At 46.4% G+C, this 71,861-nt stretch overlaps 2 long non-coding RNA genes across 2 annotated transcripts; one reads left to right on the top strand and one right to left on the bottom strand.

The window, feature by feature from the left end:
* Positions 1-45,362: 45,362 nt before the first annotated feature.
* On the bottom strand, positions 45,363-48,860 carry LOC140618662 (uncharacterized). Its single transcript, XR_012018727.1, has 3 exons — positions 48,729-48,860; positions 46,988-47,062; positions 45,363-46,028 (listed from the first exon to the last, which is right to left on the bottom strand). It is a non-coding gene; the product is annotated as an uncharacterized lncRNA (long non-coding RNA).
* LOC140618661 (uncharacterized) lies at positions 45,649-55,978 on the top strand. Its single transcript, XR_012018726.1, has 3 exons — positions 45,649-45,849; positions 53,325-53,409; positions 55,789-55,978. It is a non-coding gene; the product is annotated as an uncharacterized lncRNA (long non-coding RNA).
* The last annotated feature ends 15,883 nt before the right edge of the window (positions 55,979-71,861 follow it).

Here is a 71,861-nt window from a genome sequence, read left to right as displayed (position 1 = left end):
TAGGCTAGTTACACTCTCGGTCGCCCAGGAGCTCTGACAATGCAGCCAAATCGTTAAAAACCAGAATCTTGAAATGACCTAAGCCACAGACTCCCAGCCAGCATGAACAGACAGACATACTTTGCTCTGCCCAGCCTCCTTTTTATAGAGTGAAATGCGAATAGAAACCCTGACTCTTACAGCAGCTTGCTTTACTCAGAGGCCAGGCAGGGAAGTGGAAAGAGTTGATTTGGGCATGGAGCCAGGCTTTACCTTAGAGCCTCAGATTCCTTATCCATAAAATGAGACCAATCATCCCTGCCTCTCAGGTTTGAGATAATAATGTGAAGCCCTGAACATGATGCTTAGCATGTTGTTGATACTACTAATTAATGGCTAAAAGTGCGGATGCCAGGCTCAGATCATATGGGTTCGAATTCCGGCAACTGGACATTTCCCTGCTGTGTGTCCTTGGGCAAGTGACTTGACCTTGCTGAGCCTCAGTTATTTTCTCTGTCGAGTGAAGATAACAACAGTATGGGCTTTGGGGGTAGCTGTAGGAGTGAGATGTGACAGTCCTTATGTGAGGCTTATGGAGGCCCAGTGCATACCGAGTGCCAGGCGTGGAAGCTCTTCGAGACCAGCGACCTTCCCTGCCTTGGCCACTCCTGAGTCCCAGTGTCAATGAATGAAGGAAGGAAGGAAGGAAGGAGTGAAAATATTAAACGTGAAAAAAAACACAGTGGTCTCTGAAGAAAACCCAAATCCATAGTTTTCAGCTTTGAGTCTCTGTTTCAAAATTCTAAAAGAGGATCAAGACCGATGGTTCACACCTGAGACCGTTTTGTCCACAGGGGACCTTTGTCAATGTTTGAAGACCTTTTTAGTTGTCACAACTGGGAGTGCTATTGATCGAACAGGAAGGGTCTAGGGATGCTGCTCACCACCCCCAGTGCACAAGCACGGCCCCCGCAACAGAAGATTATTCACCTGCAAATGTCAGGGGTGCCAAGGCTGAGAAACCCTGGTAGAGGCACAGAATTAGGTCTGGTGCCTTAGAGTTGATCAGACAGACAGATCATCTGGTGTTGGGTGAGGTCATCTGACCCAGAAATTCCTGTGATAATAAGCAATTTCCCAAACTATAAAGCAAGGAGTTGGTCCCTATAGTTCCCCCAATGATGTTGTGGTTTTCTTTTCGATTTGCTGATTTTCCAGATGTCCCAGTGGTAATTTACTGGCTCCGCTTCTCCTTGGATCAAATACTCCTTTGGCTTGGGATTCGCTATAATTAAAACTCAAGGAGATTGAAACTTTCCCCTTTGAGTAAAAGCTCATGAGTTGAATGATTCACACTCTCCAGTGAACCGTCGACTCCCTGGGATTTTTCTTTTTGCTTTTGCTGGCTTCGCTACTGCCTCTTTTTCATCCTATCCCCGCTCCTTTATTCTCCATCTCCACTGACTGCTAAATTGTTGAGGAGCAGCGGACAAGGCTCCTCCAAGCCTAGAGAATGCTTCTGGCTGCAGGGACTTCAAGAGGATGTGGTGGTTGAAGTAGCCTGTGAATGACACCATCACTAACTACTCCTTACACCTGGGACTAGAGAGGGAACAGAGTGTGAGAAGTCACCTTTACATTTTAAATGATACTCAGAATACAGGGAATAAAGTCATGAGCATGTTTTAATTCATCAAATGCACCCTCAACAGTAGTCTGAGATCAAACCGACCCGCTAAGGCAGAGACTGCTAGCCTGCCTTCCCCAGTGTGTTCTCTCCCCTGTTCCACATCAATAGGAAGAACTACTCCTGGCCGCCCAGAGCAAATACTGCTTCTCAGCCTTCCTCCCAGCTACATGTGTTGATGTGGCTAAATTCTGACCAATAGGATGGGAATGGGAGTTTTGCGGAGTGGCTTCCAGCAGCATTCCCGAAAGAAGAGCCTATAGATGCCTTCACCTCTGCCCTTTGTTCTTTCTTCCTTCCTGCTACTTGAAGATAACTGTGGTGGCTGGAGCTCCAGCCAACGTCTTGGACCCTGAGGACTAGGGCTACAGTCCAGGGGGTAATAATCTGGGAAGAATTTGGGTCACTGAGCACTTACTTGCCGTCATGGAGCCACCTTCCCAACCATGCACTGGCTGCATCTGGACTTTTCCCTGAGAGCGAGAACATTTCCATTTTTTTTTTTAAAGCCACCACACATCACCCTCCATAAAATGTCATCCTCACGGACACCAAGACCAGGAGAATGCAGCTGCAGCTCTCATCTTGATGTCTGTACTTGAAAATGTGTTTTCTTCCATGAACACTCTTCTGACTGTATGAAGTGGGTTTCAGAGGCTTGGGAATGTTGTCCAAGGAAAGTGCCTTTGAAGTGACAGAGGACGAGGTGGCTTTAAGCTCTACACAGAGCAGGTGGTCAAAAACTGGGTGAAATCCATGAGTGATGTAGCATGTTTCATCTGCTGTGAACCTGGAGCACCGTTAGGCTCTGGTGGGCATGTCAGCGAAGGACCAGACATTCAAAGCTTTAAGAACACACAGGTAAGTGGGGGAGAACTTGCCAACACAGAGCCTCCACTGATACATAATTGACATGTAACATTGTAGAAGCTTAAAGTGTGCAAAGTAATGGTTTGATATATGCGGATCTGGTGAAACAATCACTACAATAGGTTTAGGGAACACTCATCACTTCACATTGTTACCCATTTTTTTTTCCTTGTGAGGAGAGCCTTAAAGATCTCCTCTCAGCTTTCAAATATACAACACAGTATTGTCAGCTTTTGTCGCCAAGCTTGTCCATCACATCCCCAGAACTTATTTACCTTATAACTGGACGTTTGTGCCCTTGGACCACCTCGGCCCATTTCCCCCATCTCCCACTCTGTCTCCAACAACCATCAATCTGTTCTGTTTCTTTGTTGTTGTTTAAGATTCCACATATAAATGAGGTCACCCAGTATTTGTCTTTCTCCATCTCACTTACTTGACTTAGTATAATGCACCAAAGGTCTGTTCCTATTGTTGCAAAAAGTAAGATTTCCTTCCATTTTAAGGCTGAGTAATACTCCCTTGTACATGTATACCACATACTCTCTATCCATTTATCCATCGATGGCCCGTGGGTGGTTTAGGGTATTTAAAATCTTTTCTTAAAGGTTTATTTATTTTAGTAATCTCTATACTCAACATGGGGCTCAAACTCACAACCCGGAGATCAAGAGCCAGGTGCTCTTCCGACTGAGCCAGCCAGGCACCTGGAATGTTTGAAGTCAGAATTGGCTCCTCCATCTCTTACCTCTATCATGCTCTACCTGACACAGTGTCCCTCCTTTGGGGCTGTCCAGTACCATTTCTCTGCTTACAGGGCAGGAAGCTTGGTAGTTGGACCCACAGCCTCTAGCTAAAGATGTTTTCTGGCCTCTTTGGCAACTACCAGAGTCACAGGACTAGGTTCTACCCAACAACATGAAAGTGGAGGTGCCATCCAACTTCCACCTTGACCCCTTGAGAAGAATGCCTCTCCCCTTCTCTTTTTCCTCCTTCTAAGGAACAGGAATGAGGAAGGGATGGTGGGAGCTCCCGAAACCTTCTCGGACCACAAGCTGGAAGCTATGTGTTGAGGTTGGCAGGATAGGAAAGTAGAATCTGTGGGTTGCTCTGATGGTTGTGGAGTTACCATACCAGCCCAGAGGGCTACTTATTTATGTTTTACTTAGGTATTACACTGTGCTCCTTTCCCAAAAAAGATTGGAAGTTGAGCCAATGTGTGCTTGCGTTGGCACTTGGGTAGCAAAGTGCCACAGGCTGGGAGGGTCTTAAACAACAAAAGGTTATTTCCTCACAGTTCTGGAGGCTGGAAGTCTGAGATCAAGGTGTGGGCAGGTTTGGTTTCTTTGAGGCCTCTGCCCTTGGCTTGCAGATGGCCACCTTCTCGCCATGTCCACGCATTGTCATCCCTCTGGGTGTGTGCCCATCCCGCTGTCTGTGTGTCCAAATCTCCTCCTGCAAGGACACTGGTCACACTGTGTTAGATTCCACCCTAATGGCCTCAATTTGTTGATCACTCCTTTCAAGGCCTAGCCTCCAAATACAGCCACATTCTGGGGGTTAAGGCTTCAACATGTGAATTTGGTGGTGGTGGGCACAGTTCAGCCCCACCACATAACAACATAACATAACACATTAGCAACAGTGTTAAATGCAATTTTCTGTTGTGTTGAGTTCCACCAGAGGCTCCATGGACTGGGCCAGATGCTCAGATCGCCTCAGAAATGGCACAATTCCCACCTCCCTCCGCTCCCTGAGCCAGGAGCACGAGGCTCCCTGGGGAGGATGTGTTTGGAGAGAGTTGCTGTGCTTCTGTCTTACCTTGGGTCAAGGGAAGCATTTTGGGAGACTGACACAAATCTTCAGGAGTCTGAAGGTCGCAAGGAGCCCGAGGCTATGGGTGGTGGGTGGAGGACAGGCCAGAACCTGTGCTGAGAGGTGGGAAGAGTTGTGTTTCCTGCCCATCACTGGCTTGCCTCACAGTTTCTCAATCTCAGCTCTGTGGACTTTGTGTCTGTGTGAGAAGGGGGCTTGTCCTATACATTGTAGGATGTTTATGGGCATCTTGGCTTGCTCCTTCTTAATGCCAGCTTCCCTCCTCCCCTCTGTGACAACCAAAAATGTCTCCAGGCATTGCCAAAATCCCACGGGGGCAGAATGGCTCTGGTGGAGAACCTCTGGTGTATCCCATGGAGGCGAGCTATCCTGGGTGAACTTGAGATGCACTTTGGCCAAGAGGATCACTTGGGGGTCGGATGGGGAGGTGGCCCTACATGGGGAAGGACCATAGAGTCCCTTAAACCCCTTAAACCCTGTGGAGGGTAATGCAGGGGAGAGCCCTCCATCAGCAGGTGGAACGGGATAGGGCAGTCTCTGAAGAACCCAGCCTGTGAGTGACAGCCTCAGCACCTGGAGTCTGTCTCCTGCAGTGGCGCCCAGGCCAGAATACATGGTAATCATCCTGTGAGAGATCTCTGGTGGGAGGCAAGTGTGGGGCAAGCTAGCTGAGCAAATAATGAGGAGCTGAGTCAAGTAATTTCATTTCCCCTCACCACAGGCTTCCAAACAGCAGGCAGGCCCCACTGAGAGAAGAAACATTTCCAGCAGCTTAAAGTGCTATTTAGAATTTGGACAGGACTGGGTGGTTTTTTTTGTTTTTGTTTTTTTTTTTTTTATTACCTGAGAGGGAGAGGAAGAGCTTTGGTGTCTGCTTGGAGCTTCACCTAGGGGCCGAGAGAGAGCTTCGTCAACAGAAGGAACATAAGACATACAAGAGAATACATTTGGTTTCTTGCCTGTATCCTGTGGAGGTCAGCTGATTCAGTAAAGCAGGAAAGGAAAACGTGGGAAGGATGGAAAGATTCTAGAATCCATTTAAAAAAAAAAAAGGATTGGAAGTTTTGTCTGTTGTGTTTTCCTGATCATCTGCGCCTTTCATTGTGTTTTGTAACTCCACACGTTGTAGAGTTGAGATAAATGCCAATGAGTTTTGTCCAGTGGAAAGCAATTAATTGCTGCTGCCAGGAAATCGACTCTTTCTATACCTCACTGTAAACCCACTTCAATATTCCTGGCTGCCTCTACACACGAGTGTTCTGTTTTCCCTTGAACCAGTGCTGACATCCTTCTGGTTCCTCCATTCATTCATGAGTTTTTGACACACGGTCACTTTATATTTGTGTGAATGTCAGGGTTTTACTTTATAAACAAATGATTCTTTAACACCCAATAATGCTTGGAGGTGAACATGGTCTCTGGGATTTCTGTCTCCACCCGTTCACTGCCGTGAGCAGGAATCTGAGACCCTTCAGTGCCTGCGAGTATAAACCTCTGAAATGCATAGTGCGACCTCCAAGCATCTGAGTTCCTTCCAAATTTCCTCTGGTAATTGGGTTAAGTTTCAAAGCATTGTGGTCTTAAACTATGCAGGGAATGATCCCAGTCTTCTGGTGCTGGTTGAGACCTGATTGGTGACCTCGTATGTGATCCCTTCTGGAGAATGTTCCATGTGCCCTCGAGGGGAACGTGTATCTTGTTGCTTTAGGATAGAATGTTCTGAATGTATCTGTGAAGTCCATCTGGTCCAGTGGGTCATTCAAAGCCCTTATTTCCTTATTGATCTTTTGCTTAGATAATCTGTCTATTGCTGTGAGTGGGGTGTTAAAGTCCCCTACCGTTATTGTATTATCGATATTAATATTATTGTATTTCTTTAATTTTGTTATCAATTGGTTTATATAATTGGCTGCTCCCCAAGTTAGGGGCATAAATATTTACGACTGTTGGATCTTCTTGTTGGATAGACCCTTTAATTATGATATGGTGCACCTCTTCATCTTTTATTACAGTCTTTGGTTTAAAATCGAATTTGTCTGGTATCAGGGTTGCTACCCCAGATTTCTTTTGAGATCCACTAAAGAGCATCCTACTAAAGAATAAATGGATCAACCAGGAAACCAAAGAAGAATTAAAAAAAAATTTAAATTCAAAGAATTAAAAAAAATTTTTAAATTTAAAGAATTTAAAAAAATTCATGGAACCAAGTGAAAATGAAAACACAACTCTTCAAAACCTTTGGTTTGCAGCCAAGGTGGTCCTAAGAGGGAAGTCTAGAGCAATACAAGCCTTTCTCAAGAGACAGGAAAATGCACAACCTAACCTTACACCCAACGGAGCTGGAGAGAGAACAGCAAATAAAGCCTAAACCCAGTAGGAGGAGAGAAATAATAAAGATGAGAGCAGGGAGCAATGCAGTAGAAACCAAAAGAACAGTAGAACAGATCAACAAAACTAAGAGCCGGTTCTTTGAAAGAATTAATGAGATCGAAGTGCGTACTTCATTAATGCCACTGTTCTTGAGAAGAAGGTGGCTTAGTGAGGGTCTTTGGACAGCTGCACTCGATTCACTCGCTGGTTTCTTGCATGAGAAGGATGAGTTGGCTGACGGGAACCATGACTTGCTCTTGTCCCTGCCAACTTCTCCTTGAAATAAACCACGGGTACGAGTTTGCTTTCCTGCTTATCCTTTTAACTGGATCTCCTCCTTCAACTCCCTCCAGGGCAGTTCTGACAGGTGGATGAATGGTGGGTCTCAGAAAATGGAGACGGAGCCTCCTGGACACTCTGCCAGTGGAACAGGCAGCAGGAGATCCATCTAACATCCTGTTTGTACCTTAGATCGACCTCAGTGAGACACGAGCCCTAAACGTGTTCTGTTAAAGCCCAAGAACTCAGCAGCATGGGCTTGCAATTGGTAGTGGAGGTTTTTGTTCTCAGTAGCCAGTTAGCTCAGTAATTCATGCTAACAGCCCATTGAAACAACCACCTAATTTTGTTTGGAATCGCCTGTAATTTGTGTATTATTTTTAAAAGGAGAGACATGAGTAAACTGGCAGATTTCTCCCTCTTTTCAATTACTATGTAACCTCTCACTCTCTCTTTTTTTTTTTCTTTAAAAGCCCAGACCCCCTAACAGGAAATAGGATTAAGTGAATAAATTCCAGTCCCCCGAGAAGACAAGAAACCACCCTTTAGAGCAGTCTGGCCAGCCTCTCGGTAAACGCAAGCGACCTGTGCCCTCTCTCTAAAAAGTCGTCACTCAGCTCTGCTCTGAGTGGTGCAGTTTTTCATCTCGTGTCTAGGTTCATTTTGCATCTATGTTTCGCCCACAGGAGTATACTCTATTAACAAGCATTTAATTTTTTTTTTCCAATTGTAAATTGGATCATATTCATTGTGGGAAAACAACACAGAAAAGTGTAAAGCAGAGATTGAACCTAAGGCACAGGGCTACTACCCAGTTAATGGTGATGTTTTCTTTTTTTTTAGTCTTGGTTTTCTGAAAACAAGATATATTTGTGACTAATTTTGTGCTCCCTCCATGAGATTTCTCCTGCTTTTCCTATACTAAAGCAGGTACAGGCCCCTGATCTTCCCTGACAGGGAGGAGCTCGAGGAAGGGGCAGGACAGCCGGCTGACACTGCCGACGCCCCTCCCTCTGCACATCAGTGCTTACTGATGGAAACAAAGAAAAGCTTCCCTGGGCCAGTGAGGGACTGTCCAGCCCCAGGGATCTGGAATGGCCCCAACCTGGGCTCCTCCTGGCAGAACGGGCAGGTATGGTCAGACCTCCTCAGGTGGTGCTTCCAGAACTGCAATGAGCATGAGAACCGCCTAGGGATCTAGTGGAGATGCAGCTTCTGCTCTAGTGTTTCCCGAGCCACGTGCACGCTGCCGGTCCAGGCTGGAGTGGTGGGCGCTAGGGGGTGGTCCAAGGCTGTTCTTGGGGATCTTGGCACGAGGTCCTTCCACATGCCTAACCTTTCCCAATCCTCACAGAAAGCCCAGAGCAGCAGATTTGATAGAATGACAGGGCCTTGGTGATGAGCACTTGGGGATAATCTCCGTGCACACATGAGCAAAGACACTTGGGTCCTGGGTGAGACCCAGAGCCTTGACAAAATCCTGGGGCGCTGGAGGGGGAAGATCTGAGCCTGGCCTAAGGCCACATTTCTTCCTTCATTCCTTCCTTCCTTCCTTCCTTCCTTCCTTGCTTCCTTCCTTCCTTCCTTTCTTTTTCTTTCTCTTTAAAGATTTTATTTATTTATTCATGAGACACACACACACACACACACACACACACACACACACACACACACAGAGGCAGAGCCACAGGCAGAGGGAGAAGCAGGCTCCATGCAGGGAGCCCAATGCGGGAATCGATCGTGGGACCCCAGGATCACACCCTGGGCCAAAGGCAGGTGCTAAACCGCTGAGCCACCCGGGCTGCCCTAAGGCCAAGTTTCTTAACAGCTTGGCAGGATTGGGGCTTAGAGGTAAAATGAAGTTGATTTATGAAAAATAAAGAAGGGTGCACTTTCTTACCTCCCTGAATTTGTGGGCTGAAATTTTTTCATGGTATATTTATGATGTACATTTAAATAAATTCACAGTGTGAATCCTGTTTTCCTCTGACTTATGATATCATGAACTCTTTCCCGGCTCATGAAATATTCTCTGAAAACAACACCTTTAATAATTCTGCTCTGGGACAGGAAGGACACGGTCCATTATGTTCAGCCCTGTGTCTTCAATACTCAGCACGGTGTCCGGCACAGGGTAGGTGCTCAAGGATTATTTGTTGGTCTGTGCAAGATGCAAGCATGGACATGCCTCGATGGGTGAGTTCTTTGCCATTGGCCACTTAGATTGCTTTCAGTTTCATAAATAATACCATGGTGGACATTCTTTTTTAAATTTATTTTTAAAGATTTTATTTATTCGTGAGAGACACAGAGAGAGAGGCAGAGACACAGAGGGAGAGGCTGCCTGATGTGGGACTCGATCCCAGAACCCCGGGATCACCCCCTGAGCCAAAGGCAGATGCTCAACCACTGAGCCACCCAGGGGTCCCCATGGTGGACATTCTTGATGATAACCTTTGTGAACTGCCTTGATTATTTCTTTAGATATCGGTACACAGGGATTTACTGGTCAGTGGGTGTGCGTAATTTAAATATCTAGGATATTTACTGAAAATTTGCCTTTGGATATATACCAATTTACATTGCCATCAGCAGTAATGCTCTTGCCAGTGCTGGGATCGTCATTTAAGAAAAGCAAAAATGTTGCTAGGCCTACAGGATAGCTTATTTTTGTTTGAATGAACATTTCTTTGATTCCTAGTGAAGCTGAGCAATTGTTTTGAGTGTCTTATTGATCTTTGTATCTCTTCTTTAGTCAGTGAGGCCACTTGGGTGTTTGTCCATTGTTCCGTGGGCTGTACCAGCATATCTCATTGGAGGGGTGAATATGGTTCATCTTTCATTTTCTCACCCGACACCTTTGCTCATAGCTCTGGTCAGAAACACAGAATATAGACATAAATTTAACTTAATACGAAGCAGGTGCTTCTTGAAACCGCCCAAAGGGTTAAAGCACTGAAATACAGCTCTTGGGTTTCCCAAGGCTAGCTGAGCTGAGCGGCCTGTGTGAAATCACAATTTACAGATTGGGGGAGAGGAAGGATTTTTTTCACTGTCACATGGCGCCATCTAGTAGTGCTTGAAGACAGTGCAGGATCAAAAACTCCGTTTGGGGTTAAAACAGCTCTTTCAACCTTCGGGTCCTTTTTTTTTTTTTTAAAGATTTTATTTATTTATTCATGAGAGGGAGAGAGAGAGAGAAAGAAAGAGAGAGAGAGAGAGAGAAAGAGCGAGAGGCAGAGACACAGGCAGAGGGAGAAGCACGCTCCATGCAGGGAGCCCGATGTGGGACTCGATCCCAGGTCTCCAGGATCACAGCCTGGGCTGAAGGCAGCGCTAAACTGCTGAGCCACCCCGGGGATCCCCAACCTTTGTGTCTTAAAGTCCTGGGGGCCTGCAGTTTCTACTTCGTGACTGGCATAGCTCCGCTGCTGGACTCCCCCCTCTTCATTCCTTATTCCACCCTCTACATTGCAGGGTGACTGTTCTAGAACTGTGCCAGTCCTCTGTTTAAATCCATCTCAAGGGACGCCTGGGTGGCTCAGAGGTTGAGCCTCTGCCTTTGGCTCAGGGCATGATCCCGGAGTCCTGGGATCGAGTCCCACATCGGGCTCCCAGCAAGGAGCCTGCTTCTCCCTCTGCCTCTCTCTCTCTCTGTGTCTCTCATGGATAAATAAATAAAATCTTAAAAAAAATTATAAAAAAAATCCATCTCAATAGCTCGTGGTTGTTATTACGGTAAATTTAATCTCTCGACCGGGTTTATAAAGTCTTCCATGATCGGTCTAGGTCAGGGGTGGCGAACTTTCTCTGTGAAGGGTCAGATGGTAAATATTTTGGATGTGGGGGGCACACGGTCTTTGTTGTGACTTCTCTGCTCTCGATTGCAACCCCCGGACTGGTGGCTTTCCCGCCCCAACCTTCCTGCTCTACACTGTCTGGCTGCTCTGAGGTTCCCTGTGCTTCCATCTCAGATGTTCAGAAACCCAGGGTCCCTGTCCAGGTATGAGCAGAGAGGGGGCAGCGAGCCTGGTTGGAGATCAGAGCTAAAAAAAAAAAAAAAAGAAATTATGCAATCTTCAGAGGCTTCTCTGGCTTACATGTAAACTGGAGCCCCTCAGAGGGCAGGCTCGGGCCACTGTTCCTCTGTGTGTTTACGTGCAGACCCATTAACATTGGTGGGACCCAGGTCAAGAGGACGGATGGAGGCCCACCTGCTAGGTGTCTCAATATTCAAAGTTCAGAAATTAAGCTAATAACTGCTAATTCAAATGGGCTCTGTCCTGCTGCTACCTTGACATACACACCTTCATGGGAAGAACCATAAACACATCCAAAAGTAATATTCGATAATAAGAGCCCAAATTCAGGTTTTGTATGATCGAGTTGGCACATTACCAAAGATGATGAAATTTTATTATTATCCTTGTCTGCATGTGCCCTCCCTGGGCTGGCAATGTCTGGGGGTTGAGTAGTAAAATAAAGATAGATGTAACGCATCAATTATATTTATTCCACAGTATTTCTTTTGGCCTCCTTTTCAGCCAAACTACTGTGTTGTTGAAGATTTTCACATAACTTCTCTTGTGTTGGCCGTGAAGGCATGTGGTGCTCTTCCAAGAGTGCTTCCAGGCCCCCAGTGGCAGAGACTGGTATGTTTAAATGGTCTCCAGTGGGTGATGAGGTAAGACAGATAGGGTGGATCTTACTGTCAATTCCACGCCAGTCTCCACACTCTTTGGTAACAAATGCAACACATTCGCTACGCTCACACTTTGAGAATCATGGAAAGAAGTTTTATGAAGTACTTTTATTGTTTAACTAATTAATTAGAGAGAGAATGAGAATGAGCAAGGGGAAGGGGGAGGGAGAAGGAGAGAGAATCCCAAGCCGACTCTGTGCTGAGCCCAGAGCCCAACATGGGGCTCTATCTCATGACCCCGAGATCATGACCTGAGCCAAAACCAAGAGTCAGCTGCTTAACCGACCGAGCCACCGAGGGGTCCCTACAAAGTACTTTTAAAGCAAAGTATAGCAAGTTGAGTATATTACATAGAACTACAAATTAAAATAAGCAAAATTTAAGAATCTCATAGATAGGGCAGCCCGGGTGGCTCAGCGGTTTAGCGCTGCCTTCGGCCCAGGGTGTGATCCTGGAGACCCGGGATTGAATCCCACGTCAGGCTCCCTGCATGGAGCCTGCTCATCCCTCTGCCTGTGTCTCTGCCTCTCTCTCTCTGTCTCTGTCTCTCAAGAATAAATAAAATCGGGATCCCTGGGTGGCGCAGCGGTTTGGCGCCTGCCTTTGGCCCAGGGCGCGATCCTGGAGACCCGGGATCGAATCCCATGTCGGGCTCCCGGTGCATGGAGCCTGCTTCTCCCTCTGCCTGTGTCTCTGCCTCTCTCTCTCTCTGTGACTATCATGAATAAATAAATAAAATCTTTAAAAAAAAAAAAAAAAAAGAATAAATAAAATCTTAAAAAAAAAAAGAATCTCATAGTTTCATCCCAAAACATTACAAATATCTGCTTACAGTAAAAGACAAAAATTATAATTGATGTATTTGATAATTTGAAACAAAATTATTTAAGGAAAAATGATATTTAGAATTTGAGAATTTAAGATTTTAAACATCTTTTTTTTTTCTTTAAAAAAAAAAGATTAGTTATTTGACAGAGAGATAGAGCCAGAGACCACAGCAGGGGCGGGGGCGGCGGGGCAGAAGGGGAAATGGCAGAGGGAGAGGGCACAGGCTCCCCACCGAGCAGGGAGCCCAAGGTGGGCCTCGATCCCAGGACCCTGAGATCATGATCTGAACAGAAAGCAGACACTTAATGGACTGAACCACCCAGGAGCCCCAAACATTTTTCATAAGTAAGTTGTAATTAAGTGTTTTAAGTGTAAGTAAATCTGTTCATGGTTCTCAGGTGTCCACCTGGTTGCTTCACTGCCTCTTGTCTGGACACACATGTGAGCATGGAAACACACACACGTGTGTGAGATTGCTGGGAGACAGCTCGCATTGCCAAATGCTCTCCAGCCACCATGTGCACTGTTGTGGTCACCTCCCAGTTGATAAGTTTATCTGGAATCGCAAAATGGTTGACAGGAGACGTAAGGAAATGCGTGCTTGACACCTGCATTTGGTATCCATTGCACAGAAATGTGTTGAGGAGAAGCGCTGGTCAGCGTAGCTAATTTCCCTTTTATCTATATGTTCTTTTGTTCAAACTCCCTACACTCTGTCTCTGAGGCTGCACAACCCCCAAACCTTCACTGGATACCTGGATTCCAGTGCCTCCTGGATTAAGGACCAGGGCAAGAGCTACTGAGGAGCATTTCCTGGGGCCCTAAACAGTGTCAGTCATGGGGGCCAATGGTTTCATGGTGAGCCTGAGTGACATGATTCTCTCCTGCACCCGTGTGATGATGACTGTTTGCTTCTGTGACATGTAGGGCCTGCAGAGCTGAGAGCAGGGGCTCTGTTACTCAGGTCTGAGCGTGAAATAGATGACACGCATGACAGATTTCTTTTGAAGCTTGCTTTTCTCTTTGGCTCCAGTGCAAGAGGAGAGTCACCTAGAGTCCCCCCTAAAGAGAGGGGAGAGGAGGGAAGAGGATCCTAGGGGGGATGACTTTGAGATGGTCTCCTGCCCAGCCTTGTCCTTGGACTGATTGACACCCCAGGAGCAGAGGGCACAGCCAGAAGCCGAGTGAGCTATTTTCTCGTGATTTCTTGAGATGTGAGGCTCAGCAATGCTGCTTTGGGCTTTGGAGGACCAGAGGAAGCTCTGATGTTCTTTCATCTCCTACTTGTGGGGCCACCCTGAGCCACTAGGAATTGGTAGTGTGGACAATCCCACGGTAGCAGGTATTGTTCCTTTTGAGGAGGACGTCAGCCATGGTGGCAGCGAAGAGGCACTTCACAAAGGACAGTGGATTTCTTTATGTTGAAGGCCGTGAAAGATCATGGGAACCTGATGTTGGAGCCCTCAGGGACCCCTAGACATAGGGTTGGTGTTGGTGGGTTACGAAGGGGAATGTGGATATCTGCTGTGGGCAGGTGGGGCAGCTTATTAGCGACATTTGTATGACTGACTTCCACTGGACCATCTCCCCACTGGAGGAGCAGGGGGGCATCCACATGATACTGGGCAGCCACACCTGAGCAGGTGTTATTTCAGGCTTCATAAGAAGGAGCCACATTTTAGTTCCAGGAAGAATCTTGCAGAAGCGGGGAGACTGGGTATGGTCTGTGGAGAGCAAAAGTATCTGAGGGGTGCCATAGGCAGACTAATGGCCTCAAAAGGTATCTTTGTCCTAATCCTTGGGTCCTGTGACTCATTTAGGTTACATGGCAAAGGGGAACCAAGATAGCAGATAGAATTAAAACAGGGAGAGGAGGGGTGCCCGGGTGGCTCAGGTGGTTAAGCGTCTGTCTTAAGGTCATGATCCCGGGTCCTGGGATCGAGTCCTGTGTCAGGCTCCCTGCTCAATATGGAGTCTGCTTCTCCCTTTGCCCCTCCCCCTTCGTGTTCTCTCTCTCTTAAATAAATAAAACATTAAAAAAAAAAACAGGGAGAAAATCTTGGATTATCCAGTTGGGCCCAGTACAATCACAAAGGTCCTTGAAAGCGGAGGAGGAGGCAAAAGGGAAGGTCAGAGAAAGAGACATCACAACAGGACCCTGGCAGGGCAGAGCAAGGCTATATTGTTGACTCTGGAGGTGGAGTGTCTGGAAACTGGACAAGGCAAGCAAAGAGATCCCCCGTGGGAGCCTCAGGAGAGGAGCGCGGCCTTGCCACATCTTGATCCAAGCCCATGGGGACCTGTTTTGGACTTTTGACCTGCAGAACTATAGAAGGTAATGAATTTTGTTGTTTTAAGCTTCCGAGCTTGTGGTAATTTGTTACAGCAGCAGTAGGAAACAAATACTAATAAAATTCACCTGCTCTGGGATTTGCCTATATCCAGAACTGTTTGCTTCTTCAGAGGTTCATTGGAGGGTTCCTTGGGTGCCCTGGGTCCCTGCACAGTCCCCTCACATGTGCTCACAGTTGCTGCTGGCAAGCCCCTTTCCTCAGTTCTGGCTCTGGGGCAGAGGGAGGTACGTCCTGCAGCCTCTTATTGCTCTGCTTCCTTGCCTTGCATCCACGCTGTTGACAGAGATCCTTCCAGACGGTTCCAGGTTCTCCGTGGGGACCCCTGCTGTCTCTCGGGAAAGATACATCCTCGTCATGCCAGCCGGTAGGGATGTGGCTTCTTCTGCTGCCTTCTCTTCTTGCTGTCACATGCCCACAGCTCAGTACCTCATACACCCCAGAGGACTTGGGGTGAGCTGTCTGGATAATTCCTTCAAGCCTCTTTTCCAGGCTGGAGGTGAGTGAGAGCACCAGCCTCTGCCTCCAACAGGCCCATTGCCAGCCAGCCTCCCTTTAGCTCCTCCATAAAGATGATGGACGACATCTGCTGACGGCCTGCTCTGTGCATGATCTCTTGGAGTCTTTATAATGATCCCGGGAGGCTGCAGAATCGGTGACCGAGGCACGGGAGGATCAAGTTACCCATCTGTGGTCACAGGCATGTCCGAGGCCGGATCTGAACCCTGGAGGCTGTCCTTGTTGGCACTGTCGCCACGGCTTGCATCCTTCCCGTGCCAGGTGTGGCCCCTGCTCCACTGCACGCTCCTGTGGAGCTAGTGACTGGAGGCTGTGACGCAACCCACGAGTGAGCCAGTGCCTGCAGCCCCGTCCTCCGACGCCTTGGCCAGCGATTCCTCCATAGCCAGCACCATATTGACCCACAGCATTGGAATTTGGCATCTAAAAGGGCTGTTTGGTGGCCCGACTCACCGGTGGTCCATCCTCTGCCAATCACCATATTCTGACCTCTTTTGTGCTGTTTGGGTCCAGTGGGAAGGCTCACCTCCAGCTTCCAGAGAGCTCGTTGGGGAGGCATCAGTTTGTTTTACCAAGATCAGCTCCAAATCTGGGGCTGGGGTTTCCTTTGACCTTCGGGATTGCACTTCACTGTAGAAATATTCACAATGGAGTCTCTTCTGTATGAAGGAAAGATACATTTGCTTGGAGAGTAGTTTAATGTCCAGCCAAAGATGACAACGCCTTTGCCTTCTGATTTTTCTTCCAGTCTAAGAAATCTCCTTTGCTTGGGGACCCTCACCTTCTCCCGTGCCTGGCAACAAGATGCGGTAAAATTTGGTGCCACTTGTGGCACAGTCACTTCTTTGCATCTCTGGGAGTTGCTTGCGAGGAACCCAGGGAGGGGACAGCTTTTTCTTTGCTAATGAAGTGCTGGTGAATTTGGGCAATTAGTGGAGACAGTCCGCCCACGCTGCCAGACCCTGGCTCAAATGTGCTTAAACTATGCAGGCCTGCTTCTTAATTAAGAAGGGATTTTGCCAGAGGGGAAACACCACCTGAATCCCGTGATGCTCTTCCTGCTTCAAGGGGTGGCCTGTAGTCTTCTAGACTAAGTAGGTCGTCCTCTAAAGAATTCCTAAAAAAAAAAAAAAAAAAAAGAAGGGAAAAGTTGTTCTTGATCCTTTATCAGTCGAAGAGAGGAAATGAATCTGCAGTATCCATGAAGGATGCCAGGAGATAACTCTAATTTTTCACATTCTAATGGCTTCATGGTCACGCTGCTCATTACCGTGTGAAAGCCAAGAGCCGTGGCTGGGGAGTTAATTACTGATCTGAGATAGTTTCGGAAAACATTGTAAAGAACTTGCCTAGCGACAGATAATGACAATAATTGATAGTTGGGAGAAGGTGATTTTGTACAATGGAAGTTCTGGCTGTAAACAATAACATCCATCTATTTCCAGACTGAGAGGATTCAGAAGACCTGGCATAGATTATCTTGTCGCAGGCAGATGTGCCTCAAGGAGTTACAGCACTGCAAGGTGAAGAGAGGGAGTAAGATTCGAGAAAAAAACTCCTTCGAATCTCCTTTCATCTGGGTAACTTGACTCACCCTCACCAGATAATGCAATCAGTTCTTCAGTTCATCTCTTGGGTAGAAATACAATGGCAAATGTAAGTAGAAACGTAATTGGAGAATCAGAAAAGCACTTTAAACGGTGAACGGTGCTTTAAGGGCTTATTCTGAAAAGCTCACAGAGGATGAAACCAGGGTTGCTGTGTACACGTGTGCAGGTTGCGTACTGCTCAACTCTAGGAGGTGCCATGCACATCATGAACATCTCAGATTCGTTTATTTGTTAGGACAATTTTTCTGGCAAGAGGCAGTAAAATAACTGCAGAAGGGGCACTGGTATCTAATTTGCAGTAAGGTGCAGGGTAGGCCAGGTGCCACTCGGTTGAGAAATATAACCGTGGGGGCTGTAAAACTCCATTCCAAGGGCAGGATGTGATGGTCCGTGTTTGCTTGTCTGCCTAGACCGCAAGGTACGAGTCTGCATGGCATTAAGAAAATGAAGCTTTGAAGTATGAGCCAGCCTTGAAGCATCAGATACACTAACATAAAAATCTGAGTTTCTCTCGGAGAGAGACTTTGGGGAGCCCGATTTCCCGCATCACAATAAATGGCTGTAGCTGGTGTTAAAGATTCCCTTTAGATCGGGATGGAGCTCTCCATCTAGCCATAATCCCACCACACAGTTGTCCTTGACACTGAGGGCCAATGTCAGCTGCTGATTAGCACTACACTTGCCTTATATTTTTCTCCGAGAGTTAAGAGGAAAGTGATCGCGCTCATATCCGTGTCTCTGTAAAATACTCGAAAACAGAAGAAGGGGGCTCAGGTTTTCAATCAAAACAAATGGTAGCATATTTTTTATTGAAGGGGAGAGTACTCCTATGTGTTTAATGTACAGAATTTATCTGTGCCAAATGAATAAAATAGCTGGCTCCGGGAGGTGTTTGAGTTTGTAACCTCTGCAGTGAAAAGACCTATAAAAAGGTAATTTAAGGGGCTTCTGATGGAAAAACCTGAGAAAAGGAAATGGGACACCTTGATGGAAAAAAGCATTCCAACAGCCTTTCCACACACAGTCCGTATCCTAACTTGTAACTCCGCCATGGGGGAGCCCAGGGGACGGGACACCCTCCCTCGCAGGTGCCAGTTGTGAAGCAGGCCCCAGGGCCCAGTGTTCTCCCATCAGAGCCTGCAGCTACTCTTGCTGATCATGGCCATGTCCACTGCTGCTCCCGCAGCCTGGTACAGGGCTTCGCACCTAGTAGGTGTTCATTAAAAAATCATTGAATGTGACATCTGCCTGGGAGTAGAAGCAGAAAACGTGCTGCTGATGGTGGCCGGGCCTGCAGCAAACAGTCAGCGGGGGGAAAAGAGACTTAACACCATTTGGGATTCTTGGTTGCCAGAAATGGGAATCAATCTGGGGTAATTTATGCACATGAGGGGCACATTAGAGGTTTTGGGGGTATTCCTAGAATAAACGGAAAAAGTCCACAGGACCTTTTCTCTGGACAGGATGGGGCCCCAGGCCCCCCTGCGCATCCAGGTAGTGGGTACCAATCTTCAGGACACCGGTGTGTCAGGATCCATTGGCTCTGTCTTCTGTCCTTGGCTCATATGACTCAAGAGCAGGAGAAACAGAGTCTGATTGGTTCTAGTCTTGTCACTCACTGGTGGGCGGGGCTACTTGAGGGACAGTCTTAGCCAGACCCCAGGTACCAGTGGCTAGGTGGGTCTCACCAGGAGCAGGTCTGCCTACACAGGAAGGGCGAGCTTAGGTAAGGCCCAAGTCTGCCTGTCCAGGCCTTTCTAGCCTGGCCTTGGCAGACTGGGCGCTGTTCTCCCCACCCCCACCTCCAGCCCACACTTCTCCACAAGCTGCTCTACGACCTGACCTGACCTGGCCTCACCTGTCCAGCATTCCTGTCTGGGGAGGAACTCCTGACTGCTTGGTGAAGCCAGCCTCTGCTCCACCCGGCCCACTCCATCTTGGTTAGGTCTCCACCTGCCCAGTTGCAGAACCATAAGCTTTGGAAGTTTGGTTTCAGGAATAAACGTGTAGTGACAACAGTTATTCTTTACTTCCCACCCACTCAGCTGTGCTGAGTCGATGCCCTGCTCCACTCCATTTGGTCCCCACGGCTCTGACCAGATGCTCTTGCTTTACTTATAGTACATCGTGATGCTGCAGGTCAGTGGCTGGTCGAGCTCAATTCCGATCCACTGTGATCGGGTTTGGAGCCTGGGGTCCTGTTCACCCCCCAGGACTCCCCCCACTGAGAAGCCTGGGGGCTCTGAAGAGAGCCTGGGTTATAGGATTTTGGATGCGGTGTGTCCAGTGCATTCTAGTTCACGCGGACTTTTGGTTGTCAAATATAATCATTTTCTGTTAACATTTTTTTGGGGGCAATGGTGTTTATTTCCTACCCACATGGTTAAGAGAAACCAAAAGTCTGAATTCTGTCCCACATTCCGCTACCCCATGTCCGAAGCAAGGTGACTTCATAAAAGCCCCAACCACCAGAGTTGAGTCTGTTTCCTCAAATGCCGAGTTTTTACGGGTCATTCAGATGATCGAGAGAATCTTCATAAATCTAAATTTACTCCATGTAAGGGACTGCTCTTCATCTGGGATTATGGCCATCCATCTGTGCCTTTTGGTGATAAAATGTCCTTTCTTGTGTGAAAAGATGATGCTAGTAAATAATGTTCTTTTTTTTATGGAGTAAAATAAGAAATTTATGCCATTTCCAACTGTGCTTGTGTTATTTTTTTGGGTGTGTGTGTGTGAAATTTTGAAATGTTACCAGTTCATGCAATACAAGTTTTGAACCACTATCCTGGATAGTTTATCTGCTATAGGCAGATTAAATATGTGCATCTAGAAGATGCCAAAATCTAAGAATATGATGGGGAGTAAAATAAAATGTGAACAAACTTCAGAAATAAGTACACATAAGAATAGAGGAATATTTGTCATTTTACTGCTTGCTAGGACCTCATACTACCAAATATTCTTTTTCATCTTAGTTATTCTGCTGGGAGTATAGTGTGAAAGTCTATTTATTAAGGTCAGTTATTTATCCATTCTGGTGCCGAAAGACATTTAGACTGATGGGAGATGTTTGCCCTGATAAAGTAGTGTTATATTGAATATTCTTGCACATCCTGTTTTTTCCTTTATTGGTTTTTGTATTTTAATAAATTTCAAGCCCAGAGAAGGAGAGAGAATAGTATAACGAATATCTCTATTCACATCTCCTGTGTTTAATGGTTGTTAATATTTTGACATGTTGGTTTAATCTCGTCTTTGCCAAATTTGAAGCGGATTAACATCATAGCATTTTGCCCCTGGATGTCTCAGTATGCATTCCTAAAAACTGAAGATATCTAGGTACATGGCCGGCATTCCTAATGACCTTCTTAACAGTAACTCCTGAATATGTACTAATAATCTTTTCATATTGAATTTTTCCTAACAGTCTCCCAAATGTTTTTCAAATCAAAACCCAATCAAGGACTCCTCATTGCACATTACATTTGACTGTTACATTTTGTCCTTAGGGTCCCTTTTAATCTAGGGTAGTAATATCCCCCCCCCCACACACACTTTTTTTTTTTCTTCAGTGATACTGTCTTGAAGACCTAAGACTGACGTCATATAGAATGTCTTATCTTTTGGGTTTGGGGATTGCTTCTTGGATGGTGCCTACCTTGTTCCTCTATCACGTAAATTTTCTGTAAGCTGGAAGTTCTACCTAAGGGCTTGAATGGATTCAGGATAAATTTTTTTGGCAAGAATGTATGGTAGACGTTGCCAACCTATGTTCCTCGTATGTTCCACATTGCAACCACAACGGAAAGCATAACATCTGGCTGCCCCACCGTTGGAGATGCTGCTGTCAATGATTGGCTTAAGATTGGGGTGGTCATGTCTCTGCATTGTAAAGTTACATATTTCCCCTTGCAAATGGAAATGAATCTGTGGAAGGGTATGCTGGCACCATGCAACTATCCAGTTTCCCATCATTTGCCCTCCGTGCTGGGCCTTGTCTCAATCAGCTGTTTCATTTGGGTTTATAGGATGTAGATTTGCAAATTCTACTGTATCTTTTACATTGATTAGCTGGCATTTTTCTGTAAAGAAGAATTTTCTTTCATTTACTGGAATTATAGGGTGACCCTAAATTATAGTCCCTGCTAGAAATGTAGGATCAATGCTTGATCCTTTATCATTAATGATCAATGTTTAGAATAGGAAAGATGGTATAATAGTTCTCTTCCCGTGATGGTAGATAAGTTTAAGTTTTGTTTTGTTGGCACCTTCCTGTGTGTCAACATGGATTTATGGATTTTTGTGTATTTTCTCTGCTTCAATCAATTACAGCCATTACTATTTCTGCTGTTCTGATCATCTCAACTTTGACCATTGGGCACCCCCTTCTGGTTGGCTCGTGTATCCTTTGGATGTGAACTCATCACTCATTGAATGTTTTTTTAAAAGCTTCCCTTAGGTCATTTAAAGCAAACCCACATACAGAATTTTTATTAGTAGCAATTACCAAAGATAGCTTATTCTCCGTTGCTCCCACTGGGTGTCACTGTTTGTCTGTTTAGGAACTAGAGAATCCAACGTAGGTGACTTGGGAAGGAAGTCTGTGGTTAAAACCTATCAATGGCCACCTGGCTTTCCTTCTACTTGCTTGGGCATTAGATGCTCAAGAGCATTCCATCGGCAGCTCAGTCTCCTGTGCATAAATATTATTATTTTTGGATTAAACTTAGATCAAAATCAGGTCAAATGTCATTATGCACCTCGTGGCCCTTTTAAGTCCGCAGAAAACGTGTCTTTCATTTAAACTGAGGGCAGACGGAGGGATGAAAACCAACCATGCTTAAAGACCTTGAAATAGATCTGCACAGAGATTAGGACTTGCCTTTTGGAGGATGAACTGTTTCCTCTTGATAAGGAGCCTGATGATAAAATATACATTTGGTTTTTGGTAAGATTGTGGGCATGGCGTGCCATCTGAGTTTTTTCCTTTCATCTGTAAGCTGGTCATTTTCAACCTGCAGGGGCTCTTTGCTTTTCGCTCTTTTGATATTAATTGGAGAAAAGGTCACTAAGTGAATTATATTGACCAAGACCTAATCTTTCATAGGAATTGGTAGCTATTTTTAAAAACTTTTTTGACTACATAATACATATAAAAATGCCCAGATCACATGTGTACAGCTTAGATTTTCACATGCTGAACACACCCAGATAAGGAGCACCAATATCAGGAAACGGAACAGGACCAGCTCCCCTGCACCCCTGACTCCCTGCATGCCTCTGTCTGGTCACCCCTCCCCTGGTCCACGATCCTGACTTCTCCAAAATTAGTTTAGCCTTTCTTTGTGCATTTTATTAGTCGACTCAGACACCATGCACTGTTTTGAATCTGGCTTCTTTCTCTCAATCTTATGTTTGTGAGATTGATCCATATCGTTGAGTACAGTTGTTTTGTCTTTCCACTGCAGTGTAATATTCCATCGTGTGAATATGTGATGATTTATTCTATCACTGAAGAGCATTTGGGAAGTTTTTAGCTTTTGGCTTTTATGAACAGTACCGAATCATGAGTAACACTGTACATGACAATACAACATTGTATATTGCAATACAATAGTATCACGAACAGCAGTGAACGCTGCAGTGTATGTCTTTTGGGAACGTATGTGGCATTTCTGGGATCTAAGGTCCCATTTGCTCAGCTGTGCTAGATAGTGCCAGAGACAGGCTTTCCAAGGTAGTTTGTATCCACCGCCACACCATCCGTGTCTGGGAGTTCCCGGGGCTTCAGATCCTCACCAGTGCTTGGTATTTTCCATCTTTCTCATCTTGGCCATTCCAGTGGGGGTAAACCGTGAGGTCTGCTTATTAAGGTTTGTTATTTAACTTGGGGCTGTTGGAGGCTAAATTCTCTTCACCTGAGAAATCAAGGAAACACAGTAATCCTAGAAGAAAACAGTGTTGGAAACAGGAAATATTTGGGCTTAGAGCATTTATTAGCTCATGGACTCCCATTCAGGAAAAACTGAGTGAATTTTACTCTGATGGAAGACGTGTATTTTAAAGATCCCCCCCCACACACCACGTACACATTAGTGTGAAAATAGAAGAGAAACACAGTGTACTTTCTTTCCTTTTTAGTTTCCAAAATGACATTTGCTGTTTTATCCTGATTACAAAAAAGACCCGTGACTATTACAAAATTTCGAATCGTGTAGTACAACAGGACCTTGAGAAGATGTATCCTGGAATACGAATGCTGATGCAACCCAGGTGCTGATTGACTCTCTTCTACTTGCCAAGTGGGGTGGAGCTCAAGGAGTTAATCTTTTTAGAGGAGGAGGGAAGTTTAGATGGGGTGGGCAAGTCTGGAAAAGGCAGTGTGACCCCGTCTCGAGCTACTCCATGCCAGGAAGCAGGGCGGCAGAAGGAGAGGCCCGGTGATACCAGAATTTTCCTGGCTCTGTTTTCCTGGACCAGGCTCGTGAAGCACATGCCAGCTAACAGCGAGATTCCTAATTCCTGGCAGGACAAGTGGGCTCCAAGGCCCAGAATGATCCCGGGAGTGACTTCAGGGCAGGCTTGTGCCACCAGGTGGCGCCCCAGGCAGCGGGCGGGCTGGAGGGGATGCCCTCTGGGGTCGCCCACATTCACTTTGCAACAACTCCGGCCCACAGGTGATGCGGTTAGATTTTGGGATCCCACTCATCGCATTATGGAGAGCTTTTAACATAATCAGGGAGCGCCCTCGGAAGCCACAACCCCAACTCAGCCACAGCACATCACGATTCCTTATTCCAGAGGCGTCTCTGAGCCTAGAAGGAGCTGGTTTGTCCAGCACCCACCTGAACTGGGATTGCTGGCTCAGAAGGGAGAGAACTGGGGAGGGGGGAGCGAGCATTGCCAGCAAGATGTGTCGATGATTAGGGTGGGGAGAAGCGGTTTCAGGAAGGGGCCCTGACTGATGCCAAGCAGATCCCCTTCCCCAGGAGCTTGTGGTGTCACCAGGGATACAGGACATACATAAAAATCGACATAGGTGTAGGGGTGCCACTTCAGAGTTGAGAACACCAGAGGAGGCTTGGTTCTAAGGGCTGAGCTGGTTCAGGATGGCTTCTCCGAGGAGGCAACCCTTAAGGCTGTGAAATCCCCAGATATAGGTCCAGTTTGGTGCACACACCCTTGGACCGCGAATGGCCATACAGAGCTGGACCCATGAATCCCCTGGTTTGGGGAGTCTCTTACCACCTGCTCAGTCACAACAGCTTCCTTCCCTCCCTAAGGGTTGCATGGGGGCTGCCCAGAGGAGGGTGCACAGTGCCGACCACAGAGCCATGTTCCTGATCACTCCTGGCTGCCACTGTTGTGTGGCAGGGACAGAGGAAAGACAGCCCGCCCAGCTCCTTTTTTTTTTTTTTTTTTTTCCCTTTCTCTTCAGAGTTCTCCATGCCTGGTGGCGCAGAGGTCTGCTTTCCTCTTTCACTGTCTGATATTTCTTAGGAGGGCTTTGTTTTCTCATCCTTAGGCAGGGGGGTTTGTCTTCTAGACCTCAGCTGATGGTGACCAGTGAGTAGAAATTGGTGACATATTTCAGTTCTGTTGCATGATCTCCTTGGATGTTACTCTTTATTTTACCAAACCTGTTTCTTCCTCCTTGGAGTGTAGAGCCTAATGCAGATCTGCGGCCAAGCGTTCAGTAGCATTAGCTCTTGTCTTCTTGTACCTAACATGCTAAGGCCATCTGCTGCGTGCAGGACACCGTCCTCCAGACACACCTCCGCTGGCGCCCACTGGACCGCCACCTGCCTGACTTTTCACCATTTTCTGTTGAAATGCTGCCTCCTCTCTCTAAGCAATCTCTCTCTCCTTTAGGACTTATTCTCTCCCGCCCTACTAGTCTGATGCAGCTCTTGCAACGAAATACCAGAGGCTGTGTGCATGAAATGATTGAAATTATTTATTTATTTATTTAAAAGACTTTATTTATTCATGAGAGACACACACAGAGATGCAGAGACACAGGCAGAGGGAGAAGCAGGCTCTACCGAGGGAGCCCCATGTGAGACTCGATCCCGGGACTCCAAGATCATGCCCTGGGCTGAAGGGAGGTGCTCAACCACTGAGCCACCCAGGCTTCCCGAAATCTGCTTATTTATTTAAGTGACATATAGTTGACACACAATGTTGCATTAGCTTTGAGTGCACAACATAGTGATTTGACGACTCCATATATTACACTGTGCTCACCACAAGGGTAGCTCCCATCCAACACCATATGACGCTATTACAATGCCATTGGCTGTGCTCCCTCTGCTGTACCTTTTGTCCCCGTGACTTTTTCATTCTATACCTGGGAGCCCTTACCTCTGCTCTCCTTCACCCTCTCTCCCACATTCCCCTCACTCTGGCAGCTGCCAGTTTGTTCTCTAGATTTATGGGTCTGTTTTTGTTTTTCCTTTGTTCATATATAAGTAAAATCATATGATATTTGTCTTTCTCTGACTTACTTCACTTAGCAGAATACTCTCTAGGTCCATCTGTGTTGTCACAAGTGGTAAGATCTCATTCTCTCTTATTGCTGAAAAATAGTTCATTGTATGAACACACGCATGCACGTGTGCATGTGCACATGCACACCCCCCACATCCTCTTTATCCATCCATCCATCCATCCATCCATCCATCCATCCATCCATCAATGGGCACCTAGGTTGCTTCCATATCTCTGCTATTGTAGATAATGCCGCATACATCTTTTTGGATTAGTGTGTTGTTTTCTTTGGGTAATATAATTGAAATTTATTTTTCACAGTTCTAGCAGCTGAAAGTCCCAAGATCAAGGTTTCAGCAGGCTTGGTTTCTCCTGAGGCCTGTCTCCCTGGCTTGTAGACCATTGCTGCCTTGTTACTGTGTGCTCACGTCCCTAAGGTCTCTTCCTCTTCTAAGAGGTCCACCAGTTCTATTGGATTAGGGCCCTATCCTTATGACTTCCGTTATCTCTTTAAAGGCCTGTCTCCAAATATAGTCACATTGGGAATTGAGACTTCAAAATATGAATTTTGGGGAACACAATTCAATCTATAATAAATACTCACGTGATACTTTTCATAGCTTGCTTTGCAATAATTTGTGTACTTGTTGCATATAACTAAGATGGTTGTGTTAAGTCAGACCATCATTTGGCAAATATAATTCCATCCCTCCCACCTGCATGGGTGGAGTACATTTCCCTGCCCTTGACTTTGGTTTTGGCTATGTGACTTGCTTTTGTGGATGAAAAGTTAGCAGATGTGAGCAGAATCTTGAAATGTGCTTCTGAGTTGCCCTCTTAAGCTGGTGTGTTTCTTCTCCTTGAGCAGAACATGCCTCCATAGCTACCCCCCACCCTCAAGGAGGTTGAGACGCTCGTGGAGCAGGCCTGAGCCCAATGTGCATACTGAAACCACGCCCAGCTGAATTCCAGCTAACCTGCAGATATGTGTGCAAGAAATAAATGCTGATTGTCAGATGCCCCCGAGTGTGGGGAGTGATTTCTCATGTAACATTGTTAGGGTAATGGCTGGCTAACACAACAGTAAGGATGCACTGAATTCTTACCATGTTCCAGGACCTGAGCAGTTTATGTGCACTAACTCATTTGACTCTCATAAGAGGCCTGAGATTTAGGTATGTGTATCTCCTCCACTTAGCAGATAGGGAAACTGAGAGCCCAGGAGGCTTTACCCAGGGCCATGCAGCCAGCCAGTAGCAGAGCCAGGATCTGAACCCAGGCTGGTCTGATGCCTGTATTACAGGGCCCTATGCTGTGTACCTCAGCAGGGTAGAAGTCAGTTTTTGCAAAGCTAGCATTGGATTTCCTGGTTTCTGACTTCTGCTTTAATGATCTTCTCTATCCCACAGAAAGCTGCTGTTTGTAGAGGTTTCCTAAACCACCACAGGCCAAAGAATGTGGCTCCTGTAGCTCTTTTTTCATGGTTTGGATCAAGCTCCATGGCACGGCTGCCTCTTGGAGATGTGCAGCAGCAGGATGCATCCTGCCGGCCTTATGTGTGTTGCACACGGCTTGTGTGAGCTCCTTTGATCTATAGAATGAATTTCCCGAATCTCTCACCCATTGCAGTTTTCCATAACTCTCCCAGCCTTGTCTTCTGCACCTCACCTACCCAGCAGACACCATAGCACGTCTTTATCTTTGCTTCCCCCCTCCCCTCCATTACTTGCTTTCTTGGTCTCTTTCTACCTGTTTGCTGATTCTTGGTTTGGGGGCAGACGGCTGAATCAATTAATAGAGGATTTGCAGAATCACAGGGCAGTTATTAAAGGATGGTGTAATTAACTTCTTCAGACTAATTGAAAATTTTCATTTAGAAGGAGCAGCCAAGTGCCTCCTTGCTTAAACGGCTTTCTCACATAAAACAGCTCTCATGAAAAGATTCTTTAATGTGTATCCATAAACCAGAGACCTCTAGGCTGCCGCAAAACTTTGGGGAAAGAATTGAGTCATTTCTTTCTCTTTCTCTCGCTTCCTCCTCCCTGGTCTCAGACTATCCTGAGTTATACAACTTCCTGCTCTCTATTGTATGCTGTATGTTCGGTCACCGAACAAGGTCGGGGAAAAATGGGCCAGAGGAAGGAGCATCAGACACGGTGTGCCTTTTGATCAGGAGAGCAGAGAGAAGAGAACCAAAGAGTGGGCACCTGTGGCTCTTCCTTGTCTGGCATCTCATGCTGCTCCTTCTGGTGCTAATGGTTTTTTCCTTGATTTTCACTGGGAGGACTGCGCTTCCCACTGTGTGGTTAAGCCCTCTGGGTGCAGCTTTCCCAACCTCAGGCTCAGGGGGATGCTCACATGACTCAGATGTGTCCGATCACATGACTGCACTTCCTCCTCACCAAAGTCATTATGTGGGAGTTAGCACATGACTCCCCAGATGGACGGGGATGTACCTGCTGAGATCTCTGTTGGAGCTCTATAGAGTGCCAGATGCTTGGTTTCTCTGTACCTTTGCTGGTGTGTATGCCTACGCCTCTTGGTGGCCGTCTTGTCATTGGGAAGGAGGAGCATACCTGAGGACGAAGCTGACACCTAGACACGGTCAAGGAAGAGGTGTCACAGGGGCCGTTTGAGAGCCTGGATCCCTCCCTGCCTGAATTAGCCTCTACCCTTGAATTTTCCAATCCTATGTACCACCATATTTATGGGATTTTTTTTCTCTGAACCCAGATTGGGTTGGGCTCCACCCTTTCCCACTCAGAGACTGCCTGATACAGCAATTATATAAAAAAGTGTCGGCTTTGGGTAACATTGGTGGCCTTTTCTGAGCTGCAGTGCCCCTGCATGTAAAGTGGGAACAGGTACCCTTTGTACTTCGTGATGAGATGCTGAGAAGTCACGGACTCCCTACGCTTAACTGGATGTCAGCATTGGTGAGGTGCTAAACCTGATGACGGTTAGGGTCCTGGGCGGGCTTTGCCCTAACTACCGTATTTAACAGAGAATGGGGACAGAAAGAGTGACTTGAGCACAGGTGATCCCAGCCCATCAGGGTGAGGAGTGTTTGTTACGCAGAAGGATCTATCACTATGCCTCTGTTACCCACTCGCATATTCAAACTCCTAATAAGGAAATCAGTTTGGATTTCGTGAAGGAAATAATACCACCGGATGCTCAGATGCTCTCTGTGCTCAGAGCTTCAGGCTGCTTCCCCCCCCACCCCACCTTTTTGGGCGGTGGGTGCAGATGGTTTCCTGTTCCACCAGAGGGCACAGGATGCAATGAGAAGATTTCAGTGGGTGGCCCCAGGGATTCTTGAGGCCAGGAGCACGAGGGTGATGGAAGAAAAGTGTGTCTGACAGTTAAGAGCAGCAGGGGAGCAGTCTGCAGCCTAATTCCTGCAGGCAAACTTGGAACTTCAGCTGAATTGATAAAGATCTTTGTTTAATCCTTACAAGAACCCCAAGCGGTACATAGGATTCTTTTCTCCATTTTGCATTAAGAGGAAAAATGTGGAGAGAGACCATGCCACCTTCCACAGGTGGCACCTCGTACAGGAGAGATGAGCCCGGGTTTATACTGAGGTGCCTGGATAGCTGAAGTGCAAAGCCGCCGGAGGTCCCAGCTGGATTTGGGCTCAGTAACCAGGAAGGAAATGCTGGACTCCTCCCCAAGGATGTCCCTTAGCCATCTTTCCTTCAGAAGAGGCCTGCTTTCCCTCTGCCAGGACATGCAGAAGCCTGTTCTTGCAAGGAAGCAACAGAAGGTTCTAGGTGGTCTTGTGCCCACTGCACAGGGACAAATGACTGGCAGCTGGTAAAGATCCGTTAGCTGAGAAACCAATGAACTTGAAAGGTACCTTCAAATCTGAGAAACATCATGTCCCTAATGCACAGGTTCTAGAGGTAATTTAGCAGAATGCCTAAATTTATGGGATTCGGGGCCCGACTGCCTGGATTCAGACCAGGCCTCTCCAGTTATGCCTGACACGACTCTGTCCCCATTAACTTGATCTCTCTCAAACTCAGTTTCTTCATCAGTGACACAAGATCCAGAAGACACATCTGTGTGCAGCGGGTCGTCCAGAGCGTGGATGGAGTGACACGTGGGGTCAGGTGCACCGGTTCAGTGCGCACCGGTGCTCACCAGGGTCACCGACGGTGGTGGGACTGGTGCCTCTTCCCGGGGCCACCTTCCCCATCACTCACTCACATTATCCTTGCCCTGTCCTCTCGGATGTGCAGGGAGATGGCAATTTAATTTTAAAATTAGCATTTATGTCTGCCTCTCTATCTAGGCCCCGGGTCATTATAGCGGCTGTTTGGTGTTTATCGGAAAAAGCTCTCTGGTTAATAATATGCTGTTGGACTGCTGGGGCCCGTTGATCGGGAGGCAGCAGGAATAGAGCACTAAGTAAAGTAAACACAGCCATAACCTTTTCTTCTCGTTGCCTCTCGTGCTGTCTGGAAGGAGCATGCGGCGTCTCCTTTTCCTTAGCTGACTCATAAATGGAAGGAGCAACTAATAAATATCAGGATGCTGATGGATTTCCAGGGAGCCTGAGAGAGCGAGAGGGAGGCCACCCTGAGAACTGGAGCAGTGCAAGTGAGCCTCAAAACTGGGACCCCGCCACCCCATTCTGCAGCCTGGAGAGTGGGATGAGCACCTCGTGGGGGAGGGACAGTCTCCCCTTCCGCATCATGGCTGGGAAGGCTTTCCATTGGGTAAAGGCTGGCAGGCTGTAGTGGATGGAGTTTATAAAATTAATGAGTTCAGGGTTCTGGGTACATTTCCACCTGTGGGGGCTGATGAAATTTTCAGGGGGTGAAATCTTCAGAAGGGTTGGTGGTGTTGTGAAGAGTCCTGGGTCAGGACAGGTGGGCCCTTTGGTCCTGCCTTTGCCACAGACCCTCTTGTGGGATCTGGAAGGAGTCAGATTTTTTTCCCCCCAAGACCTCAATTCTGTAAAACGAGTAGCTTGGATTAGTTCCCTGAAGCCGTAGATGACATTTGTCAAGTGCTTAGCTTGTCTGTCCCAGGCATGATTTACAACCCTTCCTATGTATGAACTCATTACTTCCCACGATGAACCATTTCCCTTTGCAGACAAGGAAACCAAAACACAAGAGATAAGAATTACCCAGCATCAGTTGTTGAGCTGGGAGCTGAACTCACTCTGTCTGGCTCCCACCACTGCATTTCCCATACTCTGCCATGTTGCCTTCTCAGTGGGATTCCATGAGTGAACAATGTTATAAAAGACCATCTTCACGGCTGGACACCTGCACCCCAATGTTTATAGCAGCAATGTCCACAATAGCCAAACTGTGGAAGGAGCCTCGGTGTCCATTGACAGGTGATGGATAAAGAAGATGTGGTCTATGTATACAATGGAATATTCCTCAGCCATTAGAAATGACAAATACCATTTGCTTCAACATGGATGGAACTGGAGGGTATTATGCCGAGTGAAGTAAGTCAATAGGAAAAGGACAAACATTATGGGGTGTCATTCATTTGGGGAATATAAAAAATAGAAAAGGGGAAAGGAGAGAAATTGAGTGGGAAATATCAGTGAGGGAGACAGAACATGAGAGACTCCTAACTCTGGGAAACGAACAAAGGGTGGTGGAAAGGGAGGTGGGCAGGGGGTTGGGGTGACTGGGTGATGGGCAATGAGGGGGGCACCTGATGGGATGAACACTGGGTGTTATGCTGTATGTTCGCAAATCAAACTCCAAAAAAAAAAAAAAAAACACACACACAAAAATAAACCCACACACAAAAAAAAAAAACCAAAAAAACTTCATTCCAGGATTGATGTGAGGACTGCATAATCACACATGAAGCACCCTGTTTTCCTGGGGGTCCAGTCTTAGTGTATGGTTCTGGGTGGGTTTACTTTTTCTGCCTCTGGACGTGGACATGGGATTCAGGCCCAACCTATGAGAGTTCTGCATCCCCTGGTTACCATGATTAGTTCAGTAATGGTCAAGTCACCCCAGTTAGAGAGTTAAGCCAATTCTGGGGCATGTGGGTGGCCCAGTGGGTGAAGTGTCTGACTCTTGATTTTGGCTCAGGTCATGATCTCAGGGTTGTGAGATGGAGCTCTGCACTGAGCATGGAGCCTGCCTAAGATTCTCTCTCTCCCCCTCTCTCTGTGCCTGTCCCCCCTGCTCATGCTCCCTCCTTCTCTCTCTCTCTAAAAACGTTTAAAAAAAGAAAGTCAAGCCAATCTTAGATCATGATGTAACTATAGTATTGGAAAAAAGAAGCTCTCCTGCGCCTGGGGGTCACTTTTGCAAGATGTAAGCCTGTGCCCCTTAGAGCTTCAAATGGAGAGAGTCTGCTTGAGGATAAAGCAGAAAGGGAGGAAAAAGAACAGAGGAAGCAGTGGGAGATGGAGAGAGAGAATGCAGGGAGAAAGCCAGTGATTCCTGATGACCTCATTTGGATCCCTGGATCATCCAGGCCTGGACTAATCAATTATTTGAACAATAAATCCTTTATGCTTAAGATAGTTGAACATAACTTCTGCTACTTGATACCGAAAAAAAATTGTGTCTTAAATCAGATCACTGAACTTGGCAAAAGAGAGGTTGTAGATTGGAGATCCAACCTTTGCCACACGTTTAACCATTGTTTTATTTCATGGTTTCTCAACCTTGGCACTGTTGACATTTTGGGCCAGACAATTCTTTGTGTGGTGGTCATTTTACACGGTGTAGGGTGTTTAGCAGCATCCCTGACCTCTCCCCGCTGATGCCACCCCCAACCGCCACCTCAACTTATGACAAGTAAAAATGTTTGAGGACATTGCCAGTGTCTCCTGGGGGACGACCCACTCCACCCCCAGGTGAGAAGCCCTGGTCTGGGTAGACCCACATCTGGTGTCTCTTAAAGCATATTTCCTGGACCTCACTTTTCTAGTAGGAGTTAGGGACATTCTTGACAGTGAAAGGTGAGATGCTTCAGAACTTTTGCACCAGGCAGATGTGGTCAGCGGCAGGGGCTGCGGGATTAAGGAGGCCTTTGCTACTTGTGCCCAGAGTGTACCAGGTGCTCTGTAGTTGGGAGGATTCAGGATGAGCAACAAATTGGCCCCTAAAAGGTTGAGTCATTTAGCTCTGAGGTTGTCAAGAGCTTCCTGCTGAGAGCCCTGGATCTCTAGTTAGGGAGCATGTCACCAGTAGCGGCCATCAAACCGGCCACCTGGCACCGGCCACTAATGGCTTCGGCAGAGAGTGTCACGGCTGCAGATGGAGCCCAGATGGGAATGGCATCCTAGGAGAGCCCCAGATTCACTTCCTTCTACATAAATACTGCATTTAAATAACCCTTTAATCCCAAACTGAACTATCCACTGCTCCTGGCCTAGCTGCTCCTACTCAGTGATAATGTCACTTTCTCAGCGAAGCCTTTCTTGATGCCTCATCCTAACAGAAGGCCCAGGTCTCCAGTGCAGTGGACACTGTGCAGCTCCACCCACATCCCCTAGGATACTTCCACTGCTCCAAGGGCCCCTCATGGGCTTCGTGGGCTTCTGCTCCCACTGCCTGCATCTGCACATCTCCACTGAAAGACTTCCTTTGGGCTACTGGAGCCCCTTGCCCACAAAGAGAACCAGGAGTGTCCGGGTTTGCATCTCCGGGTGGCCCTTCGCCAAGGGCTGACAGGCATGGGGTTATGAAGGTCTGGCTTGTTGGCGTCAGGCTGGGACAACCCTGAGTCATCACTTACACTCCCGGTCCCCTGTAGGGCCCAGTGACTTTGTAAGAAGTTGCTCCTTTCCTTGGCTTTCACCCCTCCCTTCTCTGGCTTCTGCCTTTTACCATCTCCCCAGTCTCTCTGGGAGCTGCTTTCTTAATACATCCCTTTCATTCGAGACACCCCAACTTGAAGTCCCCGCTTCTGCTCTCTTAATGCCGTGGATACCTCCTTCATCCTCCTCACCAGAACTTTAAATCAGATAGTGAATTATTTACTGCCAGTCTCCTCCAATAACACATGCCCTCCATGAAGACAGAGACCATTGTCCTACTGCTCATCGAATCTCCAGGGCCTGGCACAGGAAGTGTGACCTATTCTTATTTTATTAACAGTTATATGAATGCTTGTCCAACCCTCTTATTAATAAACAGTAAGTTATTTGAAATCAGGGTCCGTATCTGATAAACTTTATATTCTCTGCTTCGTCTTTCCCTGGGTTTTGCTGATAAGAGGTCAATCCATATTACTGAATGAATAAACGATATTGATTGCTAATTTTTGCGGAGCACTTTCTCGGTGCTAAGCTCCCCTCCCCTGTGGTATGTCACCAGTCCTGACGGCGATCTCGTGCCAGAGGGACAAGGGACATCCTCATTTTACAGATTGAAAGTGAGGAACAGAGGGCTGAGGTGGCCGTCCCAAAGACACACAGCTTGTACATAGCAGAGCAGGATCTTGAATTTGGTTTCTGTTGGATGTCAAAACTTAAAAAAGAAAAGTCTTGCTAACTTCCTTAGAAGGAATTGTGGGTGGTGTGTTGCTTCTCATCATGGGTCCTCATGAACTGTTTGCTGTGAGTCAACTACTGAAGCGAGTGGGGCTTGGGAGGAGTCAGGGGTGTGAAGAGACACAGCCCACGCTTGCTGCAACTTTGCTGCCCTCTCTAGTGCTCTATCGTCCCCCCAACCCCCCACCCCCACCAGGACAGTTGCTGTTAAAGGAGATTTTTAAAAAAGATTTTATTTATTCATGAAAGACACAGAGAGAGGCAGAGACACCGGCAGAGGGAGAAGCAGTCTCCCTGCAGGGAGCCCGATGCAGGACTCGATCCCAGGATCCCAGGATCATGACCTGAGCCAAAGGCTCAACCACTGAGCCACCCAGGCGTCCCCCGTCAGTGGATTCAGGGGTTGCTGCTTACATGTCAGCTATTGTGACTAAGCTGCTATGAACACGAGTGTACAGATATCTCTTGGAGACCCCTGTTTTCAACTTTTTTTGGATACCCATCCAAAAGCAGAATTGCTGTATCATATGGTAATTATATTTTTAAAAATATTTATTTATTTATTTATTTTTTGAGAGAGAGAAGCAGGGGGATGGAGAGAGAGAGAGTCTCAAGCAGACTCTGTGCTGAGCGTAGAGCCTGACAAGGGGCTTGATCCCATGACCCTGAGATCATGACCTGAGCTGAAACCAAGAGTCAGACACTTAACTGACTGTGCCACCCAGGCACCTTGCTGATTCTATTTTTAATTTTTTGAGGCAGTGCCTACAATTTTCCACAGCAGCTGCTGTACCATTTTACCACCGACGGTGCTCAAGGGTTCCAATTTCTCCATGTCCTTGCTAACACTGGTTGTTTTCTTTCTTTTTTCCTTAGAGTGGCCCTCCTGATGAGTGTGAGGTGGCCCATTAAATTTTTAATTTTAATTTTTGACAAGGTTATCCAGTCATGTGGGTCCAGACAAAAAAATGATGAAAAGATCAGTAGTGGAAAATATTCCTCCCATCCTAATTCCCATACCCTTCAAAAACAAAACCTGTACCTGCAGTTTATGAATTTCTTGTTTTTCCTTCATATGATGTTTTTATTCATCTACATAAACACATTTTATTCCCCCCTCCTTTTTATTTTTTTATCCCCTCCCTTTTTAATAAAAAATGTCACTCAACTATACACACTATCCTGTGCCTGCTTCTACTTTCCCAATAAATATCTTACAGTTCCTTTTATAGTTGAAGATAAGGAGCTCATTTATTCCTTTTTTCCAGCTTTATGATACTTCACTGTGTGGCTGTTTCCTGATTCCTTTAACCAGGGCCCTAAAGATGGACACATAGATTGTTTATAGCTCACTGGTATTGGAAATAATACGGCCATAAGGAACCGTAGGCATTCAGTTCTTCCCACACATGTGAGTGTGTAAGTAAATAAATATGCATGTAAGTAAATTCCAAGAAGTAGAATTGTTGAGTCAAAGGGTAAGTGCATCTGTAATTTTGATAGAAATGGCCAAATGCATGCAGAAGAAGGTTGTGCAAGTTTGAATCCCCCTCCAGCCTCACCAGCATGGGGTGTTCTCCACCTGGTCAGGGAGAGATCCCACTGTCAAATGGGTTTTATTTGCACTTCTCCTGTGTAGAAGCGAGCAGCCCTTGGCCAGGACTTCTCCCGTGTTGTGTCATCTGCGTCCTCTCCCAGCCTTTCCGAGGACACCCTCTATCACTGTTACATGCCTTTGTGACTTTGCAAGAGGGAGCATGGAGCCTAATGAAACTCGAGGGGAGGACACTGAATTGAGAACTTGCACAAACCTAGAAACGGTGAAAGCAAACACACAAAGAAGTTAAGAGCATGGTCAGGAAACTTTAAGTGAACCATGGCTTGGAAGAGAAATGATTGATAAAGAAAATTGTTAGGATGGAATAAGAATGTGAGACGGGATAGGGTGACATGCTTGGGAAGTGCTCACGTTTTCCTAAGAAGGCGGGGCACTGAGCTCTCGCTGGGGCTTGATCGTGCACCTGCCGTGCACCTGCCGAGAACCAATGTCCCCTCTGTGCAGTGGGGCTTGTTCTGGGGGATGGGGGTGACGTGTTGGATGAGGTGGTAGGAGTAAAGACAGGGTACAGTCAAGCATCGTGGCGGACCTGTCGGGAAACGAAAGAAGCACAGCCTCTGGGACTCTCACAGGCCTGGATCCCTGACATGTGGGGGTGGGTGGCTGGCTGGGGGTTGTCGAGTGTTCTAGGTGTGTGGCCGAGGCCAGACCACTGTCAGGAGGCATTTCTAATTTGAGCATTTCTGGCAAATTACCTAGTGAGATCCAAGAAGAAAGGGGTTGAGTTTTCCAAAATTCATACCATCTGTCCTGATTTCTTTTTAAAATAAATATGCCCTAAAAAAAATAAATAAATATGCCCTTCTGTCCCTGCCATCTCGTAGGTAATTCTATATTCTTTTTCTTAAAGATGGTCTCTAAAACTTATACAGTCCCACCAAACTTAGCTCTGCCCCTGAGGAATCACTATAATGATGATCAAAAAGGTTTGGGGAGAGGCTCATGGTGTCCTAGGTTTTGGAAACATAGGTTACAGAAGTTAATAGCCAGCCAGAGGGACGCCAGGGCCTCACAAAGCTCCCTCCTCCCCAGCCTGCCTCCCTCTCTCTATTCTTCCCTCCCTGTGTCTTTCACAAGCCGGCTGTTCAGGACACCGTTCTACGTGCTGCAACTATCAAATCCCTGCTCTCATGGATCTTGTATTGTAGTTGAGGCAACAGATAAGGAAGCAAAGCATAAATAATATATTTTGCATGGCAAAGCAGGACAGAGAGATTCTTGAGAGCCAGCTGGGGCCGGGGGTGGGGTGGGGTGGAGTGGATACTTTAGGTTAAGTGATCCGTAGGAGGCTTTTTAAAGGAGTGACATTTCAGCTGAGACCTGAATGGTGAGCAGGAGCCAGTCCTGGAGATTGGAGGACTGCGCCAGGCAGAGGAAAGTGCAAGTTGCGAGGTTTTGAGGCCAGGTGGCGGCTGGGGCAGCAGGGATAAGGGGCAGGAGGTGGAGGAAAGGGGAAGGAGCAAGGGGGGGAAGGGGGACGGAGAGAGCAAAGGTCTGGGATGAAGTTGGAACCCCAGGCAGTGGCCATTTAATGGTGGGCTCTGTTTGCCATGGTCAGAAGTGTGGATTTCGTCCCAAACATCATGAGACACCATTGCAGGATCTCAGCCGTAGGCGAGAGATTTACACAGTCCGGTTATAAGCCCACTGAGAAAAGAATAGTTGTTTGTAGGGTTCCCTATGAACAAGGGGTGCCAAGTCACCCTTATTTCCTTTCTTGTGATATTTTTGAAAGTAAGAGATGAAAGAAATGCTGTGGATATCGTGGATCATGTTCAGGAAAGCATTTAATGAAATAAGTTGCTAAAATAAATGATGGGTAGTAAAATCTGGAGCAGACTATAATTCTTTGGAGCAAATTTGCACCTGTTTGGACAACAGACTGAGGTTGAGACCCAGTTGAGTTCAGAGAACCTCAGCTTATCAGAGTTCTAGAGGGCCAACGCTGGGGAGCAAAGCTAACAACTTTGACGATCGGATCTGAATGATAAAACAAACGTATATATTTCCCTCTAAGACAAGTATTAATAAAATATACCTTTTAAAACTTCACTTTGTAGGTCTGTCCATACCTAGTCAATTTTTACCTTACCTGGGATCTTAAAATAGCTATTTAGGTTTCTTTCTTTCTTTTTTTCTTTTTTTAAAGATTTATTTATTTATTTATTTATTTATTTATTTATTTATTTATTATTTATTTATGATAGACAGAGAGAGAGAGGCAGAGACACAGGAGGAGGGAGAAGCAGGCTCCATGCAGGGAGCCCGACGTGGGACTCGATCCCAGGACTCCAGGATCGCACCCTGGGCCAAAGGCAGGCGCCAAACCGCTGAGCCACCCGGGGATCCCCCCCGCCTTTTTTTTTTTTTTTTTTTTAAGAGAGAAAGTAGAAACAAACTTGGTTTAAAAATATTCTTAGAAGGGTGCCTAAGTGGCCCAGTTGGTTGAGTGCCCCACTCTTGATTAGGTTCAGGTCGTATCTAGGGGTTGTGGGATTGAGCCTGGTGGTGGGCTCAGCACTGGACATGGAGCCTACTTGGGATTCTCTCTCTCCCTCTGCCCCTCCCATTGACTCCTGCATGCACGCCAGAGTATGTGTACTCATGCTTGTACTCTCTCCCTTAAAAAAAAAAATCCTTAGAAAGGAGACCCCAAGTGAGTGATTTATTAGCAGTCTTTGTGGTGGTTCCCCTGGTGGGGGAAAGGCTGGATCTGGGCTTGGCAGGATCTGGAACTCGGCTATGGCACAGGCTCTTGCCACCAGGGTCCACGAAGAGTCCTGCATGCGAACATCCTCTTTTTGGAGTTTCCAAAACCAGCTTGGGGTGTGGCCTGCTGCTCTTGGCCAGGCAAGGGTCGAGCACATTTGAAATTTGGTTTCATCCAGTTGATCCAACAGGGGCAAGATGATTCCTGCAAAGGAAATTGGGGTACTCCCCCAAAGACCGCAAAATAAATCCTAGGAGGAGAAAAAAATGTGTAAGCATCCACGAACCACTTTAGTATAGTGGTATCATCTACATTCTCTTTCTGCTTTCTCAATATTTATTATTTATTTACTTACTTAGTGTGCAGTTTCACTGGCGATCTGGGAGCCCTGAGTTCTTGTGGAAATTCTTGTTAAGTAGAGGGAGGGAAACACAGGTTCCTGCTGAGTCCTCTCCGGAGACCTCCAGCTGTATGGAGTTGACGGCCCATCAAGACAGGGTCTGGAGGCAGAGTTTTGATGTCCACAGTGACCCCTGATGGGGGTCAGCTATTGCTGAGGCTTGAAGGGGCTTGGGAGTCTATTCTGTGGCCCACGAACATCATTGTCATCATCATCATTATTATTATTTAGCAAATGAGTTTTTTGCTACATCTTAAAAGTCCTGAAAAGCTACACCCGTTATTTTATAGATGGAAGGCCCAGCCCCGGGAAGATGAAGAACCCACTGGTCTGTTCTTCAAGCCAACTCCCGCGGGCTGGGTGACCTTAGGTATGTCATTTTACCTACCTGATGGGCAGAATGGGTGTGATGTGTTAGTGTCAATATTCTCATTATAGGGCTATTTTGAGGGATAATGGAACAGTGGCTGGTGGAGCAAGTGTAGAAATGTTACCGTCAGCAGTGAAGGCGGGGCCAGCGCTCAGGCGGCCTCTGGTGCACGGTGGTTAAGAAGGTGGGATTTTGAAATCGGAGGGATCTGGTTTTCAAAACTGCCTCTGTCCCTCGCCAAGAGTGTGGAGCTGGAATTCTAGCAGGATGGATTTGTGGCCGTGTGGATAGTGACATGCAATGATGGGAGTAAAGCACAGGCCCAGCGCCTGGCCCTTAGGCACTGTCCCCGTGGGCTTGGGTTGTTTTCATTGCTGTTAGCTAATCTAGAGGAGTTTAGCAGCACGGTGTTAGGAGGACTGAAACATTAATACGGGCTGTTTTACCTCCAGAGAAGATGCTTGGGGAGAATTTTGTATAGTTTTTTTATTGCTCTGCAAGGACTAAAAGAAACAGGATGATGGAGAGAATTTGGGAATTCCACATGTCTCTGATTGGTTTGTCCCTTCTTTCCCTGAAAGAAGAAACTAAAAGGCACAAAACAGAGGGGCCACTCATGGGAGCTGGGCCAGCAAACTTTTCCTGTAGCGCGACAGAGAGTGGGAATACTTTCGTCCTTGAAGGCCAGATGGTCTGTGCCCCAAGATGCCATCCTGGAGCGAATGCAAGCATTGGTCATACGGAAGCAAGTGAGCGTAGCTGTGTTCCAATAAAACTTTATTTGCAAAACAGGCATCGGTTGGCATTTGACCTGCTTCAGAAATGGGAAAAGAAGGCTTGAGGCCTCTTTGGGGCAAGGCTTAGGTAGAGTTTCACATTTTAAAGATCACCTTCCTTGATAAATTATTGGTGAGGAAACCTCCTAGGGTTTTCAAAGCATTAAACATTTTGTCAAAAAGTTTGGCCATTCCAGCCAAACTCAAGTGGGAGCTAATGGCTTTTCTGATTTCGGGGCTGTTTCTTTATCTTTGTGTGTGTGTGTGTGTGTGTGTGTGTGTGTGTCTATGTTGGTAGATCATTCCAGTGTCTGTGTGGGGGACTTCAGTTCTAGGTCCTCAAGCTACATCCCCAGCACACCTCAGACTCTTCCCAGCCCCTTCCATCTTCCTGGCCCCTCAAACCCTCTCTCCTTGTATGTCACCAGGTGAAACCCACTGCCACTTTCTACGGAAAGGTGTAATCTCCCGGTAATCCCCACCCTTTGGCATTTTATCCCCTCGTTTTGTCACGAGACGGCAGGGAGGATGAGCCCTGCCAATCTTGAGATGGTTACCTTGCAGAGGAGACAGCTTCCTATAAGCTCTCCGGGGCTGGTGTGTCCAGATAATAGCTTACTCTAGTCTCTGAAATATTGTGTTGCCTTAACATTTGGGCTTCAGCCAGGTAATTTGCCTATAAGCTATGCATAGAAGAAAGAAACCATCCATCTAAAGTATTCAGATTTTGGCCTTAATTAAAATGCAGAATAAATATGTAAAGGCTAAAGAGCATGAATTATAGATACGGAGGTTTCTATATTAAAATCGGTTCTCATCTATAGAGGCGCAAGTGTGTTTATGGTAGGGAGGGCGAGTGTATACAAGTCAGCGAAGGCGATGTCATTAGGGCTGTGTGCGCTTAGCAAGGTGGGAAACGGGTCTATTGTAGGAGAATGAATCCTCGTCCTCCTTTCTCATTTCACTGCCTCTGCAGATTTTTTTTTTCCACCTCAACTCTATAAAGGGGTAATCCTGACCCTTGTTATTTAAATTGCTCCACCATGGGTAGAAAAGCCGCCCTCAGCCTCTTAAAAAGCCTCTCACCGGTTCTGAGGAGCAAAGCCCTTTCTATTCATTGCTCCTGGTGGAAGTGGCTGGCGGGTGTGAGGAGAGGGCGGGAGCGTTCAGGGCCTGAATGACAAGTCAAGACCAGGCCAGAGCTCATTCACCTTGCAAGTGGGAGGCTCTGGGCTTTACCATTTAGGGCCTCAGAGGGGGAGGAAGAAGGTGCAAAGGGATGAAATCAACCATCCAAGAATTTGGACGCCCTAATAACAGGCCGGATAGATTTGGGGAAAGAATCCGGAGGTCTGGGTTCCTGGTATGGCAATTTCATAATTGAAAGTCTTTTTTTGGGCAGCCCCGGTGGTGCAGCGGTTTAGTGCCGCCTGCAGCCCAGGGCGTGATCTGGAGACCCTGGATCGAGTCCCACGACAGGCTCTCTGCATGGAGCCTGCTTCTCCCTCTGCCTGTGTCTCTGCCTCTCTCTCTCTCTCTCTGCATCTCTATGAATAAATAAATAAAATCTTTAAAAAAAAAGAGAAAAAGAAAGTCTTTTTTTCACCTTGAAGTCTTACAAATCGGTATTAATGAAGGGTTGCACCAACACACTGTATTGAAGCATAGCCTGGGGAAGAAGAATCGTGTTGAGGATTCATTCACATTGCTCAAGAACTTTGAGAAACGAATGAATTCAATGCAAAAGTAACAGGTGTTTTGATCAATATGGGTCAAGGGAAGGTGGCTCTTTGTAACAGACCAAAAGAGCCAACCTTCCTCGAAAGATCTCCAAGGTTCTCAGGGCTTTAGCTTTTTTTTTTTTTTTTTTTTTTTTTTAAGATTTTATTTATTTATTCATGGGAGACACAGACCGAGACAGAGGCAGAGACACAGGCAGAGGGAGAAGCAGACCCGATGTGGGACTCGATCCTGGGTCTCCAGGACCATGCCCTGGGCCAAAGGCAGGTGCCAAATAGCTGAGCTACCCAGGGATCCCTCAGGGCTTCAGTTTTCGAGGAGAATGATGCTTTGAAAAAAATCCCAATGCCTCAACTTGCTAAGAAAGCATTACCAGCCTGTGACATGGAGTCTGGATTCTAGTTGGGTGATTCTGCTAGAGTGATCTCTGGGCGGTGCAGAGAGGCCGCTTGGGCTCACTCTGGCCTGAGTGAGAGGCTGGGGGTGTTCCCTGGGATTGGAAAGGGATCTAGTGGATGAGAAGCAGCTGTGACACCTGCCAAAGCTGCAACAGGGCAAGTCTGCACGTAAAGTACCTGCAAGTACCTGTTGTAGGTTTGCATGAGGAAAATGGAATCACAAGGTAAAAATAGTAAGTGATATTATCATTTTTATTCCCTGACTGTTTGAAGCAAAATTTCATAATTGCCACGTGGAGAGACTTCCCCCAAACCTCGGATAGCCGTTAGCATCTCCAAAAAGCTATGAAGGTAGATGGAGCCAGCCTAACTACTAGATCAGGGATCAGCAAACGATGACCCACAGGCCAAGCCTGGCCTGCGACCTGTTTTGTAAGACGAAGCCTTCTTGGAACCCAGCCGCCTCGTCCCCTTACAGTGTGCTGTGGCTGCTCCGGCTGCTCTGAAGCTACAGCCCCGGAGCTGAGTAGCATAATAGAGATTGCATGGTTTGCAAAGTCTAAAATATTTACCACCTGGCCCTTTGCAGAAAACGTTTGGTGGCCCCTGCACTAGACTGGGGAAAAAAATCCATCTTATTTTTGAAAAAATATTCTGGAAAATGAAAAAATTCTGGAAATTTCATCTTCTGTAATAGATATAGGGGGTCCCTCCTCTTCCCACCAAGCCCTCTAGTCAACTGTTACTTCTGGTGCTGGGTCAGGGTCCAGTCTGTTGGATCTCATAATATAGGTTGACTTGGGGGTATTTCAGCGGGGAAATGGACAAACGTGGTTTTACTTTCTTTTCCCTCCACCCCCCGCCCCTCCTGCTTTTTGAAGCCATCTAACAGAAATCATGGTGTGACAGGCAAATTCTTGCTCATTATGAAATCATAAAGGTCAAACTGCTCACATCTTCTTTGCAGGTAAAATACTTGGTTAACTGAAATATATCAGAAACCTCACCAAGTTATCAGGCTGGCAAATAATTTGACAGATCTCACAAATGGAACTGTTTTGATTTACCTGTTCTGCTTCACATGTAACACCTTCTCGGCCTGCCTCTCTGGCTCTTTGGCTGCTCCGCTGCTCCTGCCTTAAACAATTGCAGCCAAGAGGATTGAGACACTTGAAAGGCTGTCATCAACTGTCCCCATCATCGCTCCCCTTTCTTCCCTGGGAAAGCAAGGAATGTCAGGATTGTTGCAGGGTAATTACCATATCTACAACTGTACAAGATGCTAGCCCATATGGGACACCCCGTAATTTTGCAGCAACAGAAACAAACAACCACTTCTTGATTATGCCTCATATGAACTGTGCTTACCGCATCTTAAACTTCAAAGCATTGAAAATTGCAGCATCTCATAAACAAACCTATTTGGCAATTTTTTTTTCACCTGTCCATAAACAAACCTGCTCCTTCTTTCATTACAAGCCTTTGTGATGACAGAGCTTTGGGTTTTTTGTTTGCGATTTAGAATTATGTAGTCTTCTAAAACCCTTCCCCTTGGTCGAAGTTTTTTTTTTTTTTAAATCTGTAAAATGAAATCCCTGTAAAATAATAACCAGTAGAAGTATGTGCAAAATATATTGCATCTTTAGCATCCAGAAGAACCTACAGGTTTGATAACTTTAATTGGGTCCCTGAAGCAAAATTATTCTTGGAATAACCAAGGTATATATTTTTAAAACATAGCAGAATTTGGCCTTAGGAAATTTCTTTTAATTCTAATATATCAAAATTACTGGCTGTTTACAGAAGAACTGTTCTACAGAGGATTATCTACTTAAGATGTAATTGTGCACTAAGAATGAATTGCAAATATAGAGCAGACTTAAATTCAAGCATAACACGCCAGGGTCATTCGGGTTCTTTAGAGACTTATTCCTTTACTTATTTGTGTATTCCTATTCGCTTCCCCCCCCTTCCTTCTTTTCTCAGCGTTTGGATGATCATAAAGCCATTTATTTTGGCAGCACTAGGTTTGAAAGTTTTGAAGGGCTTCCAAGAGAGGAAGCTTGTCGTTAGCAACTTTAGCTGTGTCCAGGTGGGCGAGGAGAATTCTGAGCACAGGGTGGCAGAGACAGATTCGCTGCCACGAAGTCACACAATCCCGAACCCGTGACGGTCATGCGGTACCCATTTCGTGTGACCAGAGTGGGGGGTCAGGGGGAGCAAATCTCCTCTCTTGCTTGTTAAAGAACTAACCTCTGGTCTCATCCCGCCCGCATTAAAAGGATTTCCACATCCTGTCGGGTACCCCAGAGAAGTCCAGATTGGGGAATTCAGTCTGGAAGATTCCTCACGGAACCAACCATTTCTCTTTGCCTTGGATTTAGAGAGTTGTAGTTGCTGAGTAGTTGATGGGGCAGGCAGGTGGGGAGGGAATGACTGCATGTAGGAGGCTCCACGAAAGTCACCGTTCCCCACCCTGTTATTCTGCTGGTTGTTTATAGTGAGTGGCCCAGAGAGAGCCCTTGCTTCTTGAAGCTTGGGGTGACGCAACTAGTCACTTGTAGAATTTTAGCTTTCAATGACTTGGTACCAAATAGTCTTTGATTTCCTTGTGGGGTAAGTATTGTGTTGGGTATTGAGGATAATTTTAGGCACCTGCCTTTTGCTATGGAGGTTGAGGGCCCAGGCCCTCCTACCCCTTCACCCCAAGACAGCCAGGGTATCTCTGAAGTCGGGCTAACTCAATGGTCCTTAACCGGGGGCACTTCTGTCCTGGGAAACGTTTGACAATGTCTGGAGACATTTTTGGTTGTCTCATGAGTGGTGGGAGGTGCTACTGGCATCTAGCGGGTAGAGGCCAGGGATGCTGCTCAACATCGCACAGTGCACAGGACGGCCTCCACAACAGTTATCCAGCCCCAAATGTCAACCGTGTCGCCCTTGAGAAGTCCTGGGTTCACTGGACGTGCTTTTCTGGGACTTAGAATTTCAGGTCAATCAAAGAAGGAGAGGGCCCCACGGAAGCCGGTCCTTCCAACAGCAGTGCCTATAGGTTAGGGTCCGAGCTGTCGGGCTGCAGTATGGTTGCTTTCCTTCCTGCTGCCTGCCTGTGCATTCCTGCCTGCTCTCAAGTCTGTGCTCCCACAGATCCTGTGAGTGCCCCCGCTCCCCTTGGGCCGTCATACTTACTGTAAGCTCAGTCGGAGTGGGTTTCCTTTGCTTGACACCAAAACCATAATTTTTTTCATTGTTGCTTTTTAAAACTTAGACATCTTTTTCCTTAAAAGTGATAGAATTAGTCCACCTCCAATGGCATCTTACACAGAACCTCATTAAATAATGCAGGGGAAATTGGAGCTGGTCTGGTGAGTTATCTGGTCTTCCCTCCGCCTCATTACGCATAACCCATTTCCCACACCAGCGCCTGAGAGGAGCGTAAGGCCTCAGGAAGCCCATTTATAACCACTAGCTTCAAGTACTGTAGGCACCTGTTAAATTGTAACCTGAAGGTAGACTGTGTGAAACCATCATCAGGCATTCATACCTTATTTGGAAGGGATTTATATGATTTCCTGCCCAGTGAGCAATCAGATATCCAAAGGTGAGGATATATCTTGGAAGCAGAAGCAAGTTAGGAAAAGGTTCAGGGCATTGGACCCAGCCTTTGGGGGCAGTCTTTGTTTGTGATGGTTTTGAGAATGACCTTTCCCCATCTTCCAGAAGCAAGCAGCATAAGGCTTGGCAGGAAGGTACGAGTCCTGGGAAGGATATACCTACACCTGGGGTCACGACTTCAAATGCCTGCAATGCCAGGTGGGTACACAGAGAGTCAGTCGGATAGTGGGTGTGCATATTAAAGATGTAAGAATATTCTTTGTTTCCACATCAAAAGCATATGTCTCTTTTTTTGGTCTTGAAATGTGTGTTCCATCTTAGTCTATGTGTGCTCTTTCTTCTTATGACGGACCTTAGTTATAGGACGTAGCTTTCCACTGCAAGGAAAGAAAGAGTGTAAGCGTAATGATAAATGACATCCTGCCCTCCCTCAGTGTTGAGTAATCGGGAGTGGTGGGGACTGTGGCCAACTGGAGGGTGAATGGCCAGCTGCTGACAGATCAGCTCTGACATAGGAGGCCCTGGGAGAATGGGAGTCGAAGACGCCTAAACCTTCTCATGTTTAAAGAGAAGCTAGAAATCTGAATTTTCAGGTGAATCCTCTGTTTTTAAAAAAATTATGAAGGCAAGAAAGACACATCTGTGGGTTGCATTTGATTCGTTTGACATCAGCTTGAGACTGCTGTGTTGTTATTTTTAATCAAAGAAGGAGATACTGTTAAATAAGCTTCCTTGCTTCTCTCTCTCTCTGTCTATTCAGAATTCTTCCAGATTTATCCTTCTGATACCTCTCCTATCACCTTCTTTGTTATAGTTCACACCGTCTGTGGCCTCCTGAGACTCACACTCAGGTTCGAGCTGTGGACAGTAGAGGATGGCTAAAAGATGTGCAGAGTCCTGAAAGGCACAGCGGAGGCATTTCTGTGAAAGTGCCAGTGTGAGCAGAGGGGAGGCAGGAAGAGTCGGAGAGGCCTGTATGGCCCCGGGGTGGACGGACCAGGTGACCAGAGGCGAGGGTTCGTGCACTGGGTGGCACGAGACAGGTGGGATTGGTCCAGCTGAGGAAGGACCCAGGGGAGCATGGGCTGCGTTCTGCAAGCGGGGAGGCAGAAAGGAACATTTTAGGAGAGTTGATTTTGTAGCGATGTGCAGGGTGGATTGGAGCAGAAGGACCCAGAATTTTCTAGGGTGGTGACACTGGATGGGAAAATTAGAGCTGAGTGAAATGTGTAAAAGGAAGGAAAATCAGCTGGATTTGGAGATGCTTAGAATGAGGGATTAGAATAACGAGAATAATGAACATTTCTTGATTGCTAAGTGCGGCGGTGAAGCTCACAGGTTCCAGAGCCAGGCGTGGGTTTGAGCGATGGGCCACCGTTGACGACCGGCATCGTCTCGACGCCTCTGTTTCCTAATCCACAAAACAGAGAAAATAAGTGTCAGCCTCACAGAGTTGTTTTGAAGATGGAATCAGTTAATATTTGTCAAGAGTTTAGGAGACTGACATTAAGCTGTACTAAATGGGTGGTAGATTAACAACGTCTGAGCTGCTTACTCTGCTAACCACTTCCCATGCATTATTGCATTTAACCTGTGCAGACAATTCTGGAATCGGGGTGTGTGTGTGTGTTGGGTGGGTGGGGGCTGGGGGGTAATGAGCTCTTAGTCCTGTTTTGCAGACGAAAACACCGAGGCTCAGAGAGGTTAGGTGACTTTCCTGACATCACACAGTAATCAGCAGAGCCAGAAACGGAACCCAACCGGGAAGCAGAGATGAGGCAATATTATCTAACCAGTGGATGCTCAGGGGCTAACAGTTTTCCACGGGCCTGTCGTAGGGTCGGGAAGTGGCTCACGGCCTGCAGTTGTTGGGATGAAGCTACCTGTGTGCAGAGCAGGGCTGGATGCATGCTTTAGATTGGTGGCCAGACCCGGGAGACTGGAATTCCTCCTCGGCCCTTGACCCCAGCACCTGCCTTCAGGGAGCAGCACAAAGGGAGCTGCTCTGGACGTGCCATGCGGCAGCAACCGTGTTACCCCGCGCCGATTTCCTATCAGTGGCTCCTGTGACTCCTGGCCTTGGTCTGGAATCAACGACTTGCCACCGCTGTTGTGTCCCCGACATCGGAGAGGTTCTGGGTTTTGTTCTGAGCAATCCATAGTGTCCTTTCAAACCTATTAGCAGCTCTGGGCTTTGTTTATGTGCGTCGGAGCGAAGTGGCGTGCTCCGTCATTAACACAACGTTGACAGGTGACCATGGGAAGCCACCGAAGGCTCGAGCTGCCTCCGTGGTAGATTCAAGAGTGCATACGTGTGTGTGTGTGTGTGTGTGTGTCTGCGAGCAGGTGCCTTCCCCACTTCATTGGTATTTTCTCTCTCCTCCCATCGAGCCACACGTGTGTGCCTGTGTGTGTGTGCATACCTGCACGCCCACACACACACACACACACACTCATGCACCAGTGCGTTTGCTGCTGGTTGATACTCTCCCCTCATGCTAAGTTTGATAACAAAGATTTTCTCCTAGCAATTTCACTACTGACCAGAGGCACCCTGTATTTTGAAAATGTACGGAAGCCGTGTATATTCGATACCACGCGGGCTCTCTGTGGGTTTCAAAGGTGGATTAAAGTAGCCGGCTAGGGGGTCGATAGGACATAAAATATGAATGAGATCGTAATTTTATGATGGGTCCTGGAGATGTAACTGTGTTGTAGGCGACCTTGCCCTCCCCCGGTGGGTTGAGGAGCGGCCCCTCCCTGGTGTTTTACTGTCTGGTTTAGGTCAGCGACGGGGAAAAGCAAGAGAATTATGAGTCCAGTGAAGAAGATGCTAAGAATCCTCAGCCTTACGTTTGGTGGGACAAGAACACCGCGCTCAGGTGGATAGGGTGGCTGTAGCACCTCTCCGTAAGGTGGTGGGTTTGGGGGTCAGGGTACAAAAATGTAAGCCAGGGTCTCCAAGAAGCCCTGCTTGCCCTTGGCCGTCGGGAGGTGAGGGCCTCGCTGCTGGGTTGGGGCTTGTGCTCCATGCATGAAACCCAGGGAAGGTTCCCTGCCGTCCCTTCCCGACTCACTTTTCGTAAGCAGCCCTTTATCGTGTCCTGTGGATCTGATGGCCAGACATATGTGGCCCCCTGACTTCTGTCCACCACCGCTCCTGCACACCCAGCTGCTCCCCTCCCGTCCACTGTGCCCTGGCCTCCTGGCCGGACTCTAATCCGCAGCCAGGGTGCCCTTTTCTCGGGGCAAATCTGGTCATATTTTAACCACCCTTCCAACGTCCCTCCCAGCAGGAACATTTCATGAGCTCTCTTTCCCCTTTAGCGGAATGATGAAAACTCTGGCAGATTACAGCTTTGAGCAGTGCCAGACCACGTCACCCCTGCCTCGGCAGCCTGGCCTCCTGGCTCCTCACCCTCAGTGGTCCAGGCTCGGCCCTCGCTTGGGTGCTGGTCCCTTGAGCAGTAGTGACGCTGGTTGCACTGCCTGGGTCTCGTTCCCCTGTCCCTTCCTGCTGTGGCCACCGGTTGGTCCTTCAGAAATCAGCCCAACTGAATTCATTCATTAGGCAAATATCTGTTGAGTACCTACTACGTGCCGGGCAGGGTTCTAGGTGCTGCTGGTAGAACAAAGAGAAGGCAATGCGGGGCACCTGGGTGGCTCAGCAGTTGAGCATCTGCCTTCGGCCCAGGGCATGATCCTAGAGACCCGGGATCGAGTCCCACATCGGGCTTCCTGCATGGAGCCTGCTTCTCCCTCTGCCTGTGTCTCTCATGAATAAATAAGTAAAATCTTAAAAAAAAAAAAGGAAAGAGAAGACAATGGGGCTTATATTCTCTTAGCAAAGAGAGGCCGGTGGGTGTGCAGTGTAATTTTGAGGGGTCATCACTGAAGTGGGGAAGCCAAGGCCAAGTGAAGACAGTAAGAAGAGGTGGATCTTCAAGGGGTCCAGTGCATCTTTTCTGAGGACACAACTTTCTTTTTCTTTAAATTTTAAAAATGTTTAAATAATTCTTTAAAAAGATTTTATTTATTTATTTGAGAGAGAGAGTGAGAACATGAGCCACGGAGAAGGGCAGAGGGACAAGCAGACTCCCGATGAGCAGGGGGCCCAACATGAGGCTTGATCCCAGGACCCCGGGATCATGACCAGAGCCAAAGGCAGATGCTTCACCTACTGAGCCACCGAGGCATCCCCACAACTTTTGAGCAAGACCTGAGTGCATTGAGGAAGTGACTCCTGGAGACCTGTGATTCCCCAGGGAAGCCTTCCCTGACTGGACCCATCCCTGCTGTCATCCACACTCAGGACCACATACTTCTTTGTATTATGGGTCATAATTGGACATTCTACAACATTGTTGTACATTTTGTATGATCACCATTTGTCTCTTGACTCAATTTTTAGCATCATGAGGACATGGACTGCCATCTTTTCCTCTTCCCTCACACCCCCTTGTCCCCAGCATCCATCCAGTAGAGCATGCCTGAAAGGCATGTGTTTAGTGAATATTGCTTTCTATATGGGGAGCCCCAAGCCCTGGCACTTCCCTCTCTCACTGGATCCTTGGGAAGGCCTTTTGTGTCAGGTCGCAGAGCTTGAGGTACCAGCCCCCCTCTGAGCATCCAGTCCTTCTAGGTTTTGGGTCATGAGATGGGAAGGGGCATGGCTTGAGGCAGGAGACCTGATGAGGACTGGGCATGAGGGAAAGGCCAAGTAGAGCCATGGATGGGGCTTTATGACTTTTCCAGGAAGTGGATGTTGGAGAATCAGCACCACCGCTCCTTATTCCCAAATCAGTTGCTATCGAAGCAAACTCATCATCACCTTTGGCAGTGTACTACCACCCACCTCCAATCTGTCTTTGTCAGGAAACCTAGCAGGCAGGTGAGAATATGGAAGAGTGAGTGTTTTTCAGAGGCTCCGGGGGCAGGCTGTATTCTTTTCTTGAACATTGGCAATGATAAATACTACAGATGTTGCGTTAGAGAGATCCGATGTGGAGACCTGAACCTTGAGGCTCGCGGTAACTTCCACTTGAAATAAACCAAGAAAACAGAGAATCGTTAATTGTTGGGAGCCTTTTGTTCTGGGAGGGGGTCCAAGATGAAGAAGGGAAAAGAAGCCTACGTCAACCCTCTCGTCACATGCTCAAGACAACACCTATATTTTGAGACGCGTTGGTAACATTTCAGACCAATTACCATAAATAGAACATCTACTGGGTTTTGATACATTTACCTGTGACATTACACTAAGTGAATCTGTTGGAAGTGGGAGGATCATGCCTCATTCCAGATGCATTTTGGCACTCAGGACAAGACGCAGCTAGTTTAAAAGTGGAAAGGAGGCTGCAGAGGGCAGAAGCCTGGAAGCTTCGAGGCCATCTCCCCCAGCTGCTGTCGAGTGTCCTGCACTCCTGCCCACTCACCTGAGAGCCAGTCCTGTTCTAGGCACGGACTGATAACCCGGGAGGAACCACCCTGGAGGCTGAAAGAAAGGGTCAGGACAGAAACCAGAAACTCAGATGAGCAGGGGCATGAAAAAAAATTAGTTTTCTTATTTAAGAAAGTAGATTTTACCAGGGCTTGGGGAGAGGGAGAAGAATGAATAGGTGGAGCTCAGAGGATGGTCAAGGCAGTAGAACTAGTCTGTGTGACACTCACATTGGACACACATCATTGGACAGTTGTCACAACCCACAGAATCCACACCACCAGGAGTGCACCTCAATGTAACTTGGGGACTTTCGGTAATGCCAATATAACCGTGTAGGTTCATTGATCATAACGAACGGACCACTCTGGTGTGGGATGTTGATAGCTGGGATGCTGTGTGTGTGTGTGTGGGGGTGTTGGGGGTAGGTGGGAACTCTCTGTACTTTCTGCTTAATTCTGCTGTGAACCTAAAACTCCTTTGAAAAGAGTATTAAAAAAATAACTTGCTGGAGCACCCACTATGTGCCAACAAAGAGCTCCCAGGGGAGGCAGTTGTTAAGGAAATCAGTGACATGATCTACTTGCAGGTGTGATAAGTGCTACGAAGGTAGAGCACTGGGGCTTATAGGTGGGTATAAAGAAGATCGAGTCTTGTGGATGGTCAGCATCGCTTTCTCTGAAGAAGGGATATTTGAGTTGAAATAGTCTGAGTACACCAGCAATGCAGCAAAGAAGATCAATGGAAATTATTGGCTCATGGAATTGAAAAATTTAGGAGTATGGTAGCGTCAGGTATGGCTTGATGCAGGTACTTCATCAGTGCCATTCGAGCTCCCCTGTTCTCCTTTTCTCAGCACTGTTTTCTTCTGTGTGGGTTTTATCCTCACTCACAGGACAGCCTGTGGTGGTACCTATGGGCCTGGGCTGGCTTGCTTGCTTTATTTATTTATTTATTTATTTATTTATTTATTTATTTATTTATGAGAATGAGCAGGGTGAGGGGCAGAGGGAGAAGCAGACTCTCCATTGAGCAGGGAGCTTGATGCAGGCCTCCATCCCAGGACCCTGGGGATCATGACCTAAACCAAAGGCAGATTCTTTTTTTTTTATTATTATTTTATTTATTTTATTTTTATTTTTTTTTTCTGAAGGCAGATTCTTAACTGACTGAGCCATACAGGTGTTCCTGGACTGGGCCTTAAGGGCCTTATTCATTGGGGGAATGCTTAGTGTAAAGAGGGCTGGTGGGAAAAGGAAATTTAATACATGTTTGTTGAATAAATAAAAGCATGTTTCCACTTATATGATCTTCTGTGGGTGACATTGATTAAGCACCTACATCAAGCCATACCTGAAGCTAGACCTAGGCCTGGACTTCTCAATTCTGTGAGCCAATAAATACTCTTTGTTTTATTGGTTTGATTGCTTTATGGTATTCTTAAGCAGCTTCAACTGAAATATATCACTTCTTCAGAGAAAGATCCCTGCCCACCCAATAAAATTTTGGCCAACTTACACAGACACAAGCCCGCATGCTTTTCTTTCCTTTTCTTTCCTTCCACTCTTTGCCTGTTGAAATCTGTTCCATTTGTGAGGGGCTGAATTGTGTCCCCCCAATCCATATATTGAAGTCCTAACCCCCACAGCATCTCAGAATGTGACTATATTTGAGACAGGCTCTTGAACAAGGTAATTAAGATAAAAAGAGGTTGTTAAATGACTCCTGTGACTGGTGTCCCTATAAGACGAGGTGGTGGTTAAAGACACAGACACAGTGAGCGGGCCGTGGGAAGACACAAGGAAAAGATGGCCATCCATGAGCCAAGGAGAGAGCCGTCCGACCCTCTCAGCCCATCTCAATCCTGCCCACACCTCCATATCGGATTATGAGCCCCCTAAACTGTGAGGAAATAAATCTCTGTGATCTAAACCCCCTCAGTCTATGGTACTTTGTCATCCAGCCTCAGCAGATGCATGAGCCTTATCAGACTCAGCTCAAATCTTTTCTTCTCCATGAAAGAACAGAACAAGGATTGGCAGACTTGGCCCTTGGGCCAAATCTGGCTGGTAACCTGTTTTTTTGTGATAAAGTTTTATTGGCACCCAACCACACCCATTTGTTCACTTACTGTCTGTGGCTGGTTTTGTGCTGCAAAAGCAGAGCTGAGAAGTTGCAGCCGAGCCGTCATGGCTCACAAAGCTGAGAATATTATCTATATGGCATTTTACAGAAAATGCATGCTGATCCTTGGTGCAGAAGAGTGGTTGGCAGCCTGGGCTGTGCTTTCAGACAGACTTGGGTTCAAATCCCCACAGGTACAGATAAATTACTTAATCCCTCTGAACAACAACAAAAATTTCTGGTGTTATAATAATTAATACGAACACCACTTTGCTGGTGGGGGTTGTAATGCTGACCTGCTAGATGCTGGAAGTGTTGTTGAATTGGTTTCTTGTCTAACTGGAAAGTTTTTCTTGAGCCAAAAGTAATTTCTTGATGATTTATGCCATGTGTGACTCTGAATTGATGGAATGTGTCCCATAAAGATGACCAGCCTTCTCCCTAGTTTTTTTTTTTTTTTTTCTTTTTTCTTGAAGCACAAAAGTCTCATCTCTGCTGGCAGGTGGGCCATGTCAAACTCCCACAGTGAGCTAGCAGAGAAATCTGAAAACCTTCCACTGGGAAGGCCATGGTGGTGGCTGGAGGCAGGCTGCAGGGGGCACGCCCTGCTTCGAAGCTGCACGATGCTTTGTCTAGATGGCTTCCCTGCTCCTTTATCCTGATCAAACATGGCTTTATGAAGAGCTCTGTTTAGGTTAACCAAATGTAGAAGCAAAAAGAGGACATCAAACCTCAGAAAGCATGTTGCGATGAGGTCACTGACTGCTATTGGGGTTCAGTCTGCTTCTCTCGGGTATAGAGCATGCAAGACAGCTGGTGACTAACAGCCCAGGTTAGGGGCAGGGTGAAGAGAGTCCAAACCCTGACTGTACTGCTGTGCTACCCTGAACTGCTGGCTTAACCTCTCCGAGCTCCAGTTCCCTGACCATAAAAGAAAAGATACTAGTAACCTACTTCGTAGGTTGGAGTGAGGATAAAATGAGGTGATATATATAGAAGCACCTGGTTTTCTCTCACTCCACAGGGAATGTTGTGTAATTATTAGCTGTTATGATGATGATGGGCTAACATTACCTCCATTTCCTCCTGGCTTACCAGCTCATGAAAATTATGTAGGAAAACTTGCTTCAGGGGTTAAGGTAAGTTGAGTAGTGCAGTTTAATGGCTCACTCAGTTTTTATTCCGTGACAATCTTTGAAGGTAGACATTTGTGACCCAAAAGAAGTCTTCACCTAAGAAACCTTGAAACAGCCAGTATCTGAGTGGGAGAAAAGGGGGTTTTCCTTTTGAGAACCTGGACTTGGTGTGAAGTTACTTTCCTTTTTTTCTTTTTCTTTTCTTTCCTCTTTTTTTTTTTTTTTTAAGGAGAGAGAGAGCGAGAGAGAGAACAAAGTGGATGTCTGAGCAGTGGGGACAGGCAGAGGGAGAGAGAGAATATTAAGCAGGCTCCAGGGGAAGTGTGGAGCCTGACCTGGGGCTCAATCTCAGAATCCTGAGATCATGACCTGAACCAAAATCAGGAGTCAGAGGCCTAACAACTGAGCCACCCAGGTACCCTTGAAATAACTTTCTTTTTTTAAAAAAAATATTTTATTTATTTGAGAGAGAGAGAGAGAGAGCGAGCGCAAGCACATGAGTTGTGGGGAGGAGCAGAGCCAGAGGGAGAAGCAGACTCCCCACCGAGCAGGGAGCCCCACGCGGGGCTGGATCCCAGGACCCTACAATCATGACCTGAGCCAAAGGCAGACGCCTAGCCAACAGAGCCACCCATGCACCCCTGAAATTACTTTCTTAAGTCAAACTTGCATACGGTTTTCAGAAATTGTTACCCCCACAAAGCCAAACCTGCAGAACTTGGTCCATCCCACTCCTCTCTCCCCGCGACCCTGTCTCCTTCCTCCTCTTTCTGTTGCTCTCTGTGCTCAGTCAGCAACACGAGCACCTGTAGGAAAGGGTGATGATGCAGAGGATGTGGGGAGGTTTCTATGACTGCCAGCGCTGTGAAGGCCGGGAGGGCTATTTCTCACGCTGAAGGAAACCTAAAGGGAGTATCACACTTGCTATGGACATTGCCCATTCGGATGTATTTCCTTCCTGCAGCACGTTATAGAATAGAAGACATTGAAGGAAAATGGGCAGTGGCCAGGTGATATTGGATTTTCCAGGAAGTGTTAATTGGAATCAGTGATGATTTTGATCTTTGATACTTGGTTAAGATTTTGGAGCCTGATTGTTGAAGTCCGGTTCTTTTTTCAATAATCCAGGGAATTGACCCCACAGATCCCCCTTAGAATCTGAGACCCGATTGGTCATCTTTAAAGAACCGCGGACGTGGCCTGAGCCCCACAGTGTTTGGTGAATGGATGTAATCATGTCCTTAAGAAAGCATATCCTGTGGCCAAAGTGAAATCTTTCTAATTTTAACTTAAGTTTATTTATTCCTTTTTGTTGCCTGGCCGGTTAATAACTTCACTATCAAAAATCTGCAGGCAGTAATTTAGAAATCTCCTAGGCATCTCGTTTCTATGTTAATCCATCCCCGATTCCTTTAACTTGTTCTTTTTTTGAATCAGTTTTAAACTCTTCTGGATGGATGCTGGGCTACGTGATCCCACTCAGCTGGAGAGCCTCTGGGATGAATGGGCCAATTCCAGAGCCACTGCCGATAATCTGCAAGGCAGAAAATCCAATTATGGGTAATTAGGAGTCACTCCAAGATTCTGTAGACAGTAGCTTGATGCTGCCTTATGGCTATAAACAACCGTCTCTGAATAAAAACTAATTTGAAATAGCTTGACTACTAATTTCTACCATTATTTGTATGTTTCTCAGCAGTTTTCATCGCCATGTGTTCGACTTTAGTGTCCTCGGATCTAAGAATTATACACGTCAGCATGTATTTTTGCAGATAATGGGTGCATTGTCTGGAGCTATAGTGAAGTTCTCTCCGTGCTATTCACATGATGGTGAGCCCCAGTAAGATTTTCTAGTAATAAACGGGATGACTTAGTCCCTCAGATCTGGAGCAGCAACTTATTGCTCACCCTCATTTCTGTCTTTTTCCACCCATGACACTCTTTCAAAATAGAAAAGGCTTTTTATTATGAAAATATCCCTTACACGCATTGAAAAACTTCAGAAAATTGCAAAAAAATATTAATCATATTTAATTCACCACCCAGAGATGACCATGATGAACTTTTGGAATAGATCTTTTATTGGTCTGTCTTTGTGTTTCTGTTTCTCTCTTCTTTTTTTAAACTTAAGTAATTTCTATACCCAACATGGGACTTGCACTCACGACCCTGAGATCAAGAGTCACGCACTCCTCCGACTGCCCTGTCTTTGTGTTTCGTATTGTCTCCTACTCTATTTAGAAACGTGAGATCTTCCTATCTATTCTGTTTTGTAATACGGTTTTTCATCACTTTATTACGTGATAAATTTTTCATCACTTTATTAAGTGATACATTTTTCATTGGTTTATTAATTATCTTTTTATCATCAATAAACATAGATCTTTATCACCACCTTAAACGACTGTGGAGTAGGGTTCTAAAACATGTATATTAAACACTTCTGTCATTATTTTAGGATCATCTCATCACTGTCTCCTACTTCTAGCTACTGCTGGTGAGCCCATCTACCTGGAGGCTTTCACTAGCTTTTGTGCAGAGGCAGTTCAATGGAAAGTGAATCACCTTCCAACATATAGTGCTGGGACAACTGGATATTTATGTGCAAAACTGAACTTCAATCCTTGCCCCATTGCATACACAAAAATTAAAGTGAAATAGATCATACACCTAAATGTCAGATCTGTCAATATAAAATTTATAGAAAAAAATAAGAGAAAATATTTTTTTTTAGCCTTGGGCTAGGCGAAGATTTGTTGGATAGGACGTAAAACAATGAACCATGAAAAAGAAATGATTGGTAAGTTGGATGAAAAAGACACTCCACTAAAATATTGGCAAAAGATTTAAATAGGCATTTCACCAAAGAATATGTATGAATGGCAAACAAGCACATGAAAAATTGCTTAACATCATTGGTCAATAGGGAAATGCAAATTGAGGTCACGACGGATACCATTTCACATCCACTAGAATGGGTAAAATTAAAGACTGACAGTAGCAAGTGTTGGCAAAGATGTGAAAGCAAAACGATAGAGGGGCTTTAGAAAACCTGGAGGCAGTTCTTAGGAGTGTCAGCAACACTCACCACGGGGCGAAGCAATTTCATTCCCAGCTGTTTTCCCCCCAGAGGTAAAACACATTCACACAGAGCCTTGTGCGTGAACGTTTGTAGCAGCTTTATTCATAGTAGCAGCAAGCTGGAAACTACCCAAAAGTCCGTGAATAAAGGAATTGTGGTGGAGTCACACAGTGGAGTCCTATACAGCAGTCAAAAGGCTGAACAACAAATACACGCTACCAACATGAATGGACCTCAGAGGCAATATTGAAGTCAGCCAGGGACAAAAGCCCTCATAGGAAATTCTCAATAAAGCTAGAATTCTGTGGGCCACAAGCAGATGAGTGTGGCTGCAAAGGGCCTGGGGTTGGGGTTGGGGATTGACTGCAGAGGGGCATGGGGGACCCTTCTGGGGTTATGAACATTTTCTCTGTCATGATTCTGCTGGTGGTTATATATGACTGTGTGTGTTTGTTGAGAATCGTCAGGTCGTGCCTTAAAATGAGTAAAGTGTATCATACGTAAATTATACCCCCATAAAGGAGATTAAAAAAAGAAAAAAGATGTTTTTTTTGGGAAATCAAATGGAGGAATGTGCCATGATTCCTGCACTTGTACAGTGAGTGGTTCACACCAGCCGGGAGGTTCAGGATTCTAGAATCTTCCGGCAGGCATTTGTCAAGCAGCAACACCTGAAAATCCGCATTCATAAAGACTTCTATTGCTGTCAGGACTGGCGCTTCTCTTCATGTGAACGCACCACGAGGGGAACATCTTGCTAGCAGCATCCAGAGCCTTCTCTCTGCAGTCTGAACGACTGCTGTGGATTGGGGATCTTGTCTCTCCCCGTTCGCGGAGGATTCTGAGGAGCTGGGAGCTGGCAGCCCAAATTCTCCCTTGATGTCTCCCCGCGTAGCTGAGATCTTAAACAGAGTTGGAACTGTTTCTTTTTGCAATCTCTCTGTACCCTCCTGCCCTGTTCCCCTGGCCCCGGACCGTGGGTTTCACTCCCATTTTTCCTATCCTCACCCGCTGCTGAGCCGTAAGTAAAATATTCAGAGGTGGAGGTATTCTGGGGTGGCGTGCTCTCTTCAACTGGGACCCTAATTTCCCCCTTCAATTTACTTTTTGCACAGCTTGATACGCATCAGTGGCACTAAATAAATAAGCCATAATTAATACATATTTGGCTCTTGTACTGTTTATTTTCCTCTTCTGAAACTCAGATTAGAATATGCATCCCACAGCTCGAATGTTTAAATACTAAACCAAAGGGACTCTTCTACGCCCTTCTTTCTCTTGTCTTACGGTAAACTAATTATTTTAATGAGGGGGATGGCACTGGCCCAGAGTCCTTCCATTTTCACTCCTAATAACTAGATGATTAAGAAGCATATGTTCGTAGAAGAGAGTGGCCAGTGAGCAAACTGCAAGTGTGAGTGTGTAAGGGAGAAGAGGAAGTACCGAGGAGGAATGTTCCTTTGCCTTCGGAAAAGCCTCCCCAGCAAGCAGTGGTGTGCTGTGGCTCCATCTCCAGAAAATGCATTTGGCAGCATCCTTCCTGCAGTCCTCAGGATGCACCACTGAGCATTTGCAGAGTGAGAAGAGAGGTCCAGAGTGGAGGCATTTCTGCAGTCATGCCTAGGGCAGCCTCGTGAAATACCCTACTGCCGTCTCTTAGGGTGAGTGGAGGGGACTGTTGGGTTGTTACGGCTTATGGGAACCCAAGTATTTGCTCAGTGCTCACTATGAGCCAACAGCTAAGTACGCAGGGTGCTATCTCACGCTGCTAGTAATCATATGACATAGGAACTATTGCCATTTTGCAGGTGGGAAAACTGAGGCTCTCATAGAGGTGGAGTAACTTGCCCAAAGTAAGTGGAGCATTTGAGCCTAGGTCTCCCTGATTCAGGTCTGGGTTCCTGGCCGTCGCGCCCCTACTTGTCAGGACCGGTCCTATGGGAATTTGAGACCCCTGTCAAATGGCGTTGTTGGTGTCTCACCATTGGGGCTGGTGAAGAATTTTATTTCCAGCAGCCAACAATCGGAGTGGCAGTCAGATAATTAACTTGTCTTCCCCGAAGGAGGTTTGTTCACGGGACAGTCTTCAAACGGGGCATGAAAAGGCGCTTGGCAAATTGCAAAAGGAAATAACGCTTCAAAATGAAAAATTGATGCACATTTATCAACCGTGGGTAACAAAGGAGCAGTCCTCATCCGTTTGGGGCCATCGCTGAGATCCGTTACAAAGAGTCACACCGATGATGGAAATGGTTGCATTTCTTGACTCCAATCTCTACCAAAGCAGAGATGATTTTCCAACCACTGTGTTACTCGGGCCCCACACGGGCTCCCTCTCTGTTTTTTTTTTTTTTTTTTTCAGTTGCTGTTTTAATACAGCGAAACCCACTGGGCTGTCCTCGGTGGCATCGGCCACGTGCAATTGCGACCTTGTAAAATGGTTCTTTCAGATGGATCCGAACCCAAAGCCCTTGTGAACACCAAGAGAGGGGTCATCCAAGAGCAGTTTGCGTTTCCCCCACATTAAACCTTGTGCTAGTGGAGACGGGGCACGAGGCAGTCCCGGGGTTCGTGGGCACTTGGATTATGAGATAAAGGTAATGCCCCCGAGAGAACAAAAGAAAAGGAAGTTTGGGAAGTTCCTGGTGACTCGTTCTCCCGTTCGATCTACCTGGGTGTCAGATGAACAAATGGAATAATTTATTCTCCTTTTCTTTCCCTGCCTCCTCCCAAACAGGCTTTCTTACCCTGTGCCTTTGGGAACCTGAGTGTGAGATCAGCAGATCCCAATCCCAATCCCAATCCCAATCCCAATATCAATCCCAATCCCAATCAGCAGAAACTAGCGCAGAATCGTAGATTGTTTTGTGTTGAGGTGAAGCCACATGCCTCCCCTTAGTCTCATCAACGGAGCCAGGGAAGAGGGTATTTAATGCACATTTAATTAAAGGCAGTAAAAATTGGCTTCAATAATGAAAAATGAAATTAAACCCCCCACCCCCACCCCAGTAATTAAATACCAACCAACGTAGCGGTTGTTTTTTCTTAAAAAACAACCTTCTTTTAGGGACTTTACTCTTTCTGTAGCACCACTGACTTCAGCCCGTCTGTAATCTTTCTATCTGCCCATCTGGACGCGGAGGGGCTGGGATTGCCTCACTTGACTGCGGTGCCTTCCTCCGCAAAATTTTCAATGATAGAGTTCGTCGCTGCTGTGAACTTCTGTACCAGCTCTTGGCATTCTATCGAGTATAAATAGTTTTGCCACAAGCTGGCATGATCAAAAGGCAATAGCACGTTTTCAAGTCTACATGCGGAAACACATCTTGAAAATACACGTACATTTGTTTATAAAGGGGATGAAAGAGATTAATTTGCAATTTTTCCAGTCTTGCTCTGGCCTTATGAAAGGAAGTGAGTTTTGCTTCAGGCATTGGGCTCTCGCTTTCTTTTCTTGAGCAGGATCTGGGGAATGAGAAGGGAAAGCAACAAAGAATGATGTCAGAGGGGCCCGAGGGAAACGCGTAATAAAACAAATAAACAAGCGATAAACAAGCATAGATTGGGGCAGAGAGGAGGGCGAGAAAGGGTCAGAAGAACCCTATGGGCTGAGTTCCCAGGAAATGTTTCAGAAGTGAGTCTGGGAATCCTTCATTTTCCATGTGGAGGACAGTGAAGAGCAGAATTGGGTACAAAGCATTTAAGAAAATGTTTAACATGTGTGAGTTGTGTGAATAATAGCCTATGTTTTATCAAGACTCACGGGAGTGAGTAAAGATTTGGATTCCTTTTGGTTGTATGTCTTATCGTTCTATTATTATTATGTTTTGGAATAGATAGGGTCAGCCCCGACCACGTGGGCTTCTGGTTACATCCAGATATTTGTTCATTCATTCACCATTTTTGCTTTATTTAGCTGTTTTGTGCCTCTTTTGTGTGAAGCATTAAAAGGTCTTGGCTTCTTAGACATGCTGTTGGGTTTTTTTTTTTTTTTTTTCAGACGATCATGTAACTTCAGGTGATGCCCAGACCTTCCACTCCCTCTCTGAACCCTCTCCTGTCTGACAGCTCATTTACCTTCTGAATCAGTAGAAGCAGGGAATAAGCTGGGAAAATCTTTTTGGTTTAAACTCCCAGTCAGGGAGTGGTGTGTGAAGATTTGCTGGAACTGGAGCAGGATGCTGTCTAGACGGTCAGGGAGGATGGGGCTCTCCCCTTGCAAGAGTATCCCTGTTAGAATCCAGTTTCTATTGTAGTCTATAGTGTCCACTGGTGATGGGGAAGCCGTTGACACATCTGGGCCGGGGTTAGACTGGATGACCTCCAGAGTCTTTTTTAGCCTAAAAATGTCATGACTTTACAATGTAAAAGATTTCTTTTATTTATGGTTTCCTGAGATTAGTGATAGGAATGGGAAGACGGTAGGTTGTTTAGCCCCTATTAGATCTACCTACCAGCTCAGGTTTTAACATGGGACATAGTTGGCATATCTGGTATTATTGTAGAGTGTGCTTTTGTACATGATGATTTGTGTTTCCACTGAAATTTTATTCATATAGTCAGGATGGCAGATGTTTGGGGGAAGTTTTGAATTTCCTTCTTTACTATTGTGAAATGTAAGGACATCTCTCCATTAGACAAATACTCCACCATTCTCTTGACTCAATTGGATGCATAATAATAATATTAGAAGAGAAAACTGGACCACTATGACAGTGTGAACTACAGAGCAAAAAATGGTTGACTGCTAAGGTCGACTCAGGGACCAACCCAACTTAAGACCAACTTAAGCAAAATCAAATAGTAAGTTATCTTTGTTCTGATAGAGCTAAGTCGCATGTCAAGCTTGAGTGTTACTATCTCGTAGTTTGTGGATAATCTCTGATTTGCCACTTTGGTCATTGATTTGACCATTCTGAACTTCATTTCCCTCATTTGTAAAGAGTAGGTAATGCTGCCTATTTAATAGAAGGATGGTGTTGACCAAATCGTTGAGTAGATGATCTTGTGGAGAACATTTATCACCATACCTGGTACTTGGCGCCTGTTCACCAGGGATGATGGTGGTGATGATCCTGATGGCAGCACACACTAGCACCCATTCTTCCAGATATGTCCTTAAAACTATCTAGAGGCAGTGGCTGGATAGTTTGGCACACACTTGGGTTTGAATCCTGGATGTACCGTGTAGCAAGCGATGTGGTGATATGTGTTACTTCATCTCAGTCTTTTCTTGTCTGCACAACAGAGGATAATAGCAGAAGCCTCATCACAGGGTTTTTGTGAGGATTAAGTGGGTTAATATAAAAAATCATAGTTGAGTGTCGGGCACAGAAAAAGTACTCAGTGGGTAGTGGTGACAGTTGCTGGTATTACTATTATTAGCCAAATATAATGTGTGCACGTGCCTCTTCTTCCCATCCATGTTGGAGCATTGGAGGCTTCGTGAGTTGTTTGGGGTTTCCACTGAGGGACTCAAGGTGGAGCCAGAGAAGGCTCAGTTGCCAGGTGGGTTCAACCTAGGGCAGCCATGCTGTCCTCGAAGGGGACAAATTCCAGAGGCACGAGTGGCCTCCCTTTGGGTCATCTTCTCTCTGCATGCAAAGTAACATACACATCTAGTAAAATACTCAACAATATGGAACTGAAAAGCTGTCAACCCACCCTTATCATTGTCTAGCCACCGCCCCCAGACAGAACTGTCAGCAGTTCACTGAGTCTCCTTGCAGACCCTTCCCCATGTGTACAAAGACTCATTGGCTTCAGGAGTAGAACTTAGTGATTCATCACTTACATACAACCCAGTGCCCATCACAAGAAGTGTCCTTGGGGCACCTGGGCTGCTCAGTTGGTGAAGCATCCAATTCTGGATTTTGGCTCAGGTCATGATCTCAGGGGCATGAGATTGAGTCCTTCTTTGGACTCCATGCTCAGTGGGGAGGCTGCTTCTCTCCCTTTCCCCCTGCCCCTCCATCCTCTCTCTCTCTCTCTCTCTCTCAAATAAATAAATAATCTTAAGAAAAAAGAAGTGCCCTCTTTAATCCCCATCACCCAGCTAGCCCCTACCCCACCCACATCCCTTCATCAAACCTCAGTTTGTTCTGTATCATTAAGAGTCTCTTTTCTCTCTTCCCTTCCCCTATGTTCATCTGTCTTGTTTCTTAAATTCCACCTATGAGTGAAATCATATGATATTGTCTTTCTTTGACTTATTTTGCTTAGCATCATATGCTCTAGCTCCATCCACGGCACTGCAAATGGTAAGATTTCATTCTTTAAAACAATAAAAGTAATAAAAATAATTATTTGGGGGATCATATTACATATGTTTCTGCTTTTATCAGTGAGCCCCATATTCTGGAGACCTGCCTATACTTTAGAAGAGACTGAAATAAGAGGACTGGATGATGCTGTTTCCTTTCTATTTCTGTGGTTGGTTGGTTTGTGTTTGTCCTCAGTGTCAGCAAGGCAAGCAACAGTGAATTTTCCTCTCGTGTGGAGCATGCAGCATAGCTGGCAGGCGAATGTGCTGCTCAACAAACTGTGCTCAGAGCAGTTTGTCCCAAGCAAGGATGGTGGCCACTTCTACGCAGAGCTTTCATGTTCCCTCAGAGAATAATAGCTTTCTTATTCAGTGCTATTCATTTGCTTGTATCTTAGTGGAGCTTAGTGGTGACAGTTTTGCACTGTGGAGTAGGTATGACCTAGAATCAGATCTGAGCTTTGCCACTTACTCCTTTGGTGACTTTCAGAAACTTATTTATCTCTCCAAGCCTTTATCTCTTCTTCTGTGAAGTGGGCAGGAGAATAGTTCAGACCTGACAGAGGGTTGGAAGGATGAATGGAGATGATGTGTGTGAAGGGGTCAGGATCATTCCTGGGGGGTAGGGCAGGTGCTCAGGAAGTGGTAGGTAAGCATTAGGCCATCTGAGTACATTAAAGAGGCTGGAAAATGATTTGCAATGACATGGGATGCCAAGCTGATAAATCCTACCGAAGGAATGTTTGCTGAGCACTCGCCAAGTGCCCAATGACTGTCCAACACCAGCGTGGATGCAAAGTTGATGAAGGTCATTTCTGCTTTCAAGGCCCTGACAGAGTCCTGGGAAAGAGAGATGAGTGGCCAAGCCTAACATGATCATCCACATGATAGAACAAGCCCACGAATGGACCGGGTGTGTGCCCAGGGGCTCAGGCGAGGGAGCTGTGGTTAATTCTCACTGGGAAGATGGCTCCTTCTCATCTTGCTCCTTCTTCCCTGGTTCCCATTTCTTCCGGTTCCCCTAGTGGAGAGGTCATAAGGTTAATCTGGACGATGGATGTACTTTATTTTTCATATGGTGTTCTGATTTTTAAGCTGGTTGTCAATACTTTAAAAAAAAAACAGGGCATATTTTACTTAAAAATCTGGAATTCTGCTTCTCTTGAAAGTGATCAGCTACAGCTGAGTAGCTGCTGCCCTTTCTCAGGGACGCACCTCTCTTGTCCTCCTCGGTCCCCTCCAGCCTGCTCTCCTCATGCATGCTACCCATCTGGCCCCTGTTCTGATAGTTCTCGCTCTCCACTGGCCTGGGGTCACTCTTCCACGTGCCCTCAGTGGTATGTCCTGTCCTCACTGCTTTGCCAGGACAACCGTTGCCTTTCTTCCCATCCCGGCGTGGGCTGCACCTCCTTCCTGGAAGCCCCACTTTGGTGACTTGATGGGTCCCTCCTGTGCTTTGTCATCACGGAGCACCCAGGATGAGGGTGGGGAGAGAGGTCTGTCCAGGGAGGAAGGGGTATTTTATGACCTGTAGTGTTCAGAATGTCCCGCATATGGTGACACTGAAAAGCAGACCGACTTGCCTTTATCACCTACAGACAAAGCCCCTGCTTCAGCCTGCACCCAGTGGGCACTGTTGCCACCACCCCACCTGACCCACCCTGGCTCTCACCCAGTCCCAATGCAGGAGGTTTACACTGATTTGTGTAAGCACCCGATTCACACCGACCTCCCCCACCCCGTCGGGCGTGCTCACCATTGTTCTCCTGAGCCCAGCACACCACCTGGCCCCCTAGACGTGCTCAAGAAGTATTTATTGACTAAATGGAAAACTGAGTAGTTGGGTCAGATTGTTCACTCGGGAAATTACACCTGCATAACTAACCAACTGGATTTGGAAGCAGAACGTTTCTGAATATTTATGTTCCTCCTGGAGAAGATGGGCGGAATCACGACAAATTCCTGCTTTCTCCTCAAGAGGAAATTAGGAATTAGGAGGGAAATTTGCACCCCTGGATCAATATATGGCAAAATTTCAGCTCTATAACCTTAAAACTCAAGCAATTAGCTTTGTTTGAAAAGGTCAGCCATGGTTGTGCTCTTCTCCTCTGACAAGTTGAACTGTCCAACAGAACTCAGTTTAAATTAGAAATATCTCTGGCAAAGTTAATCAGAACCTCATTGATGCTGTCATACTGCAGGGGAGGTGGAGCTCCAGGATCCTAAGCTGCTCTGAGGAGCGGTTAGTTTTCTTTTGCCATCCTGAATATCGCCTGGGAGTCCTGCCCCCACCTCTCAATAAACCTACTGTTAATAGTAGCTGCTGGGGTTTTGTTTTGTTTTGTTTTTGTTTTTGTTTTGTTTTGTTTTGTTTTTGTCTTTTTGAGTGTCTACTCTGGGCCAGACTCTGAAGATCCCTTTATATATATTTTGTCCAAACTTTCCATCACCTGTGAGATTAATATCACTAAGATCCTCATTTCAGGCACACAAAATAGGCTCAGAGAAGTGAAGCCACTTGTCCAAAGTGGCACAGTTAAGAGATGGCAGCTGGCCTGAGCCATACCCAGGGCTCCACAGGAGGGCTCTGACCTCCGAGGAAGAGCACAGGGCACAGAGGGTGCTGGCCTTCTAACCACAGGAACTCTGGGGACCCATCGAGAGTACTTGCCATTTCCACCTCTGTCCTCAAACCCTGGGGATCTTCATCAGGATGAGAGCTCCAATGGCCTCCAACTCCGTTTCTCCAGAATCCTTCTCTGACATTGTTCTGGCCATGAAGGCCTCTTCTGCAGCAGAGAAAGTGGAGTCTATCCACTGGGATGTAGTTCTGCACCACAAGATGGGTATCTCCGTGGGTTCCTCACCCAAGGGACTTGAAGTTTAGTGTGTCTTGGCACAATGCAGAGGGTGGCACCTGCACCCCAGGGAGCAGACAAGATGCATTGAGATGGCACTTGGAAGAGATTAATTGCAATAGTTACTTCTTATAATGTGCACACCAGCCCTACAGACTGTGATTTATGGCTGGAAAGGCTTAGGGCCAGGCTTCGGCAGTGCAGAGGAGTGCGACGTATCCCAGATGGGTAACCCTGGGTTACCTAATAAGATGATTGTGGATACATTACTCGGTGATTTTAGCATAAAATAAAATTGAACAACACAGAAAGTTATTTTCTTTTTCATTCTCTTTTAATGATTCTGATTATAGGAGAAAAAAACAACAACAACCCCATCTCGTTTGGTACTTGAACACTTGCCAACCTCCCTTTTTTATCAAGGAGACAGCTCGTGGCAAACTCAGGCCATTCCATGGGAAGCAGTCTCTCGGAGGGATCTGGAAATGACACTTGTTTTCACTGTGTTTATTTTAATTGTTGCTTTCTATTGATCACAAGTGATGCCGGCTTCTGTTGGTGGTGATGATACAAAATTTCAATGACAATAAATTTATTTCAGTAACACTCTGGATTGGCTTTAAGAAGACTAAGTGAATAAGGGATGAGTGGGATACGAACCCGTGAAGACCTCAGCGATGGAGTACAAAGGGGTGACTCCGGGAAGCGTGCTGCGGCCCATCTAATTGCAGCGACAGCAAGACTGCCAGGCCGAGCCACTCTCTAGTTTGGGTTGTGCCACCCATCTGGGAGCCCTCTGGCTCCTGGCCGTGTTTCCAGCGTGCTATCACTTCCCAGTGACTTTGAATTGGGTCTCCCGGCCACTTCTCTGCCAACGATCAGACCCTGCAGCCTGCCCCGTGTCCTTGGGAAACTGCGGTGACCCAATTATTCAAGCCTAAGTGGCCCTCCTGTCAGCATTCAGAGACTCATTAAAACCGCGTTGGAGTGGCTCTAAGTGTGGGGTACAGTGCTGCCTTTTCTCAGACCCATAATCAGAAGTCAAAACATGTTTCTGGTAATGTCACCAAGTCCAGATTCCTGTTTTCTTCTATCCCTCCCTCATGCTTTCACACATTCAAAAGCCTGTCTGGGTAATGTATGATCCCAGGAGGAGAAAATTCGATGTGACAGGACTCCAGGACCTGTTCCAGTCTCTGAATATCACCGAGATGCTGAACAATAGCAGCGCTCGAACAAGCCAAGCGGTTCTTTTGAACTAAGGAGTCGCACACGATGTTGGTAAGGGATGCTGGCTCCTGCAGCTCTGCAGGGCTAACAAATACAAAAGTGGGCCCGCTAATATCTCCGTGGATGCTTCTAGAGCCCTCATGCGGGTCTACCTATCGACCTTCCCCCCCGCCCCAGAACTTGTTGATAGTATCAAAAGGCATTTGGGGTCAGGTTGGTTTAGCAAAATGAGATATTTTGCTGCTGGCATTTAAGTAGTGGTTACTTACTGGCCCTTTCTATCTACTATGTGTTGTAAACACTTTCTGCATTTATTTCTCATGGCAATTTTATGTAGGGACTGGTAGGTATTATTCCTTTATTTGCTGATGAAGAAACTGAGGTCCAGAGAGGCTAAGTCAGTGTCCAGAAGCTCTGGACCCATGTTGGTCTGTGCCTAAAGGGCTTATTTCTAGTCTCTGGGCTTATGCCCTGAGGCAAGTATGGATTCTCTGTTGTTGTTTTTTTAAAAATAATTTTAAGGTTCTAGGGGATCCTTGGGTGGCTCAGCAGCTTAGCGCCTGCCTTCGGCCCAGGGTGTGATCCTGATCGAGTCCCACGTCAGGCTCCCTGCATGGAGCCTGCTCCTCCCTCTGCCTGTGTCTCTGCCTCTCTCTCTCTCTCTATCTGTGTGTGTTTCTCATGAATAAATAAATTAAAAAAAATAATTTTAAGGTTCTAAAACTTTATGTCCCAGCTCAACTACTTTCTAGCCAAGTTATATCTGTCTGCCAGAATCAGATGGAACCTCCAAAGGGGATGAATGAAGAGTCAATGGAAAGGATCATTTGCAGAGCTGTAGGTGGGATTAATCAATGGAAGATGGGGGTGGGTGAAGCGACCGAGGAGCAGTGACGGTGGGAGGCCATTTATGCCTATAAACCTGAACCGGTGAGGGGGAGAGTGGGTCCTGGAGCCCAGGGAGACCTGAGGCTATAGGAGGGAACCCCTCCCTAAGAGCTGTGGTCTTGGGTAGAGGATACAGTCAGTGTCAAACTGCATCTCAGCTGGGAGAGCAGAGGAGAGATAGGCTGATCCCTCTTACCTCTCACCTCTGACTTGTGTCCTGGTGCTGCCCACTGGCCAAACTGAAGTAGAAGCCAGAGGTTCAGTGGAGCCTGGTTGATGCAGCTCATACAAGTGACTTTCAGGGTAGAGGGTGGTAGGGATTGGATCTGGAAGGGTCAAGGAAGCATATCCAGCACAGAAACCTTGACCTCTCTGAGTTAGTGACCTGCATCAGGCATCTAATGCTGGATAACAAATCACTATAGCACGTGGAGGCTTAACCAATAAACAGCAGCATGGAATCCCTTACTCCCAGCCATTTTGGCCTCCTTTCCATTCTTGTATGTGCCACGCTTCCTCTGGTTATAGGATGTAAAAGGAGCATTGGGTAACACATGTCTCTGCCAGGTTCCCAGCAATTTGCACCTATCCGTTTTGTCACATTGATTTTTCCTAATGCTTAAATTCTCATCTCCTTTGCTAACCTTCCCTAACCTCCCTGCCCAAACTGTTCACTTCATTTTATCTTTCTGGCTACTTCTCCTTGGTACTTACTAGTGTCACAGTTGTGAATTTACACTTAACCAGTGAGATTACTTGTTTAATATCTGTTTTCCTCTACTATACTCCATGAGGGTAGATTCCGCTCATGTTTGCTCCCATTTTGCTTCTTAGATGCTGGCTCAGTGCCTGTAATATAGTAGGTGCTCCGTGAGTATCTATGGAATGAATACGAGTGAAGTGCTCTGTGATGTTTTCAGTCTTTTGATGATTTTACTGAGTGTCTAATAACAGCTGTGCTAAATTCTGGGAAGAGAAAGGTGCCTGGGATCCAGTCTCCTATAGTAAAGAAATCTGTTGAACTTCCTAAATTGAGCATTTCCCACTAATTTTTTGAGCATACAAGAACTTTTTAACACCACGGCGAAGCTATTAATGTTGAAAGGTGTTAGCAAGGGTGTTCCATGAAGGACAAATTTAGGAATTTCTGTATTAAAATTTCCACAAGGGCTTGGATGACTTATCATCCGTTCATTTGTCCATCCATCCAACCATCCAGCATCACCGCCAACAAAAGTATTGTGACGCCTCTGATGTGCCTGGCGGTAGGGACTCAGGGCAACAACACCTGTGTTTTGAGGAAAGCTCTGTGTGTCATTTGCCAGGATTACACTTCTCCTCCTTTCAGAGCCGTTGGTGGATCCTACCTGAGTCTTCACCCTGAGACCCTGGTGGGGTTTCTGGAGGTAAAGCCCATGGAATTTGGGGTCCCCTATGGTTTCAGCCCACATGCTAGTCCATTTTCAGCCTCCATCAGTTCATCAAGATGACCCCCCCGACTATTCCTGTCTGTTACAGGTCCAGTGGTTTCTGCTCCAAGTGAGCAGATCTTGGCCTTCTGAATTCTCCCCTCTTCAGATTTCAGAATGGTGGTTTGTCTTGCCACCTCACTTCTCTCCTGGGTCCCAGACCAGACATCGAGTTTCAGTTTGTTGAGCTTCTTCTTGTTATGAGGATGCAGTGATAGCTTCTAAGCTCTTTACCTGGGGGAGCTGAAACCAGAAGTCAGCACATTGGTAATACACATTTTTCAGCAAATAAAGACACAGTATGATTTTGTTTCTCCTCTGCCACCGAACAGACCTTGTTGTTCCTGAGAATTCCTAGGTGTTCCCAGCTATGTGGGGGGTGTTGACTAGATTGCAAGAGGCTTGACTTCTTAAGTGTAAGCTCATACTCTGAGCTTGTGCATAACCAGGCTATGCTAAAGTCTTTAGATTTTGTGCCAGTTTTGGGGAGGTAGGAGGGGTGAGCACTGAATCATGTTTCCCCTGGTAACAGGGGCCCTGAAATATTGTCAGTGAGAAGTAACAGCACAGTAAGTTGATTTGCATCGAAATCAGACCTTCTTAAATTTGTTTACCCTTTGGCTGTAGAGTGAGTATGAATTTTTCCTCTGTAAACTAAGAGTAAGTTCACCAGTCAATGGGTCCACTTAGATGCACACAGCAGAATACTATGGGTGTAGGAAAATGAAGACAATTCTTTGTGCTAGCATTGGTGCAGAAGCAAGTGCTGCATCGGTCAGCTACACGTTGCCCTCCTCTGTGTTCCCAGAAATCTTCCGTGAAGTTCTCTGCACAGTATCTTAAAGTGCCCCATACCAGCACATGGCAGGGTCGGGGACTCTCAGGTATTCCCCTGTCCTTGCAGCTAGGCCCCACATGGGCCTGCCCTGGTGCACTTCCCATTGTGACAACGTATCTGGACCTCAGGCTGTGACCAGAGAGGATACCCCGGCTCTTTCAGGTCTTCGAAGAATGGCTCTTTAGGGGATGTGAAATCATCTGTGTGCAGAGTTGGCTTGAGTTTCTCTAAAGAAAACGATTTGCCAGAGAGCCTCTGACTATTTAAAGGCTGTTATGCAAGCAAGACATTTGGGTAATTGGGCACTTGATGTTGGTTTGGTGTCACCTTTATGCATATTGATGATCATGTGTGTATAAAGACCTTGTTTCACTTTAATTGGAATCTGTGCATGGGAGGGACCTGCGTGCACCCTGGCTGGTAGCAGAGCTCTCTCTCCAAGAGCCAATGTGAATAAAGAAAGATGTGTCTTTGGCATTTTCCCCCCTTCTATGTTCTAGTTATAATTCTTCTGGTTGTAACATGGGTGGACCCGAGGGTATAATGCTAGTGAGATAAGTCAGGCAGAGAAAGACAAATACCATATGATTTCACTCCTGTGTGGGGTTTAAGAAACAAAACAAAGAAAAAAAGAGACAAACAAACAAAAAAAGACTCTTAAACACAGAGAACAAAGCTGGTGGTTGCCAGAGGGGGAGGTAGGAGGAGGGAGGGGGAGGGAAACAGATAGAGGGGGTCAGGGGTACATTTATCATGATGAGCACTGAGAAGCGCCTAGAATTGTTGGATCTTATACTGTACACTGGAAGCGAATATAACAAAATGTTAATTATACTTGTATAAAAGCAAAGCCAAAAGCATGTAAGTGCAGCCATCCAGTATA

Source organism: Canis lupus, chromosome 26 (assembly GCF_048164855.1).
Source record: "Canis lupus baileyi chromosome 26, mCanLup2.hap1, whole genome shotgun sequence".
Taxonomy (NCBI): domain Eukaryota; kingdom Metazoa; phylum Chordata; class Mammalia; order Carnivora; family Canidae; genus Canis; species Canis lupus.
The sequence above is the reverse complement of the archived record's forward strand: the minus strand, read 5'-3'. Positions and strand labels throughout refer to the sequence as shown.